General features: G+C 41.8%; 1 protein-coding gene, 1 long non-coding RNA gene and 1 other non-coding gene across 4 annotated transcripts; 2 read left to right on the top strand and 1 right to left on the bottom strand.

Annotated features, from left to right (window-relative positions):
- Positions 1-18,045: 18,045 nt before the first annotated feature.
- Positions 18,046-39,778, top strand: LOC122653130. The gene is made up of 3 exons (XR_006331714.1): positions 18,046-18,132; positions 29,112-29,123; positions 39,767-39,778. It is a non-coding gene; the product is annotated as an uncharacterized LOC122653130 (long non-coding RNA).
- Positions 33,337-33,408, top strand: TRNAP-AGG. Its single transcript has one exon. It is a non-coding gene; the product is annotated as a tRNA-Pro (tRNA).
- LOC122653129 (rop guanine nucleotide exchange factor 7-like) lies at positions 34,151-36,927 on the bottom strand. Of its 2 annotated transcripts, XM_043847071.1 has the most exons (8): positions 36,567-36,927; positions 36,342-36,458; positions 36,086-36,240; positions 35,725-35,799; positions 35,339-35,629; positions 34,893-35,249; positions 34,364-34,797; positions 34,151-34,333 (listed from the first exon to the last, which is right to left on the bottom strand). In XM_043847071.1, coding segments are annotated over exons 1-8 (1,761 nt in total). In that variant the 5' UTR covers positions 36,898-36,927; the 3' UTR covers positions 34,151-34,332. The 2 variants fall into 2 exon arrangements, with proteins under 2 accessions (XP_043703006.1, XP_043703005.1); XM_043847070.1 differs by having other exon boundaries at positions 34,151-34,797.
- Positions 39,779-72,089: the final 32,311 nt, after the last annotated feature.

Below are 72,089 nucleotides of genomic sequence, written 5' to 3'. Positions count from 1 at the left end.
TTCCCATAAGGAAGGTTCCCATCAGCTGGGTTCCAGGCATGGTAAAGCATTACCTGAAGTAAAATATATGGCTGGTTTATGACTGGACCCCCCTTACCAGCTTCCAAAAGACAATATGTGATGTAGGCTCTCATCATAGATATACTACCCCTGTTACCGCCCTTAGGATAGATGATGTAGGTCACACACCTGCTAATGACACGAGCACTAGGCTTGTAAGAAGTCTCAGACCTGGGCGTGTCCTGTTATCCTGTCAATGATTTGAAGACCCTCCTCCTGGTCTCCAAAGAAAACATCTCCGAAATGTCCATCTGTGGCTGAGAAAAACACCTCTCCCTAGTGTTGGGTAAACTTAGAATCTCTGCTAGTGAAGCAGTGGTCAGCCTAATATCCACTCCCTTCACCCTACTATCCACTCTGAACTCCTGTGCACTAGAAGGCACTAGGTTATAGTAAAAGTACCGAACCAAGTTGGGATAACAAGCCTCAATAGGAGACAACATAGATGCCCAACCTAGGGCATTGAACCTAGCAAATAGGCTGTATTGGTGAAAGTCCTCTACCCGTACCACACGGCCATTCACAATCTTGAGGGATTTAAAAGTTTTCCAATCCCTAGCGTGCTCGTGCCTGGAGAAAAGGAAATGATCAAAATCGGGCTCCTCCGAAGAGGAATCGTCTCTTGGAGATGATGGAGGCACTGAAGAAGGTGAAGAATCCTCAGACTCAACTCGTAGCCTCTTCTAGGCCACGGATTTCTTGGCTGTACGGTGGCTCGTAGACATTTTCTACAAAAGAGAAGAAAAGAAAATAGTTAGGGCAAGAAATTTTGGCAAAACCCTATCTAAAATATTAGGAAAGCAAAAGGAAGAGCTAAAATAGGGAAAACAACTAAGAAATCTTACCAGGCACGTGTAGATTTGCGAAGAACACAAGGAAGCGTGAGGATTTGGTGTGGAATGAGTCCCACTACCCTCCAAAGACTTTTCCTAGGTGATTGGGAGAGTTTAGAAGAAGTTAGAATGTAAATGGGCCCCTCTTGGACTCATATACTGCGCCCCCGATTCTTTGGGCGATGGCACTGGGCGATGTGTCCAACGCCCAGAGGCATCGCCCAGTGAAGGTATCTTGCTGATTTTTGGGTTTTAACTTATAGAAACTTGGGGAATGCCTAAAGTAACCTTAGAAAACATAAAAATACAGATTTTTATTAAAGTTTAAAAAAAAATTCTTTTGACCTAAGAGTTAAACAAACTTAACTTTCTTAAGATCAAAGGGGTGAAAATTTCTACATGTGGTTTGAATAAAACACCTAAGGACTTGGAAAATGTTGTGGATATAACCACAATGAGTATTTAATATATATATAAATATAAATACACGTGTATACATATTTATAGGATATGGTGTGTATTACCTAATTTCTACATGCTTGAGTATTGAGATGTACGAACTGTGTGAAGTGATGCTATGCAAAATAGAACTTAGTTACATAGGTATGATGTAATACGTGTTTACTAAGTATGGAGGGCATAGATCTTACCCTAATCAAGGTTTAGGATAGCCGAGAACAAGATCTGATAAGTTGTCTAGCCAATCGAAACATCTAGACGTTAAGGTACCTCGAGCCAACCCAAGATTAGTTTTATTGAATCTTAGTCATTTAAATTCCAAAAGATATGTACTTAATTCTTTTAATTAAGTATGACCTAATGCTTAGAACCATTTTCTATGACAGGACCTATTACCTTGACCAAGGCTGGAGACCCCATCATCATGATTTATATTAGACAGTTACGAGAGAGACTGAGACGGATACGACTAGTACTACCCCGAGCCGAGAACAGACTGGACTTTTATTTAGCCAATGCTGCCATTAGTGGACCGGAAGAGCGAGACTATTTTATGACCTTAGCTGAAGAGGTAAGAGTGGACAGAGTACCTACTTGCGATGGAGTTTGTGACAGGGAAGAGGTTGGAGATGCTTGCCTGTTAGACCAGGTAAATAATTAAAAGTCTTTTATTTAAAATTTTGAAATCTCTTATATAGTGCCATGCATAGCATACCGATACATAAAATGCTTAAGAAAGAGAAACGAAATATAAAACCAAATAAAGCATCACACTACAAACCAAGACAACATATCTAATAATTCACCTTACTGGTGCGACTCATGAAACTAATTGGAACTGTGGACTAGATTTGTACCAGCTCGAGCTAGGAAATAACTGTTGATCCATACGGATGATATTGGAATATTGAACATGCTCCTCTTTTCAGAGAAGCCACAATGGTCCACACCAGGAGAAGTTTACTTGGTGGTCGTAAAGGAAAACAACCTCGAGTTGTACCAGAGGTTGAGCTGCCTAACGGGACTGAGACTCAAAACTCTGAAGCATCGGCTGCTTCATCCGAGGCACCAGCGGCCGCTCAAGCCACTAATGTTGCACCTCAGCCAAATGTGGCAGCCGAAGACGTGACTACATTCATGACCACCATGATGCGGACCATGCAACAACAACAAGAATTGTTTGGTCAGATGTCTACTCAGTTTGCAACCATGATGCACGAACGCGTAGCAGCAGCACCACCACCCAATCGGCCAGTACTATTTCCACCACCTGTGCCTCAACATTTAGCGGAGCATTCTACCGCCAAGGTTATGGAAAGATTCAAGAAACTCCAACCGCCTGCATTTTCCAAAATAACTTCTGAAGCAATGGAATCAGAACGGTGGATTAGTGCACTAGAGAAGGCATTTGAAGTACAGGAGTGCACGGACTCACAAAAGTTGATATGTGTGGGTTATCAATTACAGAATGAAGCCGAATCCTGGTGGAAAGCTACTAAACCTAATCTAGAAGCTACTCATCCGAACCCCACATGGGAGTAATTTAAAGAAGTTTTCTTCAAGAACTACTTCCCAAAGAGTTTCAGGGACAGGAAAGAAGCTGAATTTATCGCACTGGTGCAAGGAACCAAGTCAGTACTGGATTATCAACAGCGATTTGAAGACCTGTTCTATTTTACCCCAGAGCACCTGAAAGGGGAAGTTAGTAAGGCGAAGAAATTTATGAAAGGACTCAAGACTGAGATCGGGTCAGTGTTGTCAATCATGGACATTAGGGATTATGCTCAGATGGTCGACAAGGTGAAAACCATGGAAGATAGGTTTAAAGAGAAAGAGAAAGAAAAAGCTGTGACGTCGTCCGTAGGCAAAAGGCCAAACAATTTCTAGACCTATACCTGGCCAACTAAAGTTTACCGCGGAACCAACTCAAATTCCGTCTCGACTCCGTATCGTAGGCCAAACGTGAGTCAGAACCCTTTTCGCCCCACATTCAATTGACCTGCTCAACTGGCGACGAGTCAAGCGACAACAGCAGCTTCGCCAGCCCGACCAGCAACAAGTCAAGTGAGCCAAGCCTCAACACCTGCTGTTCCACCCTTTAAGTGTTACCAGTGCAACAAGGAAGGGCATATGGCCAGAGATTGTAGAATGCGTGGGTACAGGAACAACTCGCTGAATCAGCCCTTTGCTAGATCTTTCCAACCACGGGACAATCGGACGCGAGGAAAGGTGTTTGGGATGATGAATGAAGAAGCTGAGGCGAACCCTGATGTATTAACAGGTAAGTTTGCTGAACACTACTAACTTATAGGGACTAATTGGCTTACTTTATGTAACCTAAATTACTTACAAACCCTAGGTACCCTAAATGTCTCAACTATACCCGCACGAGTATTATACGACTCAGGTGCAACCCACTCTTTCGTCTCCTCAACCTTTGCAAGTAAGATGAAGGATCAACCGAGAGACATCGGGCATGAGCTAGTGGTTAGCACACCAACAAGAAGTGTCGTGAGCTTGAAGAAGGTTTACGACCCTTGTCAGATTGAAATTTGTGGGAAGAAACTAACCGCACGATTGATAAAGATGGATATAAATGATTTTGACGTGATACTAGGCATGGATTGGCTATCCGCCTATGTTGCAAACGTCTTTTGTGCGGAGAAGAAGATAGTATTTAAGATGAATGATGGGTCAATCCTCATCTATCAAAGTAAACCAAGGAAGAAACCCAGGAGAGTAACCTTATCAGCCCTCCAGGAGCGAAAGTTGTTTGATGATGGATGCCAAGGCTTTTTGGCCACTATGATAGACACGAAGGCGAAGATAAAACCCTTGGGGGAACTAGAAGACACCAGAGAATTTCCTGATGTCTTTCCAGAAGATCTGACGCAGCTACCGCCTGACCGCGATATAGAGTTCGCGATTGATCTAATTCCTAGTGTAGCACCGGTATCCAAGGCACCATATCGGATGGGGCCAATCGAACAAAAAGAGTTGCAGGTTCAACTTCAAGACCTGTTGAAGAAGGGATTTATACGACCCAGTGTATCACCCTGGGGAGCACCCATGCTGTTTGTTAAGAAGAAGGATGGTAGTATGCGGTTGTGTATCGACTACCGCGAGTTGAATAAGCTGACTATTAAGAATTGATATTCGTTGCTGCGTATCGATGACCTATTTGACCAGCTACAAGGAGCAAGAGTTTTCTCCAAGAATGATCTTAGGTCAGGACACCATCAACTGAAGATCAAGAGTGGCGACATTCACGAAACGACGTTCCGAACTCGATACAGACATTACGAATTTTTGGTTTTGTCGTTCGGATTAACCAACGCCCTGGCAGCTTTCATGGACATGATGAACAGAGTATTCTATAACGTGTTAGATAAGTTCATCATCATGTTTATTGACGACATCCTGGTGTATTCCAAGAATGAAGAAGAACACGCTCGACACCTCACCTTCATGTTGCAGCAGCTGCGAGAGCATCAACTTTTTGCCAAGTTTAGTAAATGTGAATTCTGGCTTCACCAAATTGGATTTCTGGGACACATCGTCACTGAGGACGGCAGTAAAGTAGACCCAGGCAAGGTGAAAGCAGTTCTTGAATGGGAAACTCCGAAGAGTGCCACTGAGATTCGAAGTTTCTTAGGTTTAGCTGGATATTATCGACGGTTTATTAAAAACTTCTCACAGATTTTGGTACCTATGACAAAACTCACAAAGAAGGGAGCCAAATTTGAATGGAATGAAGCATGTGAGAAAAGTTTTCAGAAATTGAAGAACCGATTGGTAACAGCTCCAGTTCTAACCATTCCGGATGGCACCGGAGGAATGGTGGTATACATCGAGGAATCTAGAACAGGATTAGGTGGCGTCCTGATGCAGAGAGGTAAGGTAGTCGCCTATGCCTCCAGACAATTAAAAGAGCATGAGAAGAACTACCCCACTCACGACTTAGAATTGGCAGCGGTATTTTTTGCGTTAAAAATATGGCGGCATTACCTATATGGTGAGAAGAGTGAAATTTTCAGCGATCATAAAAGCTTGAAGTATTTCTTCACCCAAAAGGAGCTAAACATGAGACAGAAGCGATGGTTGGAATTGGTGAAAGACTACGATTGTGAAATCCAGTACCACCCTGGTAAGGCCAACGTTGTTGCGGATGCATTAATCAAAAAATCTCAGACTGCATCCCTCGCTTTCTTAATCGTAAGCGAGCCGTTGGTAGAAGAAGCTCAGAAATTTGATCTGGAACTCGTGATCGAAGGAACGGTTATGCAATTAGCAGCTATGGACCTGCAGCCGTCAATACGAGAAGAAGTAATTGCAAAGCAACCATTAGATCCTGAGCTGGCCAAGATAATTTGGGAAGTACAACAAGGTGTCCATAAGGACCCAAACTTTTCTTTGGCCCAAGATGGTGCACTAAAGTTTCGAGACAGATTGTGCGTGTCGGACGATTATGATGTCCAAGACCGAATCCTTAAAGAGGCGCACAACTCACCCTATACAATCCACCCCAAAAGTACAAAGATGTATAAGGATTTGGAGAAGTATTACTGGTGGATTGGAATGAAACAGACCATAGCAATATACGTGTCCAAGTGCCTCACCTGTCAACAGATAAAAGCAGAGAGACACCGACCATATGGTTTGTTGCGGCCACTTCCCATACCTAAATGGAAGTGGGAAAGGATAACTATGGACTTCGTGACAAATCTGCCCAACACCAGGAGGGGCATGAATGCGATATGGGTGATTGTAGATGGACTAACGAAGGCGGCACACTTCATACCGATCAAGATAAGTTACCCAATGGAGAAGCTTGCCCAGATATACATTGAAGACATAGTCCACTTACACGGCGTGCCTGACAGTATTGTGTCTGACAGAGATCCTCGATTCACCTCAAGATTTTGGAGCAGTCTACAAAAGGCATTGGGATCTCAACTAAATCTTAGCACGGTGTTCCATCCGTAGACGGACGGACAGTTAGAAAGAACCATCCAGACACTAGAAGATATGCTCCGAGCCTGTGTTTTGGAAATGAATGATAGTTGGGACACACACATTCCTTTGGTGGAATTTGCATACAATAATAGCTATCACTCCACCATTGGCATGGAACCATTTGAAGCTCTTTATGGGCAAAAATGTTGAACTCCGTTATATTGGGATGAAGTCAGTGAACGAAAATATCTTGGACCCGAGATGATACAAGCGACTTGCGACAAGGTTGATGTTATAAGAGAAAAGATCAAAGCAACCCAGTCAAGATAATCGAAGGAAGGATATTGAATTTGAAATAGGAGAAAATGTATTCCTTCGGGTGTCTCCAACTAAAGGATTGCTACATTTTAACAAGAAAGGCTAGTTGAGCCCAAGATTCATTGGTCCTTATGAAATACTCAATAAGGTGGGACCCGTAGCATACCGACTGGCACTACCTCCATCTGGGGTAGGCATCCACGATGTTTTTCATGTGCCGATGCTGAGGAAGTATATTAACAACCAATACATGTACTATCAACTGAACTAGAACAGTTGGATGTGGATATGACCTACGAAGAGCAACCCACGGAGATATTGGATAGAAAGGAGCATAACCTCCGTAACCGCACTGTTGCTTTTGTGAAAGTTCGATGGGGAAACAATTCAGTGGAAGAAGCTTCATGGGAATGTGAAGAAGAGATGAAAGAGAAGTATCCTGAACTCTTCGAATTGCAAGGTAAGCAAATTTTGAGGACGAAATTTTTATAAGGTGGGGAGAAACGTCAAACCCTGCTCCTGACTGGCTAGAATTTCAATTGAAGGACAGGAACCCCTGACTAGGAAACCAGGAACACTGTGGAGTATCACTTCAGTAACTTGGATTAATGAGCAAACCTTGTGCATGTCACGCTACATACCTGTCAGAAGGTGGATAGTAGACCCCTGCAGTTGCACAGCTCATAGTATGATGTATGGCCTGGACCCCAAGTAATCTCTATCCTCCCCATAACTGTAGGACCCACCTCTAGAAATGTGTGTAAAATCCTCTATTTGGCATGTGGGGACAATGCCCTAACCAAGGGTTAAACCCCTGTGCAAGCCCTACTGAATTTTAGCTTGTTGGAATTCTCTGGACGATGGCACTGGGCGATGCGAACAAGGCCCAGTAAGTGAAACAACATATTTTAATGGTTTTTAATTATGGGGACCACCCAACATGGACATGGGCACCCTCCATAGATAGAGGGGAGTTTAAGGGACCACCTCAAACCCTTAGTTCACTGTGGACCCCACCAGTGTGCCCAGAATCACTCTGAATCAGTTTAAAAACTGATTTTCAAAAGAGGCCTTCACAGCCAAACAAGCCTCAGTAAGGGTTGGGCCTATAAATAGGAAGGCTTTGGGCTCATTTAGAGCCCTTAGCACTGTTGGAACCGTGAGGAGAGAAAGGAGAGAAAGAAGAGAGAAAGAAGAAGAGGAAGAGGAAGGGAGAGCTGCTCTCAGCCCCTAGGCCTAGATTTTTGTGCCTCCTCTGCATTGTTCAGGTATGAATACATATATGGATACCTGCTGCTTCCATGCTTTCTCTGTGGTTAATGTGTTTCTGATCCCTGGGCGGCCTTGAACAGCTAGGGTTTGCCCTGGACAGCTCCAAATCTACCATGCAAGCCTTGAGCATTGAAGATCTAAGATTTTTATTTAATTTTATAATTCTGATGTGCTGTTCTTGAGAGCCGAATCTGACTATGCATGGCTACACTGCCCAGATTCACTTCTGGCTAACAGTTTGGAACGCTGGATGTAAACCATGGCTACACAGACCTAACCCTAGATGATTTCAGCCATGGAACATCAAACTACATCTGATTCTAGCCCTGCATGTGGCTGAAATCGAATTCCAAGCTTGAAGAAAACCCTATGACACTATTCACTGGGTTGTCTGGGTAGCCTCTGGCAGCCAAATGATGGGTCTGATGGAGGATCCATTTGGATCAAGAGGTAGACCATCCCAGGGGCTACCTGACCCCCTAACATGCAGAGGGATCAGATTTGAGCATAGCCTAAAAAGCCCAACCTTGGGAACTCAGCCCAATGTCGATTTGAGGGCACTGGGCGATGCATTGGGCGATGCACCCAACACCCAGAGCCATCGCCCAGTGAAAGTTTTTCTGCTAAAATGCTGATCTGGCTTTGGGGACCTCACCCATTGGCCATGTGACACTATGGGAAGGTGGGAAATGACATAAATGCCCTTCCCCACATCTGTCCTTATGTGGGTATAGCTTGGGAATTCAAGTGGGCCCCACAGGTGAAGGAAACCCTGTTGTGCTTGGTCCTACAGCACAGACAAGTTGTGGATAGCACTGTGAACCTAATTTGACCTAGGGTCAGGTACAGTCACTGTTAATGACCATTTTGCCCTTATGCCACCGACACTGGATGATACACCGGGACATGAGCCTAAGGCCCAGTGGTTCCAAGTGAGAACTAACTGAACACCGGGTCAACCAAGTGAGCTTAGGTTAACTCTAGGACTACCAGAGACAACTTGGGAACCTAACATGACAACTTCTGATTTATATCTAGGAATTGATCCCACGCTCGAGGACAACAACCAGACTGCTATTGGAACTGAGTTTGCAACTGAGTTTCTAGAACCAAACTCAGGTGAGTGAATAATATTATCATATGTGCATGTGTAATTATGATGCTATGCCGGCTATTAAGAATTGTAAATATGAATGCTATGTTATTTACTTCTATTTCAAATTACTCAAATCACCGCATAATGACTGTCTATTGATCAACACTATGAATTTCTTATTTGATGATTGTTTGTTAGATTAGATGCCATAGTCGGCTTGGAAATGAGGCATGTGGTAGCCCATAGAATGGGATGCGGTTGACACCACCCAACTCATACGATGCCATATAGACATGGGGCTAGAGATTCATCACCTGTGCTATGCACCATTGCCAACAGGGGTTTAGGTGTTGGATGCCTGTGAGGGTGACCATATGTATATGTGAAAAGAGAAAAGAAATGAAAAGAACACCGGAATGGTGAATATGAGCTATTTGCCGGCTATAAGCCAGAAATGAAAAGAAAAGAGAAAAGAAATGGATTGCCCTACAGGTTAATCACAGAGGGCTGGTCGGGCTGACCATGGTGAACGAATGAGGGAGCTAACTGGTCCTCTCCGACAACTTAATCGGTGTATCACGGGAAGGGGTTAGAAGCCCGCACCAGGGATACATGTATTAGGGATTGTAGTAGCACAGACCTGACTTAGTTGTATTGTTAGGTGGCTAATAAATAATCTAGACTTGCATATCATGTAGGATCATGTGGATTGTGGTTGCATGTTCATGCATGATGATATGATTTGCTCATGAGCTCAATGGGGCTCACACTCTGTTATACATTATTTTTCTTAGATGATTTTGCAGATCGATGCCACTGTGGCATGGAGACTCATCTCGAGGAGGAGAATCCTGGTTATTATGATCATGTTGGTGTGGACCCCGACGGAGGTCATACCGATCCTGCGTACATTCTCGGTGGTTATTGATGAAGACCGTTGAAGAGTGCACGTGATGCTTTTTGTTTTGGGGGCTCCTTTTTGTTTTTATTAGGAGTTTATCCTCGTGCTGACTGTGGTTCTGTGTAGTTTTTATTTTCTTTTCCTTTTGGGGTTGAGTTATCTCACCCTGTATATATATTTAGATATGTATTTACTTTGGCTTGTCTCTTGTCACCTTTGTTTTCTAGTTTGTGGGTTGTTGGGGAATGTATCAAACATTATCTATGTGTATATTATCATCATTTCCTGTATCGCTACACTTTCTATTTGTTATTGCAATTGTAGTTTATCTACAGCACTCTGATCTTACTTATGGTAAAGTGATGAATGTGGTTCCGTGAATGTAAGCACTACTTCTAGATCCGTGGGATTTGACGGATTGCCGTTATGCAATTCGGTTCGCCTACCTAATCCTCCCAGGGGGTGGTTTGGGGTGTGACAGGTATGGTGGGTATAGGGACCTGGGGTTTTGGTAAGGTAATCAAAAGAGATGGGATTGGGATTGGTCATTAGGAATTGCAAGGGTGGGATGGATAATTGGAATCGACGGAAGGAGTAGATCTTTTTTTTTTCGCGGTTACAGTGAGGAAGAAAGGGAAAGAGAAGGGGGTTGGGTTTTTCTAAGAGGGAGGAAACAAAGGGAAGGTGTGGTTGCTTGGAATTGAATAGGTAGTTGAGTTTCTTTTTTCTTTTTTTTTGACTTTTTTCATTGCTGCTGGTATTGTAGCAGAACAGTAACGGAAGAGAGGGTATAGAGAAGAAGAATGGGGTGAGAGAGATTGATGGGAAAGGAGATGGGATCCTTCGACTCTAATACCAAAATAATGCAGACCAAGGTGGTGATCTACGATGGTGGGCTTCATAGAGAGCAATTGAAGAATGAGAAGGAGGGGGAAGAGGGAACTCTTGTTCACAAACACTCATGTAGAGCTTCACTAATAAAATCTCATTAATCAAATATGAGTTCTCATTGCACGGTTACATCCATTTAAATAAAAGAAACCCAACACAGGTGGCTCAAACGGCATAGTTTATGGTCAATCTCGATTCCCTCCCAGTGTTCGCACCCCCTCAAGTCTATTCTCATGCTTCGTCCCAAGGCCATTCCTTTTTGCCTTTATCTCATCAAAACGGGTCGTGATGTTAACCTTTGGTTCGATCCATGGTTACCCAATGGTCCTATATACCAGCCGGGTATGCTGCTCTCGGAGGCGTTGGGTAGGAGTGTTTTCACCATGGTGGACTCCCTTATCATGGATGGCTCGCACTGGTCCAATGATATTGATGATCCTTGCATTCGAGGTAGGTGGGCCGAAATCTCCAGTACTAGAATCCATGGTAGGATTCCCTCGGACACGGTGATGTGGTGTACGACCTCAGGGGGTTCCTTCTCTTTGAAATCAGCTTGGGATGCCATAAGAGTTCGTCGAGACCCGGTTACTTGGGCAAAGCTGGTCTGGTTCCCTGGCTCTCAGGCCCGGTTCTCTTTCATCGTCTGGCTAGCTATTATTGGCAGGCTTACCACTAAATGTAGGCTTGCCTCTTGGGGATTGACGATGGAGACCACCTGCCCCCTCTGCAACTCGGGCAGTGAAAATCTCGACCATCTTTTTTTCCAATGCCCCTACACCAACCGGATATGGCTTGAGATCCTCCTGTTGAATGGGTTTACGGCGGCCTCCCCCCCCCCCTCCTGGTCTGATGTGGTGCTCTGGACCACTAAACACTTCACGGGGGACTCTCTTCTTAATAGAGTTTGGTGCTTTAGTTTTGGCGCGATGATATATCGCATCTGGTTGGAAAGGAACAGTAGAGTGTTCAAGCAACAGGCCAATGCGTATGAGGGTGTTCTTCGCCAAATCATTCAGGATACGAGGAGTAGGTTCGCCGGCTCAGTGTCCACTGTCCCTGATTCAGGCTGCACCCGTGACTTTTTCCATCGGTGGAAGATCAAGGTGGTGTACTCCATGCAGCGGCCCTCCTTCCATTCTTGGCTCCGGCCCCCATCCAATTGTATTGCCATCAATTGCGATGGCTCTGTTAAGGATAATTTGGGTGGCTATGGTACTATCGCACGAGATCATATGGGCAGAGTTAGATTCACTGTCGCCGGCGGTTCAAGGACGTCCAACGTTCTTCGCATGGAGCTGGAAGCCATTCGATGTGGCCTTCGCAAAGCTTGCTCTTCTGGTTTCTCTCGTGTTCATATTCGATCAGACTCCCTCTGTGCCATCCAAATGGTTAGAGACATCTTCCACACCCCGTGGCATTGTATGGACTTGTGGAGGATATTCTGCACCTCAAGGAGAGATTTCCTTGCTGCACTTTTACGCATGTGGTGAGAGAAGCAAATCACTGTGCGGATTACTTGGCTAGTTTCTTGTGTGCTGACCAAGAGATCTCCTTTAGCACTACGTGCCTTCCTCCGGCTCTATCCCACCTTGTCAGGGAAGACGCTAGAGGGAGAAGATATCAAAGATTGTAATTATTTTAGTCTGATTCTTTATTTATAAAAGCTCTTTTTGCCCCCAAAAAAAAAGAAACCCAACAAGAAGGGAAACTAACTCTAACCTGGAAACTCAAATGAATAAGGAAGCTAAATCCTAGTAGCTTTCTAAAACTTGAATAAGAATCCTATGTAGCTGATCCAAACAATTAAAAGACATAAAATAAATAACTAATTACTAAACTAAATTCCAACCCTTGTAGGACCAAAAACCATTGGACAGGTTTTATTTGGGTTTGGGTCTCCAGATCCTATCATGCTGGTCCAACCAGCCAAGTGATATTGCATCAAGGTGTGCATATGTTCTCCCTCCTTGCAAGTAGCCAAAGCAACTTGCAGTGACAATTATGAGGGAAGATTCAAGAGATACCTCGGCTGAAAGAGAAAAGGGTTTCCTCAGGTTTTTTTTGGCTTTCCTTGTGGAAGGTTGGGTGGACCGGGTTGGTTCACAAATGATCAAATCCAATCTAGTAGATTGGTTTGGTCGTGGGCAATAGTTGGTTTAAAGGATTTTATGAAACCCAAATTAAGGGTCCGACTTTTTTTTTTTATGAAAAAAGTTTATATATATAAAGACAGAACCCTACAGTTCTACATTGCTATGGTGTTGAGAGTTATGATTAGAGAGATAAATACCTATGCTAGGAAAGTTCTTAGTATCGTCCAATAATTCACAGTAGTTACTAATAGCTGTCCACGGAACGGGGAGTGTGAAGGGATGGTTAAACAGGTCTTGGATTGCCTTGTTGGTTGTCCATATGCCCGTCAGCCTAATATTTTCCTGTATTGCTGTTCTCCAGCCTTGAAAGAGTCCAAAAAGCTCCGCCTCTATGGCATCATCCTTCTTCAATCTACCTGCATCTGTTAGCATATGTTGTCCATCTAACAAAATGTAGAAAGCCCACTGAGCTAGTTTAAGGTCGGGTTCAAAAATTCCTGCGATCAATAAACCAAGAAATTGGATATTAACGTTAGTAGGAAGCAAAGTGTTCATAGCATTGTGTGTGCTTTGTGAGTAGACCTTGGGGGAGGTGAAAGATGGAGGATTGATATTAAGATCAGTCAGCCATCTAGTGACAGACTTAATGACTGTAATAGGATCGGCCTTTTCGCCACATATAACAGCTTTATTTCTTACAGACCAAATATAATAAAAAGTGATAATGAAAACAGAAAAAAAACAAATGCAAGATTGTTTATCAAAGGCTGAAGAGCCAAGGAGGGAGGCACAAAAGTCAAGTAAGGAGGGGGCTAATAAATGCTCAGTCCTTAGTCCAAGAGGGCCAGCCCAAATATGCTTAGTCCAATCACATGATAAGAAGAGATGCCAAATCGATTCATCGTAAGAACCACAGAATACACATGTAGGCTCAACGGAAATCCATTTCGAGAGGAATGCTCTTGTAGGGATTCCTGCATGTAAGACACGCCAAAAGAAAATTTTAAAACGGGGGTGAATAGAAAGTTTCCAAAAGAATTTCCACCATTGGAACATCAAAGGCCTAAGGAGAGTGGACATAGATGTGAGATGGGAAGCCACAACTTTAGTTGAGAACTTCCCAGAATGGGTAAGAGAGCACTTCCAGACATCCTCAGAATCGGATATAGGAATCCATTCGATATTTGATACAGTCAATTTGTCAAAGCAAGATATCAAATTGTTTCTATTCCAAGACAAATTATGCATGAAGTCATTGACAAAATGGAAATTATTTAAAGGCATAGGAGGGGGGTAAGAACTTACCATTCGTGGAAGGTATCCACGGATCATACCTGCATGAAGTTGTCTTACCATTTCCAATATGTCGGGAGACCATGCATTTCAAGGTTGGAAGAGTTTTTGCAATACTGTTCCAGGTCCACGATCCTTTTCTAGCCAAAGTTTTTGGGTTAAAGATGGGTAGTTTTGGAAAGTACTTTGCTCGAAGTACCCTAGCCCAAGTAGAGGATGACTTAGTTAAGAGGCGCCATCCAAGTTTCAGGATTAGGGCTTTGTTATGGTCTTCAGATTTCCTAAGACCAAGACCCCCAGTAGATGGTGGTTGACAAATTTTGTCCCACCCAATTAGGTGGCAATGTTTTCCTCCCTGTTGGTCCTTATTCCAAAAGTGTAAAGAAACGGAATCCAAAGACTTGCAGATTTTTTTGTGGGAACAGGAAGCATGACATAAGGTAGGATGGAACAGAGGCAAGCACCGATTGGATTAAAACCTTGCGGCCAGCAAAAGATAAGTGGTTTGTTTTCCAAGTTGAGAGTTTGGCCTTTACTCTGTTGACAATCAAGGAAAGATCTTTGGACTTAGATCTGGAAGGAAAAAGTTTAGTTCCAAGATATAGAGAATGAGGGAGCATCTCATGTAAATGCAGAAGGCGACAGAGATGTGCTTTGGTTGAATTGTCCACATTTCTGCTGAAGTGCACATCACTCTTATGGAAGTTAATTTCCTGGCCCGTAATATCAGAAAAAAGGTCTAAAATAGCCTTGATTGTTAAGAAATCCTCCTCAGTTGCTCTACAAAAAATTAGGGTATCATCTGCAAAAAGGAGGTGATTGATTTCAGGGGCGTTTCTGGCTATTTTGACCCCACGAAAAAGATTGATATCATGGTAAGCAGCAAGGAGTCTTGACAGAACTTCCATAGTGAAAAGGAAAAGATAAGGGCTGAGGGGCCAACCCTGTCTGAGGCCACAGGTAGGTTTGAGGAAAACAAAGGAGCCACCATCAAGTTTGAAAGAAAAAAGATGTGGAGGAGATGAGGGAATGAATGGTCGTGATCCATTCTTCATCAAGACCCAGGAAACGAGCTAAATCTCCTAAAAGTTGCCATTCAACCTTGTCATAAGCTTTGGACATATCTATCTTAATAGCAGCAAAGCCAGTTTTTCCTTTGAGATGTTTGAGATAGAAGAAGATTCATGGGCAATGATAATGTTACTAGCGATTAGTCGCCCAGGGATGAAAGTAGATTGGACAGGAGAGATGAAGGAGGAGAGAAGACACCAAAGTCGATTGGCTAAAATCTTAGCAAAATTTTGTAGGACACATTGCAAAGGCTGATAGGTCAAAACTCAGCCGGGAGGATGGCATTGTCCTTCTTGGGGATCATGCAAAAGAGGATATGGTTGCACCCAGGGGGAAAGAGATTTAGAGGTGAAGAAGGAATAGACAAAATTACAGATATCAGATGAGAGTCATTCCCAAAACTTATGATAAAAACATGCTTGGAAGCCATCAGAGCCAGGGGCTTTATAGGCTCCAATGGAGAAAATAGCCTTCCTAATTTTAGGGGGGATTGTAGGGATATCAGGGAGGATGTAGTGGAAGGGTTTAAAGTGGGTGGGAAAAGGCATTCAATGAAAGAGAAGTCTAATGGGTTGGAAGTCTGCAAAATGGCACCTAAGTGTAGAGAAAAAGTATGGGCCATGTCTTTAGGGTCCTCAAGTTTTTGGCCAAGATCATTAACTATAAAGGGGATCCTCCTTTTGTGAATGTGGGTCTTGGCCACAGAGTGGTAAAATTTTGTATTTCTGTCCCCATCATGGATAAAGGCATGTCTAGATTTCTGAAACCCAAACTTCTCTTCAGCCGCAGCAATCCACTAGAGTTTGGTTATAAGAAGGTGACTTTGAGCTATGTCCGAAGGTTCAGGGTCTTTTTGTTCAACGAAGCTTATCTGTGAAAAATATTTGTCTTTAAGGTCTTGGATTCTTCCAAAGACAGTATTGTTCCAATGGGTGAGGAGTCTACTAAGGGCGAGGAGTTGGGATTGGAGATTTTCTTTTGGAATACATGACCATTTATGGGAACAAAAATGAAAAAGGTCCGGATGGTGAACCCAGGACTCCTGATAATGGAATAGTTTTCTGTAGGAGCGTTTGGAGGTGGTGGTAGACAGAAAAATGGGGTTGTGATCTGAGCCGACAGAAGGTAGTGTAGAAAGTGAGGAGTGGGGGAAGGTGCTGAACCAAGAAGGTGAAGCTAGACATCTATCCAGGCGTTCCTTAATTAAATGTGGAGGTTTCTGTTTGTTTGTCTAGGTGAAGCGGGACCCAACAGGGGTAATATCCTCAAGCGAATGGTTCTCCATGAGATGCAGAAGGTGGGAGCCAGAAGGGTGCAAAATAAAAGGGACGCCACCAAGTTTATCCATAGGTGAAAGGACTTCATTGAGATCCCCAATAATGAGAAAAGGGTGAGTGACACAAGAAAGAAAATTGTCCAAGGTAGTCCAAAGCTGAGTCCTAGGGGGTGGAGCGTAGAGGACAATAATTGTTACAGTAGTGTTATCAGGTAGCATCCAGTTGAAAGCACACATAGAATCAGTAATCGAAATAATAGAGAACTGTGCAGAAGTATTACAAAGGACCCAAAAACCACCCTTTAACCTTTGGACCCTTGGCTATTAACAAAGGTAATGGTTTTGAAATTGTTCAAAAGGAAATTAAACTTAATTTTATCAAAAGAGGCATATTTCGTTTCACAGAGGAACACAATGTCAGGCTTAAGTTTTTTAATATAACAAGTAATGCAGTGTTTGATGAAGAGGTTATTTAAACCCCTGACATTCCAAGATAATAGCAGCATAATTAAAGGAGAAATAGCAGGAAGATACAGCAAAGAGATAAATAAAAAAAAGAAGGGATGGGGAATAAAGAACCTGCGAGGGATAAAGCACCTGTTCCTAGCTTTACGATCCAAGGAAAACCAACAAAAAGCAAAAGATAATAGAAGGACAAAGTAAACACAGAAAAAATCGAAGAAACTAATAAAGTTTGAGATAAAGGGGCTTACCTGGACAGGGTTCACAGAATCGGGCTCAGTGACAAAGTAAGGAGAGTGCAAGGGTTCCGATGGAGGATACTGCTGGAAGGTCTCAGAGGCTGGAGGAGAGAGTTCAGTCAGCCAATCTTTGAGCATGGATATCAGGGCTCGGGGGTCAGATGAAGAGAGCAGAGACTGGGACAGGGAGTTCTTCAGTGCAGCAAGTTCAGATGCAACAGGGTTTGTCCAATGGGGTTGGTCTAACTTCCGTTTCTTATTTGCAGGGAAGGAACATGTGGGCCCAACAAAGGTGCTGGAGTGTAAGTGGCTAGAGGTAAACATTTGAGCAGACGCTCCAAGGCTATGCACAGAAACACCAACAAAGACAGAAGATTGGGTAGCTACATCCACCTGAGGCTGGACAGCAGGGGGGCAACAGTGAAACTTCCCTGAAACGACTCAGATGCATGGCTTTGTTGATGAAGGAGAGAAGGAGTTGCGTTAATCCAATGCAGATCTTCAGCAACAGACAACAAAGGGGGCATCGGCGGACAGTAAGGCTCTGTATGGTAACATTTCTGTTTTTTTTTAGTGTTTTTGGGTCCGGCACACTTTTATGTGTTTCTGTGTTGTTTGAGCGTTTCTGGGTCCCGAAATGTTGTATGGTAACCCTGAAAAATAAACATTTCTGAAGTTTAGAAGAAACAAAAATCTGTATGGGTCGCATTTAACAGAATCGTTTATGTTGTTTACCAAAAATTACGTATTTGCCACCTACACCATGGCTTTTATACTTATGATTTTTTTAGCCAAAAAAAAAATAAAAAACAAACATCACAAAAAAAAAATATGTTGCTTTAATGTTGCAAGGAATTCACGAACACCTCCACTATTGATGTATAGAGGAGGAAATGCAAGTCCTGCAGAAGAGTTCCAGTTGGATAAGGAATGGAAGCTTCAAATTCATAGCCTCTGATAAGAAAATCAGTATATGAGCATGCAAAAGTCAACTTGAAAATGCATTAACCAAATACAGCCCAAAATAAGTGGCAAGAATGAAGAATCGGAACAATGTTACAGTCAAATGTAGGTGTCATTGGTGTATCATGGATGGCAATTTTGAGGACAAGAAAATAAGAATGATGGTAGATGATCACACTAGCATCAGAAGAATAGTAAAAATAGAGTCACACTATAATTTCCTTTGGCTATTTCAGGATTCAACAACATAAAATTCCTATATGGATATAAAAATAGCTTGAAGCTTTAGAGCATATAAGGCATTTTTATAATGAAAAAAGCACCATAGCAATTGGTGATCCAGAAGTCAAGCACTCAGATCCTTCATTATTGCAATCTCCATTTGTAGTCAATAGATAATAGAAGTCAAGCACTCAGATCACATATCACAAACACGAGAAACACAAAACACAATCCATTTGATAGGGTGGGGAATCATCATTTTACAAAGGGGGTTTTAGAAGTGAGTGGAGAAAAGGGGGGGTTTTGAGAAAAATCAGAGAGAGCGAGAGAAAAGCAGGGCAGACAGGAAGGGATTTTTATTAGAAAAAATCTGAGAGAAATTGAGATCAGAGAGAAGGTAAATAGAATGTAGCCTTAATCATCGCCGTAAGCCCTGAATTTGTATCTGCAAGGTCCTTCCTACCAAGATGGTCAATTTTAACGTTTTTTTAACAGCATCAATGTCAAAGTAGGAAGTGGTATAAAGTCTAGGGGAATCCACATAAATTAAAAACTGAAACAAACAATTTCAAACTTCAGTTCATAGACCGCTTGGAACAAAGTCCTTTTGCTTTAAAATTCGTCAACAAATTCGTTTATAAGGATATTGAAATCATCACATTGGGGATCTGAAATCTTCAGGTATTGCTTGGATCTTTCGACGATGGAGGAGGGTTTGATCGAGAAGAGGTAAGAACGAAGGAAAAGAAGAGGAAGAATGAAGAGTTGCAGCTGGAGACTGGCAATGTTCACTCTCATGATGAACAGGGCAGTGCTTCTCTTCGCAATAGCAGAGGTTAATCGATATGCTCCATTCTTGCAGGTGAAGATTGAGAAGTCTGAGGACAAAAAACCCCTATTTGTTATGTTTAGAGGACACTTTACAATTTTGCCCTCATTAACTTAAGTGAAACTCTTGTTTCTCCAAAATTTTGAAGAAGTGCTTCTCCCAAGTGAGAAACACCAATTTGGTGTTTTGCAAATGTGTGCTATAAGTGTACCAACTGCCCGGTTCGTTTAAAAAAAACAAAATATCGAACCGGACATACCATTTAGATTTTAGCATGTTTCTGTTCCAAAAAAATGAAAAAACACTAAAAAAGAACGTTACCATACAGAGCCTAATTCTTCGTGAGTGGGGGCAGAGCAGTGGAGTAAAAAAGAACTGGACTTCCAATAACTTCAGGCTGTTAGCCGTGGTGGGAGCAGGGATGGCGGGTTGCACCGGTGCAACGGGAGGAGCAGGGTGGGATGCACTAGTTGAAATATCCATCTCTGAGGAAGAAAGGGATGCCTTTGCCGAAGGGTTCGCAAGACAAACAAGTCCAGGCGATTGATTGATCATCAAAGGGGGGGTTAAAGCATCATTATAGAAACCCAGGGGTGGGAGTGGCGGCACCTGATTTCCTCTGACATATGGGCAGTGTGAAAGGTCATGATAGATACGACCACAACAAAAACACAAGAAGGTAAGCTCATACTTGATGCAAACAGGGTGCAAGGTGCCATCCATGTCTTCCACAGAAGAAGAGATAACAATAGGCTTCCTCTTATCGATTGAAACTTTGATCCTGGCAGAGGATGAGGGAAGTCCAAACTCCACAAAGTTAAGCATAAACTCAATAGGCCTACCCACATCCTTCAGAGAGCGCTTAAGAGAGGTAGTGTTGAAACAACCAATCAGAATGTCATGCATCTGAATCCAAAGAGGGACAGGATCATGCTCAAAGACATAGTAGGGGTCGTCAACGGAATGCCTGACCAAATGCAGGAGGCAGTGATCATACCACCAAGGGGCATGGTCCATTAGAGTAATACACTGAGATGGGAAACAAAACTCTACAGAGAAGTTACCTTTGTCGAAGCATTTGATGGATAAAGCCCCAAAAGGTTCCCAAAGATTCCCTAAAAAATTGCAGAATGTTTCTTTCTGGGGTTTAGGAAAACCAATCACGTATCCATGGAAGGTGCGATCGACAATCTCTTGACGGGAAAGGTTTCAGGAGAGAGGGGACTTGGATCTGGAAACCCAGGTCAAAAAGGTAGGAGAGCGTTCATCAGTGAAATGAAAGTCCCTGCGTTCAGACCGTTGGGAGTTAGCAGAATGCCGAGAGCTGGAGGCCCTGGCAGACATGTTAATCAAGCTGCAAGAGGCGGATATGAAACTAATTAGAACATGCACCGAAGAGCAGAGAGAGGGAGGAAAGAAAAAGGGGGGGAGAGGAAGGCAAAATGAAAACTGAAAGAAAAGTAGGGGGAAGAGGAAGAAGTACAGCATACAAGCAAAAAACATAGGGCGTCACCAAGTAGGGGACGAATTAGCAGTAGAACAGCGGTGGAAGTAGAGAGAAGAAGACAAAACGCTCAACAGGAGAGCACAAAAAGTCTACGTCACAGATCAGTGGCGATGAGGGAGAAGAATGAAGAAGAAGAGAGACCGAGAAAGGAACCCTTAGGATGTCACTGGAACCCGAGTACAATGAACCCTGTCAAGGTAAGGCAGGAAAGAAAAGGAAAGGGAACTAGAAACGAGGCAGAATCTAGGGATTAGAAGTGAAGGAGACACATGGACTATCCAACAGAGGGAGACGAAGAGTTAGACGAAGGGTGAGGCATTCTATTTGCATTGTGATGGTCCGACTTGATTTGGACTAAATGATAGGGAAAATTAGGCCTAAGTTGGACTGTTGTTTTCTTCTTTGTTGTCAAACACCATAGGAGAAAGCTCTTTTGAATGTCCTAAATACCCTCATGAACTCAGGGGCATATTCCAAAAATTTGATGAAATGGTGGGGACAAAATGGGGTGTCTACAATTTCATGAACCCACACACGCTTACGGCACTTGGATCCCAACAATCACACACATCTCATAATCACCATTCATCTCCATATTTCAACACATAACCATGAACCATCCACTATTCACATGCATGTCTCAACATATTCTCATATTCACATTCACAATCTCATCATAACGAATCGAATATAACACATTCCTAAGCATCTATCATTCAACATCGTAACAACCTAAATCGCTAACCCTAAACTACCATTCATAGGGAATACGAAATCCACATAGCAAGCATAGTGATTTTACATTCTTGATGTATTAAATAAGCACATGCATGAATGACATTCGCATAATAAGAGTATAAAATATTCCAAAATAAGGTTGAGTGTCCGATTTCCTCACCTAGTATTCCAACTTGATTGTTCAATATAAAGCCCAATACTCTAGATTCTGATATGCCCAAGTATGCATTTGAGTGCCCTAGATACGTATACAAACATATAATTAACTAATATTTAGGTTCCCAAAATAAAGAGAACCATCAAAGGTTCACAAAGGTCAAAATAGGACACTAGCACGTGGGTTTGGCCCTGACCAACAGATGGGAAAATACTTTGCATTTGTCGGTCTTGTAGGTGTCAGTTTGTAGGCCTGAGAGACTCTGGCACATGCATTGGCCCAGATCGGCAGATGGGTTCCTATGTTTCAGCTGCCTGTATGCCCTTATTGCGTCTGCCGGTGTACTGCTGAGCTCCCAAATGTAGATTTGGTTTTGGCTCAAATGGAGCATACCTATGGGTTGGGGATGCTTCCCTCACCATGAGGATTACCCCAATCTATGGTTTCATGCCTTCCATTCCCTTAGGTTCATAAACCCTATGGTTTAAATGGGTCCTCTTAGCAAATCATGAGAGGATGAGTACATGGGAATGTACATAGGGATAGGAAAGCTCAATTAAAGTCTTCATATGTTGCTTAGTACTTAGCCATAAGAGAGTCACTTACAAATCCTAAGAAAAGCCCTAAGGTTACATGTCCTTAACCTATGGTTTGTCCAAGGGAGTTGGGGTTTGAATGAATGGAAACTACATAGGTGCATTTCAACTCACACTAAATGCATTAGAGTCCTCAATTAATGGTTCTTCCTTTAGGTTAGTGAAGCACCATTAATGGTTCTATCTTCTCAACCCAAAATCATAAATGAGGTCAATGGAGGGAGAAAAAAATAGAGTTAGGGAAAGGGAAGTACTCACCAAGATAAGATGGGATGAGGTGAGTTCCTCCTCCTCCTTCTCTCCTTCTCTTCTTCTCCTCTCCAAAATGATTTGGAGATTTTCTAATTATGAAGTGAATAGTGGTTTTAGTCCCTATTTAGTTCACATGGGGACTAAGGCATGTTTGGCTAGACACTAAAACCTTAGGTCCTAAATTAAGTTATTGGGTCATTTAACCCACTTAGGCTCATAGCCCATATACTAACTAAAATTAAGTTATTGGGCCATTTGACCCACTTAGGCCCACAGCCAATATACTAACTAAAGTAGAATGACCCTAATGTCCCTAACCCAGTTTAATGTTCTGTAGGGGGGTAGGTCCTACCTAGGGTTAGGTGGTTCCCACACACAGTTAATGTGGTTTATTGCATTTATATTCTACTATTCATATTAACTCATGAAATACGTAATTTAGTAGCTCACCTAGTCGAAGTCCTCCTCCTGAAAAGAACTTCCTCATCTCGATACACACTTTGCAAAGACACCAAATGTCGATGATATAAGACACTGAATTCCTTCTTCGATACTCCTCGCTCCTGGTGCTAGTGCTTGGAGGATAATTAGTAAACTTTCTATCAATAAATCTTCCCCTCTCGACTGAGGAATCTCTGTTCGACAAACTCCCCTGTACTCGGATCAAGGATCTTATGTGTGGGCTTGATTGTCAGCTTTAATAGCTCTCTGGCATCGAGAGCTTCCCAAGCTACGCTACAACACACACAAAACTTTAATTTAGTACGGATTGGGGCATGGGTATAACAGAAGGTAACTGCTACATTAGGCTTGGATATGGATTGTAGTATAACCAACGTGGGCACTGGTACCATTTCACCCTATTCAATGGAGTGTACATGTACTTGAGAGAAAAAGGGATATGGGTGGCTGACGGGTATGTTTCGACACCGTTATCGCCTTGTTTGGTAAATGAAAAAGGGATATGGGTGGTCAACGGGTATGTTCCAACACTGTGATCTTCTTGTTTGGTAAACAAAAAAGGGATACGGGTGGCCGACGGATATATATCGACACCGTGATCACCTTGTTTGATAAACCAGCCTGGATGTTCGAGGTGTACATTCCAGAAACATGGTTGGGATTATCGGAGGCTTGCTGAGACACCGATGCGCATCTCAGGATCGGCAGGCTTCCACACACAATTAGGACGGTTATCATTGGGTTTCTGACGGGTATATTCCAGGACCAGGGATAATGCCTACTGCATTGTAGCTAATAATATGGCCTGCATGCCCTACATCATAATTCATTGTGCATTATACATCATAATACATTGTACATCATATATCATGATTGATGATGCATATTGAATTGTTGTGTTTGATTGTGTGTGATTCAATTTTTCGCTCATTGGGCTCAGTGGAGCTCACCCCTCATAGAAATCTTCTTTTTAAAATGTGATGCAAGTTGTACGGTACTAGAGGATGGCAGAGGACATGGTATAGGATGTGGATACAAAAGTTTTGATCTATGATCGTTGATGTGATGGTTTCCATTTTTAATTATATTTTTATATTGTATCTTTGAATATAACGATTTCTTTTCCGTTGAACTTGTGAAATTGACATTTAATGTAATAACTTTTAAATTTAGTATCATATATGTTTAGAATGCTAATGATCAATTACAATTATCCTTACTGAGAATCAATGGAATATTTATAAGCTTTCCGCAACTCTAATGTTATTTACGATTCTCGACTGTGTGACTGTGAGGTAAGCTACTATATCTGTGATCCTGGAGGATTGTTTGGGATGGCGATAAGCATCCTAGTAGCATTCCCGTGGTATTTTGGGGCGGGGTGTTACATATTGTGACTGAGACTGTACAGCACTGCATAGGGTTGCCATCAGGAATAAGAGTGTAAGTTCAAGTAGGAATAAAAGTGGGTGTATGTAATCGTTGAGAGGGTCTTGTTATATTATAAGTTTGTTTCATTTCCGATGCGTAGAATACTTTGATGTTACTTTGAAAGACTATTAAAGTATTAATTGTTGTTAGTGATGGAAACTAAAGAGATAACTGTTTATACATTATGTAAATTATAATGGCCTTACAGTCAGTGCTCGTGAGAGTTGCACCTTTCCCTTATCCCAAAAATGAAGCGTTACAGTCCAACATACTATCGTTACTTCCCAAGTCAACTAATCTTTATCTCTTCATGGAACCGTTACCCATAACTTAATGTCTACCCCTTCTTTAACTATTCATGACCTCTCTCATAACTTACTTCACCCCATTACCATCCAACCTCTTAACGGTTTCCAGGATTTATCAACCTCTCTCATTAACCCTCATTTATCCAATTGTAATGTTCTCAGGCTTTATCAACCTCTCTTGTTAACCCTCACCCCAAAGCTTATCAAGTGGGTCTTGACCCTCAAGTGTTTACAACTCATCAATTGATTTCAACCCTTGATGCACATCAAGGGGTTTAAAAAATTAACGCAAGTCTAGGGGTCCCTAACGTTAATGCTCATCATAAGATTTCAAATTTAATGCACATCATAAGGAATCATATGTTTTTTTTTTTTTTTTGGTAAACATGGGGAGTCATATGTCATATCAAGCAGCCAATGGAGAAGTTAGAGTAGAAAATTGCTCACCTACAACATCTTCAACCTTTATACCATTGGCTTGTGATGGACCAATTTGGAAACCGCCACCATCTGGTATGTTAAAAATTATGGCTAATGTTCCCTGTGCTGTAGCACAGCCTGTGCCCAGATACATGGGCCTGCCATTCAGGGGGCAGGGTGGTCATTTCGCCCATCCCATGTGTCTGAGCACAGCCTGTGCCCTCCATACATAGAACATTTGGCCTAAAAATTAATACTCATGTTTCCCTCGCTTTGGTGGAGTTGATTTTATTATCAGGGACTGCTTTGGGGCACATATCTTTATGGTTTCAGAGAAGTTATCTTTTAACTTTGCTATTTTGGAAGAGCCTCTTCCAGTAAGGGCAACACTCAAGGCAGCGGTAGAGGAAGGTCTTTTGCAGGTTCCAGTGGAAACAGATGGTGCAACTCTAAAGCACTAGATTACAAATTAGGGTCGTCCTTGTACCCTCGAGATCGATCCACTTCTCAAAGACTTTAGATTCCTTTCCTTTATCTTTAATGATTGTAATTTTTCTTTTCTTTTGAGGGGAGCAAATGGTATAGCTCATTCCCTTTCTAGGAAGGCCATGTCATTAGTGCGTATGACCGTTTGGCTTAATTCCACTCTTTGACTTCATGATTTGTGAGTAAATGAAGCTTTGGTTACTATACACTCCTTTCATCAATAGACTTCTATTTACCAAAAAAAAAAAAAAACCAACTCCACGTTGAGTCTATTAGTTCGTTAGGATTCTCTTCTTGAAGATATATATATTGTTAGCTATCAGAACTAACTAACTAGTAGAAGATAGAAGAAGAAGAGAATAGAGGAAGAGAAGCACACTGCCGAGAGAAGAAAATAGCAGCCTATGATAGAAGAAGATGACTTTTATCGGAGGCCTTGGGTTCTATTAATAATAAGGTCAAACTAATTAAGGTAAGCTGGTTAGGGGTTTATTAGAAACTTACCCCTAAGCCCTCACCTATTACATCTTAACAAATAAAGACTTAAAAGATAGAAAATTATATAGAACCCCAAAAACCAAAAATAACAATGACAAAACTACCCCTAATTCTCTACACTCCCCCTCAAGCTAGAGCATATAGGTCTCCCATGCTCAGCTTGTCATAAGAGGTGAAAAAATTAGGAGCAAACAAAGATTTGGTGAAGACATCAGCTAGCTGATTTGAAGACGAAACAAACGAAGTCTCAACTAGCTTTTTCAAGATGGCATCACGAACAAAGTAACAGTCCACCTCAATATGTTTAGTCCGCTCATGGTAAACAGGGTTACTAACAATATATATAGTTGTCTGGTTATCACAATACATCTTCATCGGCGTAGGCATAGGAAATCCCATCTCAAGAAGAAGAGACCTAAGCCACATCAACTTAGCTGTAGTATGAGCCATAGCCCGATACTCCACCTCTGCACTTGACCACACAACAGTAGTTTGTTTCTTACTACGCCACGAGACAAGATTACCCCCAACAAATGTACAATAACCGGTAGTGGAACGACGATCACTTGCCGATCTAGCCCAGTCTACATCAGAATAAGCAACCAGATCCATATGTCGATTAGGACGATAAATCAACCCTTTACTAGGAGCACCCTTCAAATAACGAAGGATACAAATGGTAGCATCCTAGTGAGCCTTCTGAGGAGTTTGCATAAACTAGCTTAGAACGCCAACAACAAATGAGATGTCTGGTCTCATGATAGTAAGGTAAATCAACTTCCCAGCTAAACTTCTGTACTGGTGCACATCCTTCAGGGGATCTCCATCATCTACACCAAACTTCTGATGAGGATCCATGGGAACATCTACTGGCTTGGACGCAAGCGTGCCAGTATCAGATAAAAGATCTAAAACATACTTCCTTTGAGAAAGACTGACACCCTTCTTGCTTCTCACAACCTCAATGCCAAGAAAGTAGTGAAGGTCACATAAATCCTTGGTCTGAAAGTTTTGTTGTAAGTAAGCCTTTACCTCAGCAATGCCTGACACATCATCACCAGAAACAATAATATCATCAACATATACAACCAGAATAACCAACTTGCCACCACGACGATGAACAAACACAGAATTATCTGAGTAACACTGCGAGAAACCGCATGATACAACTATGGCACTGAACTTCTCAAACCATGCTCTAGGAGATTATTTGAGGCCATATATTGCTTTCTGCAATTTGCACACCTGAGTACTAGTCTCCCCCTGAGCAACATACCCAGGAGGTTGCTCCATATATACCTCCTTATGAAGATCACCATACAAGAAGGCGTTTTAATATCTAACTGAAACAAGGGCCAATCAAAATTAACTTCCATAGAAATAAGTAGGCGAACAGAATTCAGCCTTGCAACAGGAGAGAAGGTTTCAAAGTAGTCCACACCATAAGTCTGTGTATACCCCTTAGCAACCAGACAGACTTTAAGCCGCTCAACAAAACCATCCAGAAGGTATTTGATTGTGTAAAACCAGCGACACTTAACAAGTTCCTTTCCAGAAGGCAGATCTACCAAACTCCAAGTGTGACGAGATAAGAGAGCATCCATTTCCACATCTATGGCCTTCTTCTAACCAAGAAGACGAAGAGCCTCAGTATGATTTTTGGGAATAGGGTTGGAAGACAAGGACAAGGTAAAATTATGAATAGAAGAGGGTAAGTGAGAAAGAGACACATACTTATCAATAGAATATAAAGTAGAAGACTTTTGAGAGCAAGAGCAAGTATCTTTACACAAGGAAATAGGTAAGTCATCAGTTGAAGAAGAAGGTGGAGCTTCACTAGACGAAGAAGTTGGCAGAGGTAGTGAAATAGGTGGAGCCGTTGGAACCTCTTCCTATGGTACTGTCCTATCACGCCGCTGATAAACCTGCAATGGAGGTGTAGGGAATGGGACAAGAGCAGGGATAGGAGGAGGAGTATCAACACGCCACTCATCCTCAGAGACAGAGGAGGAGGAAGAAAAATAAGAATGGTCCTCAAAGAAGGTGACATCAGCACTCACAAAATACCTATGGGTGACAGGGTCATAACACTTGTACCCTTTCTGGGTATAAGAATATCCAAGAAAAACACACTTAGTGGACCGGGGAGAGAGTTTATCAGAATGAGCATGTAGATTGTAAACAAAACAAATACACCCAAAAACACGAGGAGGTAAATGAAAATTGGGTTGACCAGGAAAAACAATGGAAAAGGGGGACTTGTCGGCAAGAATAGAAGAAGGCATTCGATTAATCAGATAACAGGCAGTAAGCACCCCTTCACACCAAAATTGCTTCGGGACATGCATATGGAACATTATAGTGCGGGCAACCTCAAGTAAATGTCTATTCTTACGTTCTACCACCCCATTTTGTTGTGGAGTGTAGGAACAACTAGTTTGTTGAATCATTCCATGAGAAACACAAAAAGCAGAAATATCACACTGAACATACTCCAAAGCATTATCAAAATGAAAAATTTTAATAGGCAAACCAAACTGAGTTTTTATTTCATTATAAAAATTTTGGAATACAAAGATAAAATCGGAACGATCCTTCAAGAGGTATAACCATGTGAGACGAGAATGGTCGTCCATAAAAGTGGCAAAATACATGAAACCACTCCGATTCTTAACACGACAAGGACCCCAAATATCCGAATGGACTAAAGAAAATAAAGACGAACTACGAGCCATAATACGAGAAGGGAAAGAGGCACGATGATGTTTTCCTAACTCACAGGCTTCACACTCTAACCGAGACACAGACTTAAAAGAAGAAAATAACAACTTTAACCTAACTAAAGACAAATGACCTAAACGATAGTGCCACTAGAACGGAGACACCCCTCCAATAGAAGCAGCAGCGGCAGACGAGGCAGAAGCACCATGGTCAAGGTAGTAGAGGCCATCTTTTTCACACTCTCCACCAATCTTCTTCCTTGTGTGAAGATCCTGAAAAACACAATAAGAAGGAAAGAAAGTTACAGAACAATGTAAAGCTTTAGTTATTTGATTGACAGAAAGAAGATTCAACGGTAACTGAGGGACATGTAACACAGATGAGAGACTCATGGAAGGAGTGGATGAGAATGACAGGTGAAGAGGAATGTGTATGTGAATAATCTAGGATGGAGTAGCAGTGGTAAGAAGAGAGGGTGTACCTGCATGAGCTAGAGTTGCAAAAGAAGATGAGGGACCGGTGGATGTAAGACTGGATGCCTCTAAGTGTTGTAAACACCACAATATCTGAGAGAGATCATCATGGTGAGGAGTTGTAGTAGAACCACTCCCAGAAAGGGAAACCTGTGGAGAATCACTATGGGCAGCACCATCACTACCTCCTTTAGACGCTGCATGATTGGCAGATTGAGGTGCCCAATCGGGTTTGCCATGCTTGTCCCAACAAAAATCAGCCGTGTGACCAGTTTTGCCACAATGAGTACACTTCCAAAAAGGCTTATCACCTGACTGACCACCAGTGCCATGACGATCACCACCACCACCACGTCCTCCCCTGGAGTTACGTCCACGACCAGCCACAAAGGCAGAATTCTCCTTAGGAGTAGAGTCAATTTTTCCAGGAGAAGAGATATGTTGTAGGTGGGAGAACGTGTCAGCAAGAGTAGGAACAGTTTCTCCAGCAAGGATATGTCCCTTGATAGACTTCAAATCAGAATCTAGTCCAGTTAGAAATTTAGACACAAAAAATTCATTCCATTGTGCTTTTAATTTGTCAATATCGGTGGTGAGGGGTTGAAAAACATTTAATTCCTCAACAAGGTCTTTAAAGGTGTTGTAGTAGTCTTGGAGAGGCTTATTGGACTGCCGGAGCTAAAAAAGTTTCTCATATAAGTCATAGACTCAATTCATGTTTTTCTCTTGTGAATAGGTATCCTTCAAATCATCCCACACACCTTTAGCAGTGGTGTGAAACATCATGTTGGCAGCAATCTCTGGTTCCATGTTGTTCCATAACCAAATCAAAATAATGGCATTTTCTTGCATCCAATCCTCATAATCTTTTGAATCAGAGGTAGGTGGATCGGAGGTAAGATACTTGAGTTTTTTTTAGCCATAATGTAAACCTTCACAGCTTGAGCCCATAACAAATAATTCGAACTACCTTTCAGCTTGATAGAGGTAATAGTGACATTAACATTGTCGGTTTGAGATGTAACAACTGGATTATTTTTATTCTCTCGCATAGCACCAAAAAGGGAAAAATAAAACCAGTCGAATAAAAGCCAACAAAGGGGACAACAACCACACACAAACAAGCTACCAACTGTTGCAGAATTCTAGAGTAATAGGCAGCAGAGAAAACAAAAAATTAGGAGGCCCATTCTCAAGCAGGGTAGAAGTCTAGAACTAGCAGAACCATCCAAACAGAAGAACAAAAAAAAATAGGGTACTTCCGGCAGTAATAGGAGTGATTTTTCAAAACTTATAACCAGTAGGGTGAAATAGCTTGAAAAAGAGATCGAAGCTAGTAACTGGATAGGAGAATGAAATCCCAAAAAATCAGCCTAAGCAAACAAGTGAAACAGACACAGGGAAGCCAACTGTAGGGCTCATAAGTGCTTAGAAAATAGAGCATCCGTAGGTGTGAAGAAGAAACCCAGAAGCACTCGATCTATTCACCAGAACTGGATAAAAAAAACAAGTTGAGTCTTCCTTTAGGTGGGTACAAGTAGCCCTCAAAAAATCAGAACCAGAAGATACACAAATCTGAAAGAAAATCTCTTGTTTCTATTTTCTAAAAATAGAAGCATAACCAGGAATTCTAGAAAAATAAGAACTTTCCATCCTTCAATCAAATCTTCAAGGGGTGGTCTCCAAATCACCAACTGCTATCACAACTAAGCACTCCATTCATGTGTATATCAAGTCTTCAATCCACCAACAAAAATAGAAGCAGTAATAGGTGGCTGCACACCAGAGAACCAAAATCGAGAGAGAGATCAGCAGAAGGAGATGAAAGAAGATCCTTCAACTGATCAGTGTAGCTCTGATACCATGTTAGAAATCAGAACTAACTAACTAGCAGAAGAAGAAGAGAATAGAGGAAGAGAAGCACACTGCCGAGAGAAGAAAATAGCAGCCTGCGATAGAAGAAGATGACTTCTATCGCAAGCCTTGGGTTCTATTAATAATAAAGTCAAACTAATTAAGGTAAGCTGGTTAGGGGTTTATTATAAACTTACCCCTAAGCCCTCACATATTACATCTTAACAAATAAAGACTTAAAAGATAGAAAATTACATAGAACCCCAAAGACCAAAAATAGCAATGACAAAACTACCACTAATTCTCAACATATATATACACCTCTCCAACATCTAATAATGAAGAAAAGAATTATTATAAGAATGATGTTTGACTGCGTATCGTATGCTAGCACCCCCTATGTTTATCTCTCTCCCCCATAGTAGGGGACAAATATGTCATTTCATAGGGAGGAGAATCGTATGCTAGCACCTCCTATTTTATTTCTCTCCCCCATACTAGGGGACAAATATGTCATTTCATAGGGAGGAGAAGGAGGAGAGATAGACACAGGGAGGAGCTAGCATATGCCTCGAGGTATCCGATTGGATCGGTCAAAAATCGTCGGATCGGATTGATATCGGTCCGAACCATAGTTAGCAAATATGGGAACGACAATAAAATGGAGTATTACGGTCCTTGTACGTGTTTTAAATGGAGTTAAACGGCGAACGGTACGGTCGGACGGTATGGGTTTTAAATGTGTAGTTTTCAAACAAACGGGACCTAAAAAACGGCAATATACCAATACAAATTGAGAGGTAGTACCTGAATACTTGCACCTAATGTAAAAAAAAAAACTAACATCCAACATTAATGCATATGTATTTCACAATCGATTATAAGTTTTTAGATATATCAACCCATAAATGGAGAAGTTTCAAAGCCTAATCAATCTCAAGACAACAACCCAGACAAGATCCCAAGACAAACCCAACTCAGATAGATAACCTCAAAATTGAATAGTAGATTTGCCTAAACTCACAAAACTGTATTGCTAAAATCGGGACACAAAACAGGGGAGCGGCAAGTCTTAAATCAGAGAATAATAAAGCTTCTAATAAAAGGGTTTCAATATCAATAACAGGAACAGGATTAAAGATATTAAACCAACTGAAATCAAAGATTAAAAAACCAAAAATAGCACTTGATTGATAGGGATAACAATGCTATTTTGTGCAGAAAAGAGAGTATGAAGTATGAATAGCAAAGAAATCCCAAGTTTCCCACCCTTCGATCCAGAATTCCAGATCATAATCCCTTTGCCTGTAGTGGTTTCTCACCACTGATTCCCTCAATCTATTTTGCAGAGCAATCTGAGCCTTGGCTTTTATAATGTTTAAATAGAACAAAATAGCACTTCAATTTGGAAGAGGAAACATGATTCCCATGGTCCCACACTCCCACCCACCATTGTCAAACAAAACCCCTAACACTAGAAGCACGGAAAATGATTCTAGATGACCTTATATGATGCACACCCAAGCTACAAGAATGTTGAGAGCTCTAGAGTTGGGAACGAAGGCTTCTGCTAGCAAACCATGGCGGGAGCAGGGAGCTTGCTCGAGTCGTTTTGGGAGGTCCAATGGTTGGGGATGGATTTGTAAGAAACAGCTCTTGCAAAGAAGGAATGGGAAGGGGAGGGAAAATCCAAAAGATAGGGTTTAGAATCATGTTTTGGGGTTTTTTTTTAATTCTAAAAATTAAAGTAAAAGTACAAGTATATCCTTAAAAAGCGTATACGCGTATTAAACATCCGTTGAAAACGTGCTTAAAACGTAAACTCCAATCATATCCATTTTGCTCCATATATATGTGAAACATACGAGAAAACATGTTTTAAACGGCGTTTTAGATGCATTTTTACTAACAGAGGTCCGGACCGATCCCGATTAAAAGGTCTGGTTTTCTCAATGCCCGTTATAGTTGCGGCCGATAGGTCCATATTCCCTTGGTAAAAGAAATCCAAAGGAACGCAGACTCCCTATGAAATTTGAATTTCACGTATCTTTTTTTTTGTGGTAAGGAATTTCAGGTATCTCACCTATCATTATAAGCACCTTTCATTCTTTGATTATTGTACGATTAGGTTGACGTCGAACGATTGGAGAACCGTCACTTTATGTGATCATATATTTAAAAATAAGTATTAACAAAAAAGGGCATTTGGTCTAGTGGTATGATTCTCGCTTAGGGTGCGAGAGGTCCCGAGTTCAATTCTCGGAATGCCCCACTCTTATATTTTATATTTTATTTTAACTGTACTCAATTTATAGCGCTCCCTCATATAGAGAAAGAACAGAAACCATTCACAACCACATAGAACTCCATTCCCCCCCCCCTCTCTTCTCGAATAGAATTGATTTTTCAAACTGGGGTGATGTGGGATAGAAATGAAAGTCAACAAATAATTTAGTTTTCACATGAATAACATGATAACAGAGTTTTAGAGCTACACAAACTACCTACCTTGTGGAAGAAAATAGAAGTGGGAAGAACTGAAGAGGGGTGGGGGGGGGACCAAGTTAATTTCAATCTTGCTCAATTTCAGTTATATCCATCAATATACTCAGGTATGTACAGATAACATTTTAACTGTACTCAATTTATAGCGCTCCCTCATGTAGAGAAAGAACAGAAACCATTCACAACCACATAGAACTCCCCCCCCCCCTTCTCGAATAGAATTGATTTTTCAAACTGGGGTGATGTGGGATAGAAATGAAAATCAACAAATAATTAAGTTTTCACATGAATAACATGATAACAGAGTTTTAGAGCTACACAAACTACCTACCTTGTGGAAGAAAATAGAAGTGGGAAGAACTGAAGAGGGGTGGGGGGGGACCAAGTTAATTTCAATCTTGCTCAATTTCAGTTATATCCATCAATATACTCAGGTATGTACAGATAACATTTTTTTGGTCTGATCAAAACCTAAACAGACGCTGCAAAGTGCAAGAAAGAACCCCACTAAACACTCAAAACTCTTTACTATTACACAATCGAACTCGTTACAACATGAATAAAACAATATTAGATGGTTAACCTTCTTACTCCTGATTTCTGCTAATCTATCTGCAGGAAAACACACTGCTGTCATGAAAGAAATACTTCTAGTTCAAATTAGTCCTGTGGTGGAGGGCTTACAATCCCTCTATGGATCTCCAAATTTTCCATGCTAGGCCATCTTGCTGGTGTTTCTTGAGCTGAACTCGAGGTAGTATCTGATCCTGTAACTGAATTACTAGAGCTTTTTCCTTTCAAATCCACTCCAAGATAATCAGTCAAGACTTTCTTTACTCCAAACCCACGATAATAAGGTTTGTTGCCATTGAGGAAGGGAAGCCGCCTCTCTCCTCTTGCAGGGCTAACTAGAGGTGCAGGTGAGAAGCTCGACGTGGTAAAAGCCATTGCATATGGAGTGCTTGAGACGGGCACTGAGTATGGTATAAAAACCCTTTTGTGAGCAATCACACTGACAGTGGGAATGGAGGAGTACTCATCGGAATTCTTGGTCAAGTCATCAACATAGAGAAGATCATCAATACGGGCAACAATGTTAAATGCCAGGCTCTCCAAAACTCTGGAATAGCTCTCTAGAATAGATTTCCCAACATCCTGACAATGAAAGATTTTCATTTCAAAACTGAAATTTGTTTATTAAATTGAGACTAGACGGTGTGTAGAACCAGATTTTAAATAGAAGAACAAACCTTGTTGTATTGAATCTTGCTCATATCCAAAGTAGTCTGTGGCAGACCTGGGAAACGCTGCTTCAAGCAAAGCAAGAGGCTTTCAGCTCGATCTGCAAGCAACTCCCTCTTATCCACATCAACCATCAACTCCTTGACCATCTCCCAGGATGACTTTGAAGCAGAGCGGGTTGTATTACTCAAAGACCTTGAGTTTGTTCTTCGGCGCCAGACAAATATAGAGGTTTCAACACGGTTCGCAATCTCAAGAGCCTGGTGTTCAGAAGATAGTTCTATGCAATCAAGAAGGAATTCGGGAGAGAACTGATCAGATGTTATGTAACGGTGGATCATGTCTCCCAGGCTTGCTCTTCCATTCTGAAACCAAATATGGAAACATTATCATTAGGTCTTTATTGTTCTCATCAAACCAGAAAAAAAAAATGCATCATATAACACTTCTCTACCTTTGGTAAAGCATCCAAGTATGATTCAGGGATTTCCATTTCAGCCAATGCAATGCTGTTAATAGCCATGGCAGCTTTAAGGATTTGATTTGTGCACTCACGCTTGTGTAGCAACTGCTTCCTAGAATTTTCTTGGAGACCACCAGGCGGGACACGAGGAACAGGCAGCCACCACTTTTCCTCTTGACGCTGAAGAGGTCTACGGAAAGAAGCTGATCCATCAGCATCTGGGGCGAAAATTCCTTGGTCGACATACCAGAATTCTGTATTGCTAAAGCTATCCAATATCTCCTGTGAGAAGTAAAGACCAATTAACTCAGGGAACTAACACCAAAATGAGAAGAAACGAAGTTAATGAAATGGGGTATAAGCATTGTGGATCTCACAAGAAGCATGTTGTCTAGTTTACGCAGTGCTGGGAGATTAATATAGAGATCTGATCGAGGTCTGCAAGTCATAACCTGAATAATGCAACATGGAACAAATTGAGGAAAATGAGTTCAGTGAACGAATCAAACATTTTACAGATTTTGTTTTTAACAGTAAAATAATGATGATCATTTTTCTATTTATTGATAATGATTGTGAATCAATTAATTGAATGTAACCAAACTTTCCTCAATTGTAAGCAATGGAATGATTCGAACATGCAATGGACCTCTAAATTTTGGTGTCAGAATTGAGGTGAAACAATCCAAAAAATTAAAGAAATTTCATGAAGCTCTGGAATGTAAGAATTAGAATTACCTCAAGCTTGCTTCCATCAGGAAATGTTTGCCAAGAGGGAGAAAATTCAACAATGTGATCACTGACACAAAGAAGCCACTCCATCTCTCTTCGCCACATTGATTTCTTCTCAGGTGGTAGGGGCTCTAATCTCCAAAGTTGCCCAAAGAGCGTTGCTACAGATGGGGTAGAGGACAATAAAATAAAAATTAAAGAAAAAAAAAAAGACTACTTTCCCATAAACGTAGACTGAAGCTTAGAGCTAAAGAAAGAATACCACAGAGATTAGTAATGGCATTCGAAATCGCCAATGCTGTGCTAACCCCTTTCCCACATCCAGACATGTCTTCCCCAAGCAGCAATTTTGAAAACCTCTCCTTCATCAACTCAACCTCTATTGAAACCCAGTAACCAGAATTAAATTAGAGAACATTGTAGATAATAAAAAAATAAAAAATAAAAAACCATGAAAACGCATAAATAGAAGAAAGGATTAACTTACCAGAAATGTCTGGTATTTGTTTCTCTAATTGTTTATCTTCCGAATGGGCTTTCTCTTTAGATTCGGTGACATCAGAAAGTGAACAATTTTGCACCTCCGCCTTCCGGATAGGCCAACCTAATGGTGATGCAGAAGATGACTCTGCCGAACTGCTATTACTCCTTTCTTCATTAGTCGTCGGATCAGATGTCGATGTATCAGAGCTGGAATTGCTCTCCCTGCACTCCTCTCCAATCGAATCTGCAAATGACTCACTTTCAACCACATTCGCATTGAATCCAACCTTCTTCGCTTTTGTTTCTTGACTCTTCTTGACCAAACCCTCCTCCATCGTCGACTCCCCTGATTAAATAAACCCAGCAGGACCGAAAAAAAACAAAACAGAGAATTTCACAGCCAGACCTCAAAACACTAAGAGATTTTCAGGCCCAAATGCACAATAGAGAAAATGGATTGGCATTCACAGAGCTTCTGAACTTCACTAATGGTAGTAGGCAGAGCTTCTGAACTTCACTAGTTCCTGCTTCTTATTTGCTCTTTCTTTACGTCGTTGTTGCCAGAAGGAGCTCTATCCATAAGGGCTCAACCATTACTGAGGGGTAAAAGGGGAAATGGAGAAGCATGTTCGTTTAGGGGTTTCGTTTTTGTTGGATATTTATTTTGTTGCCAGGGGAGTGAAGCTTGCCATGATTACTAGAGCTTGCTCCAACACATGATCTCTGTGGAACGTGAAGAGCCTGCCCTCATTATTTTAGAGAACCTCCACCGTTGTGTCCTGATTTCAAGCTGCAATGTGGGTTACCTCTCTCGCACACCATCTCTCACTTTCACCCTCTCTCTCCTTTTATCAATCAATGCTTGCTTTAAAAGGACCTCTAGCATTGTAAATACACTAGGACAAGATATACTCCAAAAGCCCCAGTTTCAAAAAAATTATTAGTTAAAGAGTTAAGAGCAGAGAAGTCGTGCAAACGAAGGGAATGGAGACCAAATTTACTGTTTTACCTACCCCATTCACATTTGAAACTTGAAAGTGTTTTTTGCCTGTTTGTGTTTGGCTTAGAGATGGAATGACCCATCTGCCCACCCTGGTTGGATAACTTAAAAAACAAGACTTGGTGGCTCAAGTGAAGTAGAGTAGCTCATTATCACAAAAACTACCTAAGGACAAAGAAGGTATTGTTGAACGTGACTGTAGTGGTTGGAAATTTGGAATGAACTCCAACCTGAACGAGTATTTAGTGTTTGTAAAAATACCTCTGATACTCTCTTTGTGGGGCCTGCCAGAAGATGCCGTGTTTTTGCCAGAATATGCCGTTAATGTTTATCTTTTAGAGGACAAAATTTAAATTTTCATGATCATAAAAATAGAAGGGCATTCTGGTAAATGCATATCTTTGTCTTTTTGGTACAAGTGCGGTATTTTTCTCATGGGAAAAGATCCCTGCTTGGTGACACCCCCTATGCCCTCTCACATGGCATCGTGAAATGATGCCCCTGTCCCTTGGGTAGATACCTAGACGTGCTCTCCCATTGGTCCAGACACTAGTGTAGTTTTCTCCCTTTTTAGAATGGCTCCAGTGGCTACATTTATGTTAAGTCTGATTGCTTAGGCTGTTGTACCTTTTGATTATGGTATGATATTGTCAGATTCGAACATAGGGCTACTTTATTTGTTTGCCATATCTTCGCTAGGTGTTTATGGAATTATTAAGCAGGTCAGTTTAGTAATTAGGGGGTGGCCGTTCAGTCTCCTATGATACTAGGACCAATGCGACAGTAATTTGTAGCTACATGATCACCTTGTCAGTCTAGTCTAGTGGGTCTGTCAGTTAGTCTTTCATTTCTTGCTCACTAGTCAAGCCAGTCTCTCTCTTGTTCCCATATGTTCTCCTCGGTCCAAGCCACCAGTCCAGCTAGAAAGCCAACCAGAAAAGCCAAGAAAGAGCAACTCTTATGTTCACTGATTTAAAATTAGCCTGACTTTGCACCAAATCGGAGTGACGAGATACCTCTTAAGCAGCTCGTTGCTACACGATTTGAAAGTAAGCTACTTAGTGTTTGGGCTACTAGCTAAGAAGTCAAGCTTTCAAGCCCAGTTGAAATGCCAGTTAGGAAGGCTCTCGAAAGGTTAGGAAGGACAGTAAGTAAGCTCCTCCCGCATACCTATAGTTGTAGCCGGATTGGCGAATAAGTAAACAGAGGCAACAAGCAAGTCCTTTTGCCCCTATTTGAGTAAGCTGATCTACGAACACTCCGTCCTTTTGCCCCTATTTGAGTAAGCTGATCTACGAGCACTCTCTCCCGGTGGTCGAGCTGATCATAGAGCAACGTTGCCTTGACTCTGTTAGGGGCGCAGTAGTTTGATTGACCATCTCATTTATTATACAGAGAAAGAATGTCACCCACTTGTGCCAGACACGCCGCCCGGCCCTATGCCCCGACATAGGGGCACATGAAATGATTGCTGCACCCTTAGTCATTTTTGGGGTTCAGGGGGTGTGGCGGTCATTTCGCGTGCCCTTGTATCAAGGGTGCAAGGGCTGTGTGCGTTGTGTGACCGGGTGGCATTCTCTTTCCCTTTATTATATTACCTTTTGTTAAGCAAATAAGAATCATAACACCCCCCCATCTCTTTAATGTAACATTTTAGGGTCCTTCTACTTCAAAGCATGGTGCCGTAGGCCATTGTTATTAAGGTTGTCAATTGGTCCACTTCTGTAACGGTTCCAGCCCTAAGAGTACTAGAACCAGACCAATAAGCTAATCGATTACAAACTTGAGATCCAAGACCATTAACTAATGGGTGGGCGGTTCTGGTTCCTAGACGGTTCTAAGCAGTCCAAAATTAAAAAAAAAAATTCTCCTAATACATGTTACATATATTTAATAATATTATATCCAAACACTAATTTTTCAAACATGAGATATGTTTCATTTTTTTGTTTCTCAAATTACAAAACTAGTCTATATTCTCTTGTTTTGTAGTAATTAATAAGGAGGAACACTACCACCCTCATAAGTTAGAATTATTTTAAAGTTTGTTTTGAAGTTATCATTCTCAAATGAACCTTTAAATTTACAGTCAATTCTTTGGTAAAATTGAATATGAGACAAGTGGTAACAACCAAAATTGAAAAATCAAAAATAAATAAATAAAAAAAGGTTTGACCTTAGTTCTCATGACCTTCAGTCTTAAGAATTATATAATATATAGGGTTAGGATGTGAATTTGTTCTAGTTCTACCGTTTCCTAATTGGTAGATCTGGAACCAGACCAATAACTTATCAGTAGATTCGGAACTGGACCAATAAGCTATTGTGTGGGTCAATTCCGATTTTGAACAGACCGGTTACAATCCGATTCCCGATTCTAGTCCAAAATTGACACCCTTAGTTGTTATTCCTTCAACCCATATTAAAAAAAAAACCAATATACCCACAAGAATTGTGTGAAGAAGTCATACAAAGGGCATCTTCGGGGATAGAAGAAAAAAAAGGCCACATATTATTGATGTGATCACATGGTTTGTAATTTAGGATCGGATCGGCCGATATCGACCTGATCGGATTGGAATCTATTGTGATCGATTCCAAGATATGGTCGATCTTGTTTGGTTTAAGTGGGTCACTCCATAGATTGGGAAATTCGATCGGATTGTCCAATCCAATCTGATACGCGCGACTGGTTCAAAAGGGTTTTAAAACCCAGATATTCCATGTTCTTCGTTCATGCACTTTTGCCAGGATTTATTTGAAGATTTGTGAGAATAATGAAAAAATTGGGGTTTCTCAACGTTTTTTAGTGGGGATCAAGATCTTTGGGAGAGATTGGCTCATTTTAGAGATCAAGAGGTATTTTCAAGCGCCTCTTCTTCTTATCGAATTTCAAGGTTTTTCTCATCTTTATTTTTTAATTTTTTTTCCATTTATATACATGAATCAAGATACAATGGTGTGGATTTTATTCATCTACGGCAAGATCTATGGAGTTTTTGAAAATCTTCCTTTATTTATTTATTTATTTTTTAATATTACTTAACCGATAATGAACCATAGAAGAACCGATCCAGCTTTAATGGGATTTTTATTACATTAGACCGATACATATCGATTTTGACCAATCTAGATCGGTATCAAATCTGTATCGACCTTGACCAATCCTGAGATTAAGAATCATGGATCACACACATAACATACACATGGATCTCGATCCTCTACTACCGAGCTGCCCGGTAGGACCGCGTACAATGATTGCCTTACCCCGACTCGGACAAAACGCTCAGACAAGAATAAGGCAATCATTACGTGCCTCACCGTGTCTGGACTGCACGGTCGGCAGAAGAGGATCCAAATTGCAGACACTCGTCATCCTCTATGATAAGATAAGACTGCACCCTCGTACAAGTGAAAAATTTAAGACTAACTATAACCTCGGAACCATACATACAGATTACGGGCATAACCCCACCTCCCAAGGACTAGAGTCACCACCAATCCCAAATTCCACAACCTTAAGAAAAATTAAATAACAAAAGAAGTGAAAACGACTTAAATTTGCTGGTAGGTCCTAAAGAATTTGGAGAACATTCACAAATCTCTCAACAACTTCCATGATCCATCACCACTCTCATCTCGTTTTTAGCTTTGCTTGTAAGGTTTTACTTTCTCCACTTCTTCTTAATGCTTCTTTTTTTTTTTTTTTTTTTTTTTTTCGGCTTTCCCTATCATCAACTCGTCATGATGGCGGTGGTTCCAACTGAAACCCGCCTAACCCCTCACGGCCTCACTTCTAAAACGGCTACCTGGTTTTGTTTTTCAAATCAAACATTAGAAAGAAAAAGGGAAAAAGGGAAAAAGGGAAAAAGAAAACCCTGTTTTGTAGCCGTTTGGAAATGTTTGGTTGGGTTCTTTTACCTTCAATTTGTTAATTTATTCCGTTACCTACCTCTTTTAGTTGAAATTTGAATGGAAGAACCCTAAAAGGGTCTTGGGTCTCGTTTGGTGGAGATAGAAGAAAATATTGCAGTATATAGTTACATAATTATAACCCAAAAAGTGTGAAGTCTCTCAAGTCAGTGAGGTACTGAGGTACATAACAGATTCCCTTTTTATTACCGAACAAAAAAAACAGATTCCCCTTTCAAGTCAGGCATCCCGGTCCCTCGGACATCCCCTATGGTTAGGTTTTGATTTTTGAACTGACGTTTGGTCTAATGGCCCCAAGATCACAAAAACTCTAACACCCACATCATATAAATTGAGAAAACGCCCTCTTTGATTCCAAGTGAGTCAAGATACCAAAACTTGCTTTAAAGTGAATGTCTCATATTATTTGTAGTTTGCCAAATTATGTGGACTTGGTGGGTGATCCTTGATTTGAGAGACACATGGAACTTGAATCAAAATTTGTGTTGTCGCAGGAATTTGAAAGGATGACTTGTCACTGGGAGACTTGCATACCTTAAACCAAAGAATGAACACATGAGAAGGACGTAGTTGGACTTCTCAGGGGACTCTCCAATGATTAAGTCAGAATCCGAAAAACATGATAAAAATTTGGGGAGATAAGATAGTAGTAGTGAATAGAATAGTTCCAGATGTTGTCTAGAGGACTTACCTTGAGATTAACTTTCTTATTTATAGGAAAAATGGTACATGAATCTAACTTCCTATTGTCACACCCCACTCCCTATTGTTAGGGTAGTGTAACTAGAATATACACATACACTCTATCAACCATCAGAATCACAAAAGCAGTAGCTAGCCCTCATAGTCCACAATCACATACTCATAAATCAAAGTATCGGAAGATAGAATATAACAATATAAATCAGAGATTGGAAGCTAAATTGTAATACCATATAAATAACAATGTGTAGATTATCCGTAAAAAACAACCATTGTTCTCATCATGACATATGCACTAAATATCCATAAATATTTACATCCAACGAGCGAGTTCTTTAAAATAAAAGTTGGGGCCATGCCCCCCAAATACATCAAAACTGAAATTTAAATAAAAAGTGTCATGAGGACCATGTCCTCGATCACTGTGCTCCATAAGCGCACTCATCACTGCCATAGTCAGCTCCATTTCCCTCGGACTCTGGCGTCCACCAATCATCACCATGCTCAATTGCATTGAAAACATCATCGGTGTGCACCGGCACACTAAGTCCTACATCACAATCTAAAAACAAATGGCACCACATGGTGTGAGCTTCACAAAGCCCAGTGAGAGAATTAAAACATGTAAGCATACACATAGAGTTCATGAGTGCAATGCGCATGAATGCATGAATGATTTCATTTTAATTTTCACCGAAGCAACAAATTCTAAGTCTGGGGGTAAAGTACTATTGCAACACATTAGGTAGTATCCTTGATCCCGGAATCACCATCGGTCCACCCAGCGATATTAAACCCTAGTTGCGAACAGAGCCTGCCAGTCTCTGAATGTGCCATGGGTCACCCTACAAGCCCCAAAAACCCCATCCTGGTGTTCAGTCCTAGAATTACCATCAGTCACTCGAACTCGGTTTGTCTTCGACAATAATCACATCGTACTACGGAAAGGGTATCATGAAAAATCTCATCAAGCCTACCATTATGGGTTGTCCAACACCTATCCCCCTGTTGGCAAGGGGTCGTAGTAATGGGTTGTTCTATCTTAACCAGCATACATCTATATGACATGAGCTGCATGCGTACATATATGTTGAGAGGCCGAGATCACGATACCGGAATCATCCATCCACCACACCATCATACTGTCTCCTCTAACATATACATAAACATACTAAGAGTACAACAAATACGGTACCGAAATCCTCCATCGGCCACACCGCAACCCATTTCCAAGTCTAATACAAGCAAGTATTTTTAATGCAACAATTATCAATTAACATAGTTCGTATGACGAATACGGTACCGGAATTATCGCTTAGCCACACCGCAACCCTTTTTTTTTACCCTGAATATTATCTGGGACCCGGGGAGGCCCCTGAGATTTTATTAAGTAAAGTGGTACTAAAAACAAGTACAAGGGGGGACATACCCGCCTTACCCCAACCCAAAGGAGAATAAGAAAGACTCTCAAACACTCTATGAAAGACCCAAAGCCCTAGTCTAGAATGTAATGTAACTAGCTACAGTATAGAAATCACGGGCCTAACATTACCCTCGGCTCCCGGATCCCATTTCCCAAACATCATTTGCATCCATCATAGCATAATCAATTCAAAGTATACTTATCAAGATCTAAGCAATCATACATGTTGAACAAGCATAGTGAGAGTTGTGATAGCATTAATCTAAAACAAGCATGGTGTCATACCCGCATCTAGACCGGGTCTAATTATTGGGTAATACTTTGTAGGACCTGCAGATGTTCCTATTGGCCCAGGAAATGTGATGACTATGATGGTTGATGGTCAAAAGGTGAGCCATTTCTTTTATGGAGGCTGTATTTAAAACCCCTGAGTTACAACTTATAAATTGAGTATAACAGCACCCATCGGACGATCATACCGGATGATCCCTCTAATCGACCGGTTAGAGCATCTGGTGGTGTTTGGATAGCAAACCACATTATTTTACTATGGGGCCCATATACCTCACCGTGGGTTCTCGTGCTCGTGTCTCGGCATAATGTGAGACCTGTCTCGTGTCTCAGATGTTTTGCAGAGTTTCGATGTTGAACCACCCGGCTGATACATGGGATTAAAGCACTTTGAATCCTATGGTTGTCAAGCCAAACAAGCCTTGATAGCCATAGGCTATAAATACATGTCTTCCTTCTGAAGTTTGTTTCTTACATTCAAATTCTTAGAACTTGAGCTCTGGAGAAGAAGCTAGCAAGAGAGAAGGGAATTTGGAAGATTTTGGAGGAAGCATTCCTGAGTTGCTACTGCCCAGTTCCTCTCTTTGCAATCCTGTACAAGGTAGGCACTGGTATCCAAAAATCCTTTTATGATGCTCTGGTATACTACCTTAGTGTATGCCTAGTTTGGACCTTAGACTTGTTTGATCTTACATGCATGGCCAAATGGGATGTGCTGGTGATGTCCTAGGACCTTGGTTATGTAAATTGATCAATGGATCATCTTACATGACTGTTGAATTCATCCAAAGCCTAGGTTTGATCATTTGCATGTCATGATTGAACTCTAACAACCTAAATTGGCTTTAATCTATTTTTCATAAGTAAATCTGAGTTCAAGCATGAAGGTTTAACCATGATACACTACATTAAACCTTTTTAGTCTGATCTAAACCTATCAACAATTATAACCCCAAATCTGTTCTTGGATTAGGTCATTTATGTGTTAGTTTGTTTTGAGCCATCATAAACCTAATTGGGTGTTATTCCTCATATTAGGTGCTTTAATGGGCTTAGAGTTCTTAATATATGTGTAACCTTTCCCCTATATATTTTCCCTTTGATTTGGTGTTAGGGCAAAACCAATTGAGTTCCAAACTCAAAATCGAGCCTTGCTTCTAACCGGACAATCCAACCGGTCGATGCAGCCTATCGACTGGATAGATCGTCCAGTGCTCCCCTACAGAGATTTGCTTTGCTGATTTGGTTTGGGCTTCTTGGGGTTTAATCAAATGTCCCATTAAGCTAATAAACACTATTTTGCTTAGAGATTAACACTACAGTGAGGCCTAATGAGGGTTGACTTCGGAAATTGTTGCGGAAACTCACGCGTATTGGAAGGTTAATGGGATTTGGTTCTTTTATAAGTGTTTTCTTATTCATTTCTATTATGTGTGTTGCATAACTTGGATCATGCACATTGTATGATATGAAACATGTAGATGCATTGAGGTACTATTTTGTGGATTTGATTGTGGAAGTATTGCATTGTGAATGTGATTTAACGAGTATTGCATGGAAATACATGATAACTCATTATGTTGATCACCATGGGGGTTAGTATAACTTTGATGTGGACTCTGTATATACTTTCACATGCTCATAACATCATATTTAGAATGCATGTGGTTAGAGTGTACCCTATACTACACCCCTTACCAACAAGGGGAAAGGTGATGGTAACCAATGGTGATACCGACGGATTGGTGTGCCATTCTTGAACTCAGGTGGCAGTGAGACTGACCAGGACTGAAAGAGAGCTAGGGTTGACATAGGGGGTTTGTCGTGCAAGACATACAAGTGTCAGGTAGGCTTCCATTGCAACATAAGTTGTTATAGTATAAAACCTATCATGAGACTTAGGCACATTGCTTGCTAGGCATTTATGATGATATGGCATCGTAGCATGCATAGTTAATGGACTATATGTGCTTGTTCGTATGATTCCTTCCACTTATTGGGCTCAGTGGAGCTCACCCCTAGATATATCTCTATTTTAGACATGGTATGTGGCGAGGTGATGATGGATGTGGATCCTTTATCTTTGTTGGACATCGAGCAGGGGGCTGGTGTTGGAGGTGCAGAGCAAGTGGAGCATGATGCGCCTATGACAACTGCACTTTCGATAGCATCTGCTTGATGTGATCCAGTTGATAGTCTTGTTGTGTATCTATTTTATGCTACCCTTTTGTGTATATATTCTTTTTGGGATACTATGTATATATTTAAGGATGATTGTAAGGTTTGGAGTAGCATCTTAGTTATGTAAATATTTATCTTATCACTTAGAACTCTGGTATAGTTGGTTATAATAGTAATCTTGATCTTCCGCTGCATTTCTCTGATTATTTACCATTTTACTTGATTATTAACTTTGAGTTAGCCACAGAACTGAGATCCTGGTGGTTTTGGAAATGTCGATGGACATTTTGTTATACCTGTACCCGAGATCTTAATATTTTATTATTATTTTTGTGCCTTGTAGACGAAGCTGCCACCTATGTTGGTGAGTTGTATGCGATGGTCATCAAGCCTAGTCATAAGATCATCGATCAACACATGGGTTTGATCGTCGAGGATAGATTCCTTAACCAGGAATGGGGAAAGTTTGTCGATGATGACTTCACCGACTATCCCCCTAGCATGAGTCTCAGAAGCGAGGAGTTTCAGAGGGAGAACCCAGTGTCGTGCCACCTCGACACTTCATGTCCTTGCGAAGTGTGCATAGAGATGAGAAGACTCTTCAATGGCCGGGGAAACACTTCTTGATGGACGAGGGGATCACACCTTGGGTATGTTTCTAACCCTGGGTTCTGTGTACACACTCCTCTAGGAGCCCTTGAAGTGTAGGCCAAGGCCCAGAGGCTTTGCTGTTTAAAATGTCCCTTTTTTAGCAAGGGCGGACACATGGGCGAATTCAGATGCTGATGCATTCGCTCAAGCTGTTTGACCTATATTGATGGGAATTCTTGGGAGACCCACTTGTCCCGTGTCCTGGACATCATACATAAGTTCCCGCACATGGTAGACCCCCTCCCCATCTCTCCTTACCTAGCGGGACCAAGGAGGTGGGCCCACATGGCTCAAAATGGGCTTTAATAGGTGTAAACCTCAAGTAACCCAATCCAAACAAGCCCTAAGGTGAGATTTGCTATAAATAGGATTTGAGGACTATTCATTGGTCATTTAAGCTCTAACCTGCCAAAACTGTGGGTAGTTAAGAGGGAAAGAGATAGAAAGGAGGAAGGAGGGAGATTATAGATCCATCTTTGTATCAAATACCCTCCCCTAATGTATCTTTAGACCCCCCTTTAAACCCCTCTCTTGGACCTTCCCATAATCACATTTGGAAGCATAGGCTTCAAAGACTTCAAAGCCCTATAAATGGATTTTTGGGGATTCAACCCATTGGGTGTTAAACCCTACTCTTGACTGGCTGGAATTTTGATTGAAGGACAGGAACCCCTAACCAGGCAACCAAGAACACTGTGGAGTATCACTCTAGTGATTTGGATTGATGAAGAAACCTTATGTGGATCATCCAACATGCTTGTCAGTAGGTGGATCGCTGACCCTTGCTGTTGTACAGCTCACAGCATGATGTATGGCTTAGACTCCAGGTAATCTCTCTCCTCTCCATAAATGTGGGACCCACCTTTGGAAAAGTGTGTAAAAGTCTCTATTTATCATGTGAGGACAATGCCTTGACCAAGGGTCAAACCCCTATGCAAGCCCCATTGAGATTCGGCTTTGCTGCAATCTCTGGGCGATGGCACTGGGCGATGCAAACAAGGCCCAGAGACATCGCCCAGTGGATAAAACAGCATATTTTAATGGATTTAAATTATGGGGACCACTCATTTTGGACATGGGCGCCCTCCATAGGTAGAGGGGAGTCTGAGGGACCACCTTATACCTTTGATTCACTGTGGACCCCACCAGTGTGCCCAAAATCACTCAAAATCAGTTTAAAAACTCATTTTCAAAAGGGGCCTTAACCAGCCAAACAGGCCTTAGTCAAGGCTGGCCTATAAATAGGAATGCCTTGGGATCATTTTGAGCCCTTAGCACTATTGGAACCGTGGGAGAGAAAAGAAGAGAAGGAAGAGAGAAAGGAGAGGAAGAAGAAGAGGGGAATCAGCCCTACACTCCAAGGCCTGGATTTTCGTGCCTCCTCAGCTCAGCTCAGGTATGAATACATATGTACATACCTACTGCCTCCTTCTTATCCCTGTGTTTTATATGAATTTCAGCTCTCTGGCAGCCCAGAACAGCTGGGATTTGCCTTGGTCAGCCTCAGATCTGGCATGCAAGTATGGAGCATAGAAGATCTGAGATTTTTAATAAATTTTATATGACTGAAATACTGTTTTTGAGAGCCAGATCTGGAGATTCACTGTTGGTTAGCTGTTTGGAACCCTGGATGCAAGCCATGGCTACACAGACCTAGCCCTGGGTAATTGCAGCCTTGAATCACCATGTTACATCTGTTTCCAGCCTTGCATGTGGCTGAAACTGAGATTCACACCTGAAGAAAACCCTATGATACTATTTACTGGGCTGTCTGGGCAGCCTCTGGCAGCCAAGTGGTGGGGCCAATGGAGAATCCACTTGGACCAAAAGGTAGATCACCCCTAGGGGTGCCTAGCCCCCTAACATGCATGGGGTGAAGTTTTGAGCACTGCCCATGAAGACTAACCTTGGAATCTCAGCCCTTTGTCGATTTGAAGACTCTAGGCGATGCACCCAACGCCTAGAGACATCGCCCAATGAGTGAAACGCTACTGTTTTGGCATTTTTTCTTGGGGAACCTCACCTAATGGTCAGGGAACAGTGTGGGAAGGTGGGAAAAGACCTAAATACCCTTTCCCCACATCTGTCCTTATAAGGTATGGCTTGGGAACCCAAGTGGGCCCCGCAGGTGATGGAAACCCTGTCTGTGCTTGGTTCTACAGCACTGTCAAGCTGTGGACAACACTGTAAATCTAAAATGACCTAGGGTCAGGTACAATTACTGAGAATGGCCATTCTACCCCTAGATCACCATCTCTGGATGATGCACCGGGACATAGGCCTAAGGCCCGGTGCAAGGCCTAGAGAATTCCAAGTAAGAACCAACTGAACACCGGGTCAACCCAGTGAGCTTAGGTTAACCCTAGGACTACTAGAGATAGATTGGAAACTTAATATGACAATTTCTGATTTACATCTAGGATTTGATCCCGTGCTCGAGGTTTACAACCAGACTGCTGTTGGAACTGAAATTACGACCGAGTTCCTAGAACCAAACCCAGGTCAGTGAAGTATTATCAGATATGCATGTGTAACTGTATGCCGGCAAATAAATTCTAAAATCTTAAATGTTGTGTTATTCAATTATGTTCAAATATTCAAGTTACTGTACAATGATTGTCTGTTGATTAACACTGTGAATGTTATCTGATGATTGTGAATGTTAGACTAGATGCCGTAGTCGGCTTGGAAATGAGGCCTGTGGTAGCCCGTAGAATGGGATGCGGTTGACACCACCCAACTCATACGATGCCATATAGATATGGGGTTAGAGTTTCATCACCCGTGCTACACACCCTTGCCAACAGGGGTTAAGGTGTTGGATGCCTGTGAAGGTGACCATATGTGTATATGAGAAAAAAAATGAAATGAAATGAAATGAAAAGCAATGTGTTTACACCAGAATGGTGATTATGGGCTATAAGCCAGAAATGAAAAAGAAAAGAGAAATGTGATGGATTGCCCTATAGGTTAATCACAGAGGGCTGGTCGGGTTGACCTTGGTGAACGAATGTCGGAGCTGACTGGTCCTCTCCGACAACTCAATGGGTGTATCGCGGAAAGGGGTTAGAAGCCTGCACCAGGGATACATGTATTGGGGATTATAGTAGCACAGACTTGACTTAGTTGTATTGTTAGGTGGCTAATAATTAATCTGGACTTGCACATCATGTAGGATCATGTGGATTGTGGTTGCATGTGCATGCATGATGATATGTTTTGCTCACGGGCTCAGTGGGAGCTCACACTCTGTTATATATGTTTTCCTTAGATGATTTTGCAGATCGATGCCGCTGTGGCATGGAGGCTCATTACGAGGAGGAGAGCCCTGGTTGTTATGATGATATTGGTGTGGACCCCGACGGAGGTCGTGCCGATGATGCGTGCATTCTCGGTGGTCATTGATGAAGATAGTTGAAGAGTGCACTTGATGCTTTTTGTCTTGGGGACTCCTTTTAGCTTTTGCTAGGAGTTTATCCCCGTTCTGCTTGTGGTTCTGCTGTAGTTTTTCTTACTTTCTTTTTTTTTGGGGTTGAGTTATCTCACCCTATATATACATATGTATGAATTTTCTTTGGCTTATGTTCTTGACAGCTTTACTTTTCAGTTTGCGGGTAGTTTGGGAAATATATCAGAACAATCATATGTATGTATATATTATCATAATTTCCCGTATTGCTACACTTTCTTTTTGTTATTGTAATTGTAGATTATCTGCATCACTCTGATCTTATCTGTAGTAATGTGATGAATGTGGAACCGTGAATGTGATAACTGCTTCTAGATCCGTGGGATTTGGCGGATTGCCGTTACGCAATTCGGGTCACCTACCTAATCCTCCCAGGGGATGGTTTGGGGTGTGACAAAGCTTGGTATCAGAGCGTGAGGCTCTTCTTACATTCACGGGGTGAAGATTAGGGTTATTAAGCTACTAACACTAAAACAAGTAATAACTAAAAGTTACAGGGGAGGTAGATGCAATTAAATAAAAGATGCATAATTTCCATTAAATAAAAGACAACTGTGGCGGAGCCACTACAAAAGTTTTGACTAAAAGTACTACTCTCAGATAATTACCTAAACTGAAAAAAAAAAAATAAAAAAAACTACATATAAACCCAACACAAAGAAAAGGCAGAAATAAGTACAGAAGCTAAAATTATGTCTGAACCATGTAGCATAGACACCAGTACTGGTCAGGAGAACTACTCTGAAGGAGGAAGGTCGCTCGAAGGAGGCTGTAAATGGCGTGAGTCAACACGATAGAATCTGTCCCAAAAATCTAGGTGCCGCTCAGTAGATCCCACCCTGCTATCTAAAGATGTGAATCCCTGATCCATCCTAGTCGCCATATCTGAAAGCTGGGAACCGAGGCTCTGGAAGTGTGACATCATCTGCGCCCACTCGGAAGGCCCTAGAACCTGAGAACTGGTGGCACCCGTCGCCTCATAGGCAGGTAAGTCAGTAAACTATGCATCGATGCCCTCAATATCATCATCACCAACATCCTGCTCCTCTCCATGCTCGCCCGGGATATCACCCTGCATCCCCTCCTCATGCTCATCTCCACCCTGCATCTCCTCCAGCCCCTCATCCCTCTGCTGCATCTCTATCTGCTCCTCCTCCTCTGGTGGATCCTCTCCAGGCACCTTCATCTTCAGTATCGAGGTCATATCAATAGGCCTGGATCTATCTTTCTCCATGTACTCTCCCGCCAGAGGAACCTCAAAATGCCGGAAGACTAAAGTAAGGAACTTCCCATAAGGAAGATTCCCATCAGCTGGGTTATGAGCATGGTACAACATAACCTGGAGTAAAAGGTATGGGAGGTTTATGACCGGACCTCCTCTTCCCGCTCCCAGAAGGCAATAGGTGATGTAGGCTCTCATCATAGATATGCTGCCTCTGTTCTTGCCCTTGGGATAGATGTTCTAGGTAACACACCTACTGATCACTCTAGCACTAGGCTTATAGGAAGCCTCAGACTTAGGTGTGTCCTGTGACCCTATCAGTGCTTTAAAAACCAACCTCCTGGTCTCCAAAGAAGACATCTCGGAGATGTCCATCCTGGGTTTGTAGTAAACCCTCTCCCCAGTGTTGGGTAAACTCAAAATCTCTGCCAGTGAAGCAGTGGTCAACCTGATATCCACTCCCTTCACTCTACTCAACAGACCAAACTCTTATGCCCTAGATGGCACCAAATTACAGTAGAAGTACCGAACCAAGTTAGGGTAACAAGGTTCGATGGGGGTCAACATAGAGGCCCAACCTAGGGTATTGATCCTAGCAAAGAGACTATATTGGTGAAAGTCCTCCACCTAGACCACCCGGCCGTTCATAATTTTTAGTGACCTAAAATTTTTCCAAACCTTAGCATGCTCGTACCGAGAAAAATGGAATTGATCAAACTTGGGTTCCTCCGAACAGGAGTCATCCCTAGGTGAAGATGGAGGTACCGTAGATGAAGATGATGAAGAATGGTCGCTCTCAACTCGTAGCCTCTTCTGGGCTACCGATTTCTTAGCCGTACGATGGCTAGTGGACATCTTGCTGCAAGGAGAGAAGAAAAGAGGTGGTTAGGGCAAGAAATTTTAGCAAAACCCTAGCTAAAGCAAGAGGAAAGCAAAAGGAAGCATTAAATAGTGAAAGCAACCAAGAATCCTTACCTAGGCATGCGTAGATTCGCAAGAAATGCGAAGATTTGGTGTGGAACTAGTCACACTATCCTCCAAAGACTTTTTCTAAGTGTTTAGAAGAGTTTGGGAGAAATTAGAAATGAAATGGGCCCCTCTCGGACTCAGATACCTGCGGCCCGATTCTCTGGGCGATGACACTGGGTGATGCAGGCAACGCCCAGAGACATTGCCCAATGAATGTATTTTGCTGGTTTTTATGTTTTAACACATGGGAACTTGGATTTCATCTATATTAACCCTATCGAATATAAAAATAAATATTTTTACTAATGTTCTATAAAAAAAATGAATAAAAAATAAAAATAAATTAAATAATTAAGCAAACACTAATTTCATGAAAATAAGGGAGTATAACTTTTACTTGGGGGCCTTGGTAGGACATATAGGAAATTGAAAATTCTTTGTTACATGTTTAACATAAGTAGCTAAAATATATAAATATACATACATACTTACGAAAATTGCTGAGTGTAATATTTAATTATTACGTGCTTGATAATGTAATGTACGAACTGAGTAAAGTGTTGTTATGCAAAACTGGACATAGATATGTAGGTATGTTGTAATACGTATTTACTACGTGCAGGGAGCGTAGATATTACCCCATCCAAAATTTAATTCAGCTAAGAATAGGATTTTATAGGCTGTCTAGTCAATCCAAAACACTTAGACGCTAAGGTACATCGAGCTAACCCAAGTACATTTTTATTGATTTTTACCTGTTTAAATTCCTGTAGACATGTACTTAATTCTTTTAATTAAGTATGACCTGATGCTTAGAACCATTTTCTATGACAAGACTTATTACCTCAGCCAAGGTTGGAGACCCCAACATCATGATCTATATTAGAAAACTACGAGAGAGACTGAGATGGATACGACTGGTACTACCCCGAGCCGAGAACAGATTGGACTTTTATTTAGCCATTGCTGCCATTAGTGGACCGGGAGAGCGAGACTATTTTATGTCCTTAGCTGAAGAAGTAAGAGCCGACATAGAGTACCTACTTGCGATGGAGTTTATAACCGGGAAGAAGCTGGAATTGCTTGCTTGTTAGACCAGGTAATTAATTAAAAGCCTTCTATTTAAAAATTTAAAATCTCTCATATAGTGTCATGCATAGCATACCATGACATAAAATATTTAAGAAGAGAAACAATACACAAAATGAAAGAAACACCTCACAATAAACCAAGACAAAATATCTAACAATCCACCTTACTGGTGCGGCTCATGAAATTCACTGGAACTACGGACTAGGTTTGTACCTGTACTAGCTAGGCAATAATTGTTGATCCTGTTGAGCGATATTGGAATATTGAACATGCTCCTCTTTTCAGAGAAGCTACAATGGTCGACATAAGAAGAAGTTCTCGTGGTGGTCGCAAAGGGAAGCAACCTCGTATTGTACCGGAGGTTGAATTGCCTAATGGGACTGAGGCTCAAAATTCTGAGGCATCGACTGCTTCATCAAAGGCACCAGTGGCTGCACGAGCCACTGCTGCAGCACCTCAGCCAAATATGGCAGCCGGCGATGTGACTGCATTCATGACCACAATGATGCGGACCATGCAACAACAACAAGAATTGCTTGGTCAGATGTCTACACAATTTGCAACCATGATGCATGAACGTGCGGCACCACCACCACCACCACCCAACTGGCCCGTACTATTTCCACCACCTGTGCCTCAACACTTAGCGGAGAACTCTACCGCCAAGGTTATGGAAAGATTCAAGAAACTCCAACCGCCTACGTTTTCGAAAATAACTTTTGAGGCAATGCAACCGGAACGGTGGATTAGTGCTCTAGAGAAGGCATTTGAAGTATTTGAGTGCACGGATGCACAGAAGCTAATATGTGCGGGTTATCAATTGCAAAATGAAGCCGAAGCTTGGTGGAAAGCTACTAAGCCTAACTTGGAAGCTACTCACTCGAACCCCACGTGGGAGCAATTTAAAGAAGTTTTCTTCAAAAACTACTTCCCAGAGAGTTTCAGCGATAGGAAAGAAGCTGAATTCATCACACTAGTACAAGGAACCAAGTCAGTGCTGGATTACCAACAACGATTTGAAGACTTGTTTCATTTTGCTCCAGAGCACCTGAAAGGGGAAGTTAGTAAGGCAAAGAAATTCGAGAAAGGACTCAAGACCGAGATCGGATCAGTATTGTCAATCATGGACATCCGGGATTATGCTTAAATGGTCGACAAGGCGAAGACCATGGAAGATAGATTTAAAGAGAAAGAGAAAGCTATGACGTCGTCTGTAGGCAAGAGGCCAAACAATTTCCAGACCTATGTCTGGCCAAATAAAGCTTACCGTGGAACCAATTCAAATTCCAACTCGACTCAGTATCGTAGGCCGACCGTGGGTCAGAACCCTTTCCACCCCACTTTCAACCGACCTGCTCAATCGACTATGAGTCAAGCGACAACAGCAGCTTCTCTAGCCCGACCAGCAACTAGTCAAGTGAGCAAAGCCTAAACACCTGCTATTCCACCTTATAAGTGCTATGTGTGCAATAAGGAAGGACACATGGCTAGAGATTGCAGATCGCGTGGGTATGGCAACAACTCGCCGAATCAGCCCTACGCTAGACCTTTCCAGCCACAGGACAATTGGACGCGAGGAAAGATGTTTGCGATGACGAATGAAGAAGCTGAGGCGAACCCCGATGTATTGACAGTTAAGTCTGCTGAACACTACTAAGTTATAGGGAATAATTGGTTTACCTTATGTAACCTAAATTACCTATAAACCCTAGGTACCCTGAATGTCTCGACCATACCTGCGCGAGTATTATTCAACTCGGGCGCAACCCACTCTTTTGTCTCTACCACTTTTGTGAGTAGCATGAATGATCAACCGAGAGACATCGGGCACGAACTAGTAGTCAGCACACCGACGGGCAGTGTCGTGAGTTTGAAAGAAGTATATGACCCCTTCTAGATTGAGATTTGTGGGAAGAATCTAACCGCACGATTGATAAAGATGGATATAAAGGATTTTGACGTGATACTAGGCATGGATTGGTTATCCGCCTATGGTGCAAACGTCTTGTGTGCGGAGAAGAAGATTGTGTTTAAGATGAATGATGGGTCAATCCTTACTTATCAAAGTGAACCAAGAAGGAAACCCAGGAAGATAACCCTATCAGCCCTTCAGGCGCGAAGATTGTTTGATCAAGGATGTCAAGGCTTTTTGGCCACTGTGATAGACACGGAGGCAAAGATAAAACCTTTGGAGGAACTTGATGTCGTCAGAGAATTTCTTGATGTTTTTCCGAAAGATCTGACGCAGCTACCACCTGACCGCGATATAGAGTTCACGATTGATCTGATTCCTGGTGCAACACCGGTATCCAAGGCACCATATCGGATGGCACCAATTGAACTGAAGGAGTTGCAGGTTCAACTTCAAGACCTACTAAAGAAGGGATTTATACGACCCAGCGTATCGCCCTGGGGAGCACCCGTGCTGTTCGTTAAGAAGAAGGATGGTAGTATGCGGCTGTGTATCGACTACCGTGAGTTGAATAAGCTGACTATCAAGAATCGATATCCGTTGCCGTGCATCGACAACCTATTTGATTAGTTACAAGGAGCAACAGTTTTCTCCAAAATTGATCTTAGGTCGGGATACCATCAATTGAAGATTAAGAGCGGTGATATTCACAAAACGGCATTCCGAACTCGATACGGACATTACGAATTCTTGGTCTTGTCGTTCGGATTAACCAACGCCCTGGCAGCATTCATGGACATGATGAATAGAGTATTCCATGACGTGTTGGATAAATTTGTCATTGTATTTATTGATGACATTTTGGTGTACTCCAAGAATGAGGAAGAGCACGCTCGATACCTTACCTTTGTGTTACAGTGGTTGCGGGAACACCAACTTTACGCCAAGTATAGTAAATGTGAATTATGGCTTCACCAAATTGGATCCTAGGACACATCATTGCTGAAGATGGCATTAAAGTGGATCCAGGGAAGGTGAAAGCAGTTCTTGAGTGGGAGACTCCGAAGAGTGCCACTGAGATCCGAAGTTTCTTAGGTTTGGCCGGTTACTACCGACGGTTTATTGAAAACTTCTTGCGGATTTCAGCACCCATGACAAAACTCACAAGGAAGGGAGCCAAATTTGAATGGAATAAAGCGTGAGAGAAGAGTTTTCATGAATTGAGAAACCGATTGGTGACAGCTCCAGTCTTGACCATTTCGAACGGTACTGGAGGAATGGTGGTATACATCGACGCATCCAGAACAGGATTAGGTGGCGTTCTGATGCCAAAAGGTAAAGTAGTCACCTATGCCTCAAGACAACTGAAGGAACACGAGAAGAACTACCTCACTCATGACTTAGAGTTGGCAACAATGGTTTTCGCATTGAAGATATGGCGGCATTACCTATATGGTGAAAAGAGTGAAATCTTCAGCGACCATAAAAGTCTGAAGTATTTCTTCACCCAGAAGGAGCTGAACATGAGACAGAGACGGTGGTTAGAACTGGTAAAAGATTATGACCGTGAAATCCAGTACCACCCTGGAAAGGCCAACGTCGTAGCGGATGCGTTGAGCAGAAAATCTCAGATTGCATCTCTCGTTTCCTTGGTTGTAAGCGAACAATTGTACGAAGAAGCTCGGAAGCTTGATCTAGAACTCGTGATCGAAGGAACGGCTTTGCAATTAGCAGCCATGGATCTACATCCGTCGATACGAGAAGAGATAATTTCAAAGCAACCATTGGACCCCGAGCTAGCCAAAATCATATGGGAAGTACAACAAGGTATCCATAAGGACCCAGATTTTTCTTTGGCCCGTGATGGTGCATTGAAGTTTCGAGACAAATTGTGTGTCCGATGATTATGACTTCCAAGACCAAATCCTTAAAGAGGCGCACAACTCACCCTATACAATCCACCTCGATGGTACAAAGATGTACAAGGATTTAAAGAAGTATTACTGGTGGATGGGAATGAAAGAAACCATAGCGATATACGTGTCCAAGTGCCTCACTTGTCAACAGATAAAAGCAGAGAGACACCGACCGTATGGATTATTGCAGACACTACCTATACCTAAATGGAAGTGGGAAAGAATCATTATGAATTTCGTAACAAATCTGCCCAACACCAGGAAAGGCATGAATGCGATTTGGGTGATCGTAGACGGACTGACAAAGGCAGTTCACTTCATACCAATCAAGATAAGTTACTCTATGGAGAAGCTTACCCAATTATATATAGAAAATATAGTCTGCTTACACGGCGTGCCTGTCAGTATTGTGTCTGACAAAGATCCTCGGTTTACCTCAAGGTTTTGGAGGAGTCTACAAAAGGCATTAGGATCTCCACTGAATCTTAGTACAGCTTTCCTTCCGCAGACGGACGAATAGCCAGAGAGAACTATTCAGACTCTGGAAGATATGTTCCGTGCCTATGTTTTGGAAATGAATGACAGTTGGGATGCTCACATACCTCTGGTGGAATTTTCCTACAATAATAGTCATCACTCCACCATTGGCATGGCACCGTTCGAAGCATTGTATGGATGGAAATGTAGAACTCCATTATATTGGGATGAAATTGGCGAACGAAAGTATCTCGGGCCTGAGATGATACAAGTGACCTGCGACAAGGTGGATGTTATAAGAGAAAAGATCAAGGCAGCCCAGTCAAGACAGAAAAGTTATGCGGATAATCGAAGGAAGGACATTGAATTTGAAGTTGGAGAAAAGGTATTCCTTCGAGTGTCTCCAACTAAAGGATTGCTACGCTTCAACAAGAAGGGCAAGTTGAACCCAAGATTCATCGGTCCTTATGAAATACTCAACAAAGTGGGACCCGTAACATACCGATTGGCACTACCACCATCTTTGTCAGGCGTCCACGATGTTTTCCATGTGTCAATGCTGAGGAAGTACATTAACAACCTGACACATGTACTATCAACTGAACCTGAACAGCTGGATGTGGATATGACCTACGAAGAACAACCTACGGAGATATTGGATAGAAAGGAGTATAACCTCTATAATCGCACTATCGCCTTTGTAAAGTTTCGATGGGGAAACAACCCAGTGGAAGAAGCCTCATGGGAACGTGAAGAAGAAATGAAAGAGAAATATCCTCAACTCTTCGAATTGCAAGGTAAGCAAATTTCGAGGACGAAATTTTTGTAAGGTGGGGAGAAATGTCAAACCCTGCTTCTGAATGGCTGGAATTTTGATTGAAGGACAGGAACTCCTGACCAGGCAACCAAGAACACTATGGAGTATCACTCCAGTGATTTGGATTGATGAAGAAACCCTATGTGAATCATCCTACATGCCTGTCAGTAGGTGGATCACTGACCCTTGCGGCTGTACAGCTCACAGCATGATGTATGGCCTGGACTCCAGGTAATCTCTCTCCTCTCCATAAATATGGGACCCACCTCTGGAAAAGTGTGTAAAAGTCTCTATTTGGCATGTGGGGACAATGCCCTGCCAAGGGTCAAACCCCTGTGCAAGCCGCACTTGTAAGTGCAGAAGACGGAGGTTCGCTAGCAGTGCACCAGGGGGGAAGAAGGAAAATGGAAAATGGGAGTCGCCACCTAGATTTAGGGTCTAGGACCCATGAATGGTGTCCCTCCTTTCCAGAAGGGACGCTAAATTAACTCCAATGACTTAATGGATGGTCTGCCCCAGATCTCTGGGTAAGCGTCAAGTTACTGGCTGGGAAGGTGTTAGGCACCCAGCAACCGCCTGACCGACAGCCGGTCTTCCTAGACCAAACTCTATTGTGTACTATTGTGTTATACATATTATGCACCTAATTAAACTAATTTTTTTGAAGATTTTTGATTATCTTGGTTGAAATTTATGAGCCTAATTAAGATTAATTTTTTTTAATCCTAATTACTATCACTAGGCTAGATGATTATGTACATTATGCATCCTAGTTAAGCTAATTAATGGATTTTACCTAAATAGAAAGCCTAACTCTATGGTCAAAAACATAGTTGACTGTAAAAAAGAAAACCAAGTTTAATTATACCATGGAGAAGGACGATCATTTATAAGCAAAATAGCTCATAGGCCAAAATAGCCAAAATTATGAAAATACCACTAAAGGGCCAAAATATGTGCAAAGGCATAAAATCATATTTAAATGCTGTAAATATCCAAAACATGATTAAATAACATTAACATCATGCATTTGGATCATCAAAAGCACATGAAATGCTAAGGAAATGTGAGGTGGTGAAAATTACCAAAATACCCTTGTTATGACAAACATATAGAAAATGCATGATAATTCATGAAAATGCTGACTTATGCTTAAAACATGTTTATTAACATTAAAACATGCAGCAAAAGTAGCAGGAGCCTTTCCGAAGTCTTAAACAAGGTTTGGTAGCAAAATGACCAAAATGCCCCTAAGGGCATAATGGTAAAAGTGTCAAAAAGACACTTTGAATCATTGTAGGCATCGAAAGTGATGTTAAACATCCTAAAATGACTGAACACACCAAATGATATTTCCAGAATGATAGTCTGGGCCCGTATTTGGTACATTACCAAAATGCCCTTGGAGGGCGAAAATGACTTTTTATGCATATTTATCAAGCATGATGGTCATGTATGCATATGAAAACATCCTAAAACATTCTAAAACAGCATATCGTGCATAAAAACATTTTTTCTGATTTTTCTAGGATTTTTCATTATAATTAGAAAAATGACATTTATATCCCTAAATGGGGTGGGGAGCACATATAAAAACGATCAAACATGCATGATAGTGGATAATGATTCCATAAAATCAAGCATGATGAAATATGCATCCCATAATTTTTTTTTTGAATTTTTATGCAGTTATACTATTTTTAATATTTTCTGAAATGTTGAAAAAGAAGGGAAAACAAAGAAAAATACAAAATCCCCATCACAGATCAGAATTGGATCAAACCAGTGCCCATTCCTACTAATCAAAATATGATCTTTAACATGGTCACAATAACTTTGTCCAAATACCCACCCACATGATCAGATTTTACATAATCCAAAATTCTTCATAGGGGCAAAAATGTCACAAAAATCATGATTTGGAGCTTGAGAAAATTCATGAATATCAAACATAGTGGTAAACATCATCCCTGAAAATCTCATAATTTTCTCACTCTTGAATTATTTTTAACATTTTTATAACTGAAAAACGACCTTTGTTGTAAAGAAAATCAAAACAAATACTTGAAAATAAGTAAAAAATATGAGAAAATACCTTTGAAGAGTGGAAGTGCCTGGGATCAGCTTGAGTAACCTTTTTTGACGTCAAATAGTCGCCAAAAACCTCCAAAAGCCGCTCCAAGTATGGTTGCTCCGAATGGCAAGAGTGGTGAACAAGGAGTATTTACGGAATTTTATATGAATAATGAAGAATAATCTATGGATGAGAAAACCATGGATTGAAAGAGGAGATCAAGGAATGCGTGAAGGTAATTGTTTGCTAATTTTTCTGTCTCTTTAAACTCTCCAAAACACCTCCTATTTATAGGAGCAAATCTGTTCAATGAAAAGACTAAATGAACCTTGGGGCATTGATGGCTGGGGATAAAGTGGGCTGACACACACGACTTGTACGCACAGCAGGCGCGACTTGTGTGTCTGGGCTAGGCCTGGAGGGTGGTTGGGCGTAGGCTGGTGGCTGAGTCATGGCTGGTGCAGGCTTGACCTTGGCACACCCATGTGCGCATGGGCCCATGCCCATGTGGGGGTGGTGGCTGGTTTTTGGGTCGGTTCTAGTTGGTCCAAGTTGATTCGGGTCAACCCGGATTGACCAGAATTTTTCCCTCGTTTTTGTATTTTACTTTTCTTTTTTCTTTTTTTAATAAAAACAAAGATTCCATTTTAAGGGTCCACATTCAAACATCAATATCTTTTGATCCGAATGGCCGATTTTGACGCATCACCTATCAACGCGAAGATTGCAACACGTACTTTCCATCCGTATGGTTGATATAGCCAAATATTTCCAAAAAAAATGGCACGGATACCGAGAAAAGCACATGAATGGTGTTTCACGTCGATCAAGGTCCAAATGATATCGAAATTACATGAAATTTTAAGTGTAAGCATAATATGACCAAATAAAGTTATCCAAATGGTTTCAGGTCACATCGGGTCGCTCGGATATCAAGAACCATGCCAGGGGCAAAACGGTCATTTTTACAAAAGTTACCCGATTTGGCCGAAACTTTTTGTGAAAGCTTAATATGACCAAATGAGGTCAACCAAAGTGTTTCGGACTAGATCGGGTGGTCCAGATACCAAGAAACGTACCAGGGGCAAAATGGTCATTTTTACAAAGGTGTTGGATTTGGGTGAAACTTCAAATGTGGACTTAAATGGTTACATACGGCTATATTAGGGGTTTAGGCTCTATTTGGGACAGTTTGGTTACAAAAAAATGGGGTAGGGGTAATTTGGTAATTCTTGCTATTCAGTCACCACACGAGTTACGCCCTTGACCATCATTGCCAAGACACTCTTCCAAGGTGTCAAAATGTGGTGTCTACACCACTGAGATTCAGCTTTGCTGCAATCTCTGGGCGATGGCATTGGGCGATGCAGACAAGGCCCAGAGACATCGCCCAGTGGGTAAAACAGCATATTTTAATGGATTTAAATTGTGGGGACCACTCATTTTGGACATGGGCACCCTCCATAGGTAGAGGGGAGTCTGAGGGACCACCTCATACCCTTGATTCACTGTGGACCCCACCAGTGTGCCCAAAATCACTCAGAATCAGTTTAAAAACTCATTTTCAAAAGGGGCCTTAACCAGCCAAACAGGCCTTAGTCAAGGCTGGCCTATAAATAGGAATGCCTTGGGCTCATTTAGAGCCCTTAGCACTATTGGAACCGTGGGAGAGAAAAGAAGAGAAAGAAGAGAGAAAGGAGAGGAAGAAGAAGGAAAGGAAGGAGAAGAAGAGGGGAATCAGCCCTACACTCCAAGGCCTAGATTTTCATGCCTCCTCAGCTCAGCTCAGGTATAAATACATATGTACATACCTGCTGCCTCCTTCTTATCCCTGTGTTTTATATGAATTTCTACTCTCTGGTAGCCCAGAACAGCTGGGATCCGCCCTGGTCAGCCTCAGATATGCCATACAAGTATGGAGCATGGAAGATCTGAGATTTTCAATAAATTTTATAAGACTGAAATACTATTTTTGAACCCTGGATGCAAGCCATGGCTACACAGACCTAGCCCTGGGTAATTGTAACCTTGAATCACCATGTTAGATCACCCCTAGGGGTACCTAGCCCCCTAACATGCATGGGTTCAAGTTTTGAGCACTGCCCATGAAGACCAACCTTGGAATCTCAGCCCTTTGTCGATTTGAAGACTCTGAGCGATGCACCCAACGCCCAGTGAGTGAAACACTGCTATTTTGGCATTTTTTCTTGGGGAACCTCATCCAATGGCCAAGGAATAGTGTGGGAAGGTGGGAAAAGACCTAAATACCCTTTCCCCACATTTGTCCTTATGAGGTATGGCTTGGGAACCTAAGTGGGCCCCGCAGGTGATGGAAACCCTGCCTGTGCTTGGTTCTGCAGCACTGTCAGGCTGTGGACAGCACTGTAAATCTAAAATGACCTAGGGTCAGGTACAATCATTGAAAATGACCATTTTACCCCTAGATCACCATCTCTGGATGATGCACCGGGACATAGGCCTAAGGCCCAGTGCAAGGCCTAGAGAATTCCAAGTGAGAACCAACTGAACACCAGGTCAACCCAGTGAGCTTAGGTTAACCCTAGGACTACTAGAGATAGATTGGAAACTTAATATGACAATTTTTTATTTACATCTAGGATTTGATCCCGCGCTCGAGGTCTACAAACAGACTACTGTTGGAACTTAAATTGCGACCGAGTTCCTAGAACCAAACTCAGGTGAGTGAAGTATTATTAGATATGCATGTGTATCTGTATGCCAGCAAATAAATTCTAAAATCTTAAATACTGTGTTATTCAATTATGTTCAAATATTCAAGTTACTGTACAATGATTGTCTGTTGATCAACACTGTGAATGTTATCTGATGATTGTGAATGTTAGACTAGATGCCGTAGTTGGCTTGGAAATGAGGCCTGTGGTAGCCCGTAGAATGGGATGCGGTTGACACCACCTGACCCATACGATGCCATATAGACAAGGGGTTAGAGTTTCATCACCCGTGGTACGCACCCTTTCCAACAGGGGTTAAGGTGTTGGATGCCTGTGAGGGTGACCATATGTGTATATGAGAAAAGAAATGAAATGAAATGAAAAGAAATGTGTTTACATCGGAATGGTGATTATGGGCTATAAGCCAGAAATGAAAAAGAAAAGAGAAATGTGATGGATTGCCCTACAGGTTAATCACAGAGGGCTGGTCGGGCTGACCTTGGTGAACGAATGCGGGACCTGACTGATCCTCTCCGACAACTCAATGGGTGTATCACGAAAAGGGGTTAGAAGCCTGCACCAGGGATACATGTATCGGGGATTGTAGTAGCACAGACCTGACTTAGTTGTATTGTTAGGTGGCTAATAATTAATCTGGACTTGCACATCATGTAGTATCATGTGGATTGTGGTTGCATGTGCATGCATGATGATATGTTTTGCTCATGGGCTCAGTGGGAGCTCACACTCTGTTATATATGTTTTCCTTAGATGATTTTGCAGATCGATGCCACTGTGGCATGGAGGCTCATTACGAGGAGGAGAGCCCTGGTTGTTATGATGATATTGGTGTGGACTCCGACGGAGGTCGTGCCGATGATGTGTGCATTCTTGGTGGTCATTGATGAAGACCGTTGAAGAGTGCACTTGATGCTTTTTATCTTGGGGATTCCTTTTTGCTTTTGCTAGGAGTTTATCCCCATTCTGCTTGTGGTTCTGAAGTAGTTTTTCTTACTTTCTTTTTTTTTGGGGTTGAGTTATCTCACCCTGTATATACATATGTATGTATTTTCTTTGGCTTATGTTCTTGACATCTTTACTTTTCAGTTTGTGGGTAGTTTGGGAAATGTATCAGAATAATTACATGTATGTATATATTATCATCATTTCCCATATCGCTACGCTTTCTTTTTGTTATTGTAATTGTAGATTATCTGCAGCACTTTGATCTTACCTGTAGTAATGTGATGAATGTGGAACCATGAATGTAATAACTGCTTCTAGATCCATGGGATTTGGCGGATTGCCGTTACACAATTCGGGTCACCTACCTAATCCTCCCAGGGGGTGGTTTGGGGTGTGACATTGGGTCCCCTAAACCTTAGTTTGAATAAGTTAATGGGACCCTAGTGGACCTTAGAACATCTTTCCCTAGCCTTTAAGGCCTTAAAATTCATTATAAGGAGTTTGGGGAGGTGAAGACCTTGGAATTGGGGGACGCAGGACAGGACCAAGATGCTGATGCATCCGCCCGTGAGTCCGTTCAGCCCCTGAGAACTGTTACCTTGGGCGTACCCACACACTAACACACCTTGTTTGCATCTGCCCATGAATCTGCTTGACCCCTTTAGCTTTATGCTTGGATGGATGCAGGCACGGAGACAGGTATAGATATCTGTCCTTGAGTCCATTCGACTTTGTAGGGCCGGTGGACGTAGGGTTGGACTTATCCGCTGCTTGATCCGAGGCATTTTACCTTGGGCAGACCCAGGGCGGACCAAGATGCTGATGCATCCGCCTCTGAGTCTGTTCGTGGCCATTTATGTCTTTTTATAAAGAAAACCTTGACGGCCCTCTTAGGACCCCACCTACACTACCTAACACTCCTTATCATGCATCCCTAGGTAATGATATACTTATGGTGAGGCGTACCAAAGGCGATCAGGGATGAACCCTAGTTAATTGTACGCGAACAATCAAGTGAGTAGGTTCGGGTCCTGATTTTAATTTGGGATTGTTGACCTTATAACATATTTTGTATGCCATTTAACATGCATAAATCAAATTTATATATGTTTATCATTATTTGGTTATGTGAATGAGACAAATGTGTATGTTGGAATGTGTGGCACTGGAATCATGTATTGTGTTGTAAATTGCTTGTCATGTGTCGTATCATGCTGGTACCCAGGCGAAGATGGAATGGGACATTGATATGCCTGGATTACCTCTCGACACGATAGTAACATGTAGTATATTTGTGGTTAGGACAGTGATCCCCTTGCTACGAACCTTACCAACAGGGGTTAGGTGTTGGGTAACCTTGGCTCCTTGTGTGCCTGAGGAGGGATTCGAGGCCAGGACAGGGATGATTATTAGTTATTGGGGTCTGCCTCTGGGTGGCATGTGGCTTTGACCAGTGCAGGCCCCAATATAATAATTGAGGTGGCATCACATCGATATTGTAAGTGACCCGACGATGTCTCCCTAGTTGTTAAGTAGCAAGAACCTAGTGACTTAGATGATATGTTAGGTGGATAATACTGTAATTTAATACATGCATCATGGACTATTCGTTGTTGTTTGCATGTTTCCCCATCCCCTCACTTGGCTCAGTGGAGCTTACCCCTCTTGTATACACCCTTTTAGATGTGATTGCAGGTGATGGCTATGTGGCTAACCTTGAGGTGTATTCTTTGGAGTACGACTCCATTGGTGCGGATGGTACGAAGCCGATGACTGAGGATCACGATGATGATTATCCGTGTGATGACTGTACCTTTGGGGCACCTTGATGGAGGATTAATCCTCCCTTGTGTTTCTTTTTGGGGTTTTGCCCTTAAATAAACATTTATTGTTATACGTGTATTTTGAGTAGTTATGTCATGGTCAGTCGAGAGGAATTGTTATAACTTTACTATGTATCACCTAGTTGATTGAACATGTTATAACTATTACTTTAAATGCTTCCGCAAACTCTTGATTTAATTTGAAATGCTACATTTCTTGGTTTTGACACTCTGAAATTGATTATGATACTATACTAGTTTGACTGTGATTCGAGCCACTGCATCTGGATCCTGGTGGTGCTATAGGATGACACGTGTTGTCCTAGTCATACCCTGGTAAATGTACTATTTTATCCCTGGTTGGGATAGGGGGTGTGACACATTCAGTCACATGAACCCGGGTCATTCTGGGTGGGGTGTGACACCACTTCCCACGAGGAACCCAAAAGGGGGAACACACCCGCCCCCACGTCTCATCGGCACGAATCCTCACAACTTGCGCCTAAGCGCGAGTCAAATCTAAGCCATCAGATCGAGATAAATGATGAATGGAGTCTTCGGAGCCATTGGATTTGAGCCTTGACTTCAACTTAGCTTTTGTGTATGTGTGACGTACCAAACATGATGCACTCGGCCAATAGGAAGACCCATAATGGAATCAATTCCATTGTAGACCACACATTTGTGTGCACATCAAATTCACCCTCTTGATTGGTATCCAACCTACGTAGCATCATCACATCCCCCAATCCGAGCTGACTTTGTTAGCCAATGTTGTGGTGTATGGAAATACCATACTCTTAGCCATTCAAGATGCCCAGAATGGCATCTAATGCATTTTACAAATTTTTAAATAAAATCCGAGTGAGGAGAGAGAATAAGCCATTGTTTGCATACTCTGAGGTCACAAATGACACCCAAGAGCACTTTTACTGGCTAAGAGCTCTCATTTGAGCTTTGAACATCTTAGGTTTGTTTTATTTTGGCACGACAATGCAAAAATTGTCATATCTCTCCTACATAATCAGATTGATGCGATTTCAGTTGTGTTGGAAAGAAGGCTCAATGGATTACCTATGTACATTGTTCCTTCCAATTCTACCATTTGGCCTATTCAAAATGCCTATAAAGATGGCACACTAGTATGAACCTATGAAATCATTGATCAAAGTGCATGTGTAGTTCACCCAATGCTGCCACATGCTACCAATCACTGAATAACTTTGTAATACACATCCAAACACTTCCACATATGCTCAAATATTTCAATATCACTACTAAATTGACCCATGTCCAGTTCTCACTTCCATTATACTGCATGCATTGCCAAATCACTGTATGACACTTCCACCATTGACAAATCACTCAAACACATTGTATAGTTTCCAATAATGACAACACAAGCTCCAGTTACCCAACATGAGAATTCCCAAAAAAAACCCAAAAATAAAAAATTACTAAAGTGTTCCAGAATCTCCAAATTGGACCCAAATTGTTGAGAAAGTGCCAGAATTCTCCAGAAATCATCCAATAAGCCCTTTTTGGGGTCCCAAAATGTTTTTTTTTCTCTCTCCTCCTTTTTTACATGCATTTACTTAGCTTTCTACATAGATCAAGAATATATGGTTGCTTTTAACTGATTGCAAACCCGAGTTAGGGTTTATGCCCTAACCTAGGATCTTTTTCCTACTTGATATAATATGACATGTAGCTTACTTTACACATTGTAGCCACGTTATATTAGTATTATATATTTGCATATGTACTCCCAAAGTCCTTGACGCACCATTACGATGCCGACTTTTTCCAAAATACACATGTGGTACATTGTTAGACTACCAAACTTCCGGTAAGGATCCGATAGACATTTGAATAATGTCATTATACCCAACCTTTTAAAAACCAATGGTCAGACCCTTGCTATGGTCAAATCCAGTGGTCAGACCTTGCTATGGTCAGAACCCTAAGATTCTCTCCCAGTAATGTATTGGGAACTATAGTTGACCTGATCCCTATTTGGAGTACATAGGTAACTTCGATAAGTTTTGTCCATGTTCGGTCATAATCGTGCATACATCATCCATTATATATGTAATCATGCATAGTCGTTCATATCACACACACACACACACACCCACTACACACACACACACCCACTAATACACACACATGCCATGTTACCCATCCTGCATGTCATCCACCCATTCATCTGGAACTAAATTTGACTTGATTCCTAGTGAGGGTATGTAGGCAGTTGATTGACCTTACACTTTGGTTCGATCACTACCCTATATATATGTTTTCCCAAGTATACTTCTTTTGAATACACACATGCATAAATACATTGCATACATATATACATACAAAACTTTGTAGTAGTCAGACCTAGCTACCTAGCTTCGATCGGTTTATATTCAAGCAGTACCATCAAGCAAGCATAGTCCCTAAGATTATTTAGCAGGACTAATTAACCTAGAAGTTTGGCCTGCATAGAAAAGGACCGGCCATCTATCGGGTGTGGCTGGGTGCCCAACACCTTTCTAGCATAAATTTGGCCTTTCCTAGAAATCTAAAATGGCTATTGCGTTCTCCAATAGAATCGACTCTTTTCCTTGAAAGAGGCCGAAGAGACATTTATTGATCCTAGGCCATGATCTAGGTGGCAACTCCAAAAGAATATAAAAAGGGACACCAGAGGAAAATACTATTTCCCAAAGGTTTTGCCCATCTCTATTCTTAGATGCAATGCACAATGGCTTAAGAAGAGGCGAGTCGAGTGAGGGAAAGCAGAACATAGGTTACCCCTTGGTATGTGATGATACGAACGCATTTCGCCATTACACCCTAGTACATGTATTTTATAGCAACCCACCTACATAACAACAAATATGCATAGCTAGCTTAGACCTTGTATCAAGTATGACCTCGAATAGAGCTGATTGGAGGGACAAAAAATCCACGTAGTTGACCCCATTTAATTTTTTTTGGTAATGAAAGATCTATATATTAAAGTGTGACCAGCGCAAGGTATCCGAGTTGCAAATAACCAAGGGGTGGAAGAGTGCCAAGATGTCCTATATGCAACGGACAAGGATTTCTGGGCCAAGGAGTTAGCAACGCTGTTATTCTCCCTGGGAATGTGATGGATAAACAAGGAGTCAGCAACACTGTTATTCTCCCTGGGAATGTGAAGTGGAGAACAAGGATTTCAAAAAAACGATGTCCTAAACTAAACTTGTGAGATCAAGAGGAGGAGATTGGTGTTGATCGCAGAGGCAGTCCACTAGCTCCTTGCTATCCACTTCAACTATCAAGTGCTCAATCCCTTCGAAAATACTCTGTAGAAGTCTGGCTCTCAAAGCTAGGCCTTCTCTTTGTAAGGCAGAGTATATCCTAGAAGGCTCAGACATTGCTGCCATAGTCTCTCCTAGATGATTTCGGATGATGAATCCCAAACCTCCTTTCCCATCAGAGTTGAGTTTCAGGAAGGGAGGGGATGGAGGAGCCCAAGCCTGTGGATGGGTTGGGGTTTCTGGCGCTGGTGATAAGGTAAGATCCCTGCTGATCTGTGGAATGGATGACGGGTAAATTGTGCAAACTCCTTCTCAGCTTGAGTTGTAACATCCACAGGGCTCCATTCTTTGGGGTTGAAGAGGAAGTCGTTTCTCCTTCCAGATGAACCAACACACATAGCCCATGAGACCAGCAATTTCTTTCTGGAACCTCTTATCATGCAGATGGGATGAGCACCAGTTCTTGGTTGCCAAGTGTAACTGAGGAGAATTTGCTGGAGGGATGTATGAGAGATGCGAACCAAACCAAGTTGCACGTGCGAAGGAGCAATCCAATAGAGTGATCAACTATTTCAATCCTTCCGCATCTTGTGCAGTGAGGATTGATGGGGACATTTATTCGAGTAGGAGCTTCAGTTGTGGTAATACCATTAGAACAAGCTCATCATAGAAAACTTCTAATCTTTGAGCTTGTGCTACAGGCCCAAATCTTCTTCCAGGATGCCTCAGGGATGGTGCACCGATGAGCTTGAATAGATGTAGAAGGAAGGGAATGGTTCCTTACATCAAATTGATTACAGAGATGATGGTAGGCCGACTTCACAGAGTATTTCCCATTTTTACATGCTCCCCAAACTTGGGAATCTTGGCGAGGAACTAAACTCAGGTTAATCTTCTTTAGCGGTAGTATCTGCTGGGGGGAAATGGTTTGAAAGAATGTCCTCCCTCCAAGTTCTAATCTGGGCATCAACGAGCTCTGTGACAAAGGTGTCACAACCCTATCCCAAAACAAGGGCAATGTGACGGGAATAACCCTGTATTCCACGCTTCTTCTTCGTTTTCATGGGGGATTCTCCCAGGGAGGATCACCCTCCAGAGTCAGGATTGATTAATCCTCCTTGCGACAATGGTGTCTGGGTTCCCACCTAAACATCAATGGTTTCGAAGTCTCTTTCTTTTCAGCTTGCGAAAATCCCAATTAAGAAACCTCATTCTCATCTAGGCTGCCCTGCGGTTTTCTTCACCCAGGAAGAAGTGTCACGGTCTGAACTTCCTTTTAGCTTCTCGCTGATTGCGAAGTGTGCTTACAACATGCCTTCGATTTTTTATATCAAGGCAGGGTTAATGGCCTCTTTTCACCTTGTTGCGGACGTGGCTATTTCATGTTTGGATCAACGACATTTTCTGCTTCACTTTATTGACAAATTTGATTTTACTAAGGTGTGACTTAAGGAGCAAATTCACATAAAGGGTTTTTTGTTTCGGTTCTTCAAGTGGTCTCGCAGCTTCAAGCTTGGGACCGAACCTCCTATTGTGCTTATTTGGTTTTCATTCCCAAATCCACCGGTCAACTTCTATCAAGGAAATTTCTTTCTTTCAGTGGTTGGGGCAGTGGGGAAGGTTATCAAAGTGGATGGAGCTATTGCAAGCTATTCTCAAACTGTGGCGGCCAGGGCCTACGTAGAGCTTGACCTACGTGATCATCAACCAGAAAGGATCTGGATTGGTTGTGGAGCTGATGGCTTTTTTCAGAAGGTAGTCTATGAAAGAATGCCTTCCTTCTATAGTGGCTCTAAAATTGGTCATTTTGTGGAGAATTGCAGGAAGAAAAGTCTTAAAGATGCAAATTTGCGAGTAGAACAAGGTAAGAATACAATGACATTGGTTGTGGTGGCGGAGTCTTTGGTCGTTGAGAATAATAGGGAAATGGGCCGTGTATCAGGGAAGGTATCAAGGTAGGCTGAGAAGGGCAGGGGAATGATGGTATCTCAATCCAATGTGTTTGGTAGACTGCTAGCGGTTCTGGGTACTCAAGAAACTCATGTTGAGCCTCAACAAGTGGTTATTTCTCAAGACCAAGAGGGTAATGCTGAGTTGTTGCATGGTACTGTTCACGTGGAGGTTATGAATGCTATTACAAAAGGGTCTCAGATATAGCTGATCAGTCTTATGGAGTTTCTAAGGTGTGGCGCCCTACGGGCAAGCGTTTTGATGCTCCTTTGGAGGGCATTTTAGAGGTGAATTCTTTTGAGGAGGATATTCCTTCAGAGAATGCAAAGTCGATTGAAGAGAGTGCATTAGGGGAAGATGAGGCACCTGTGGAGATTGTTGCTCCAAGGATGGTCTAGCCGCCTGAGGGGAGTGCGTTGGGTGGTTATGCTGCTTTCAATCTTACGAAGGAAAATGTTTACTGGTCCGATGGGGAAATTGAAAGCCCTCGCCATTCGGTACATAAAATCCTTACCACGAAGGATGATTTTCATATAATTGGGGGGGAGAGAGATTTGGATTGGAAGTCAGCCTTAGAAGATCTACGTAACTTGAGTGTCGCGGTTAACAAGAGCTTTAGCATTTTTATTGCGCGGATGGGAGTAGAAAAGGAGTTCCCCATCTCCGATGGTCT

Source organism: Telopea speciosissima, chromosome 2 (genome assembly GCF_018873765.1).
Source record: "Telopea speciosissima isolate NSW1024214 ecotype Mountain lineage chromosome 2, Tspe_v1, whole genome shotgun sequence".
Lineage (NCBI taxonomy): Eukaryota > Viridiplantae > Streptophyta > Magnoliopsida > Proteales > Proteaceae > Telopea > Telopea speciosissima.
This window is presented reverse-complemented; position numbering and strand designations above follow the sequence as displayed.

Coding starts and splice junctions, on each gene's coding strand:
- LOC122653129 (XM_043847070.1), bottom strand. CDS start 36,897: ATGGAGGAGGGTTTGGTCAAGAAGAGTCAAGAAACAAAAGCGAAGAAG. Junction 35,800..36,085: donor CTGATGGAAGCAAGCTTGAG/GTAATTCTAATT, acceptor TGCATTATTCAG/GTTATGACTTGCAGACCTCG. Junction 34,798..34,892: donor GCAAGATTCAATACAACAAG/GTTTGTTCTTCT, acceptor TTTCATTGTCAG/GATGTTGGGAAATCTATTCT.